This window comes from Miscanthus floridulus, chromosome 8, assembly GCF_019320115.1.
Source record: "Miscanthus floridulus cultivar M001 chromosome 8, ASM1932011v1, whole genome shotgun sequence".
In the NCBI taxonomy this organism is placed as follows: Eukaryota; Viridiplantae; Streptophyta; class Magnoliopsida; order Poales; family Poaceae; genus Miscanthus; species Miscanthus floridulus.
This window is the reverse complement of record NC_089587.1, coordinates 8,808,015-8,878,630: the sequence shown is the minus strand read 5'-3', so window position 1 is coordinate 8,878,630 and position 70,616 is coordinate 8,808,015. Positions and strand designations below refer to the sequence as shown.

The 70,616-nt window shown below is 46.1% G+C and overlaps 3 protein-coding genes and 2 pseudogenes across 4 annotated transcripts; 3 read left to right on the top strand and 2 right to left on the bottom strand.

Annotated features, from left to right (window-relative positions):
- The first annotated feature begins 13,465 nt into the window (after positions 1–13,465).
- Positions 13,466–36,811, top strand: LOC136475655 (benzoate O-methyltransferase-like; annotated as a pseudogene).
- Positions 36,812–38,353: 1,542 nt separating this feature from the next.
- On the top strand, positions 38,354–41,266 carry LOC136471052 (protein REPRESSOR OF SILENCING 3-like; annotated as a pseudogene).
- A 326-nt stretch (positions 41,267–41,592) lies between these two features.
- Positions 41,593–44,818, top strand: LOC136475653 (putative vacuolar cation/proton exchanger 4). The gene is made up of 13 exons (XM_066473235.1): positions 41,593–41,745; positions 41,834–41,896; positions 42,232–42,441; positions 42,548–42,615; positions 42,694–42,722; positions 42,815–43,011; positions 43,084–43,293; positions 43,390–43,527; positions 43,656–43,772; positions 43,855–43,908; positions 44,050–44,166; positions 44,247–44,343; positions 44,500–44,818. Exons 2-13 carry the CDS (start codon positions 41,837–41,839, stop codon positions 44,505–44,507), a joined length of 1,305 nt encoding a protein of 434 aa, XP_066329332.1. The 5' UTR covers positions 41,593–41,745; positions 41,834–41,836; the 3' UTR covers positions 44,508–44,818.
- A 63-nt stretch (positions 44,819–44,881) lies between these two features.
- Positions 44,882–49,172, bottom strand: LOC136475654 (protein PHOSPHATE STARVATION RESPONSE 3-like). The gene is given in 10 exon segments (XM_066473236.1): positions 44,882–45,223; positions 45,225–45,392; positions 45,538–45,607; positions 45,705–45,774; positions 45,893–45,932; positions 46,030–46,106; positions 46,184–46,388; positions 46,536–46,631; positions 46,633–47,146; positions 48,139–49,172. Coding segments are annotated over 9 exon segments (1,182 nt in total). The 5' UTR covers positions 47,068–47,146; positions 48,139–49,172; the 3' UTR covers positions 44,882–45,202.
- A 3,822-nt stretch (positions 49,173–52,994) lies between these two features.
- LOC136475652 (protein arginine N-methyltransferase 5) lies at positions 52,995–65,460 on the bottom strand. Of its 2 annotated transcripts, XM_066473234.1 has the most exons (29): positions 65,144–65,460; positions 64,852–65,058; positions 64,172–64,261; positions 63,995–64,072; positions 63,810–63,898; positions 63,631–63,706; positions 63,455–63,541; positions 63,179–63,257; positions 62,644–62,738; positions 62,520–62,555; positions 61,797–61,865; positions 61,380–61,448; positions 60,981–61,034; positions 60,748–60,822; positions 60,462–60,554; positions 60,268–60,371; positions 60,125–60,173; positions 59,968–60,054; positions 59,738–59,843; positions 59,543–59,630; positions 59,357–59,450; positions 59,213–59,274; positions 58,986–58,992; positions 55,867–55,887; positions 54,840–54,923; positions 54,386–54,466; positions 53,667–53,736; positions 53,489–53,577; positions 52,995–53,391 (listed from the first exon to the last, which is right to left on the bottom strand). In XM_066473234.1, the coding sequence occupies exons 1-29, from the start codon at positions 65,285–65,287 to the stop codon at positions 53,257–53,259; spliced, it is 2,418 nt and encodes an 805-aa protein (XP_066329331.1). In that variant the 5' UTR covers positions 65,288–65,460; the 3' UTR covers positions 52,995–53,256. The 2 variants fall into 2 exon arrangements, with proteins under 2 accessions (XP_066329331.1, XP_066329330.1); XM_066473233.1 differs by lacking the exons at positions 52,995–53,391; positions 53,489–53,577; positions 53,667–53,736; ... (1 more) ...; positions 54,840–54,923; positions 55,867–55,887 and having other exon boundaries at positions 58,910–59,274; positions 62,644–62,750.
- Between the last annotated feature and the right edge of the window lie 5,156 nt (positions 65,461–70,616).

Here is a 70,616-nt window from a genome sequence, read left to right as displayed (position 1 = left end):
CAACTATTGAGTTCGTCTAATTTTGACCCTCAACTACAAAACCATCTAATGCTGGTACCCCAATTGTCAAAACCGTTCACTTTTAGCACCTAGACGCGGCTAGGGTTGTTTTGTCCAACGTGGAGAGGGTTTGACCACACCACGCTGGCGTTGACCACCACGTAGGACGTTGGCCTCCATCTAGTGACATGTGGGGCACACACGTCAACCACCCATCCCCTCCCTCTCCATCCTCACGGTAGCGCCCCCACGCTGCCTCTGGCCCGAGCATCACCGGCGATGTCCCCCACGGCAACGCTGCACCTATGCCGCCACCACGTCCCGCAACACCACGTGAGTAGGGCCACCGCGTCCTGCTCGAAGCTCGTCCTCTATGTCCTGCTCGTCCCACTCGCTGCTCGACCACCGTGTCCCGCCCATGCGGCCATCGTGTCTCGCCCGCGCGGCCACAGCGTGGCGCCTCCTCCACCTTCCTGGAGGCAACGAGCTCAGGCTGGACCTAGAGATGGCGTGGGCCGAGCAGACCCAGGCGCGGGAGCAGGCAGAGCTCGCCGAGCTGCGCCTCGAGGAGTCACGGCGCACCACCAGTGAGAGGGTCGCAACGAAGGTGAAGGTGGAACTCGATGACGTCAGGGAACGCCGCGCAGCCGCGCTCGCGGACCTACTGGCGGCGTGAACGGAGGCCGAGTCGCTGGAGAAGGCGTGCACACTCCGCAGCCGAGGCGAGCGCGGCGGTGGCGCGGGCGCAGGAGTCGCTGGACAAGGAGCTAACCGACGCCAGAGCGCCGCCGGCACCGAGCAGCTTGGCATGGTTGTCGAGCAGCAACTCAGCGCGCGGCAGCCCCTGTCCTCGCTAGAGCTCCAAGCTACCATGGCCGAGCCGCTTGTGCGAGGTGAGGGAGAAGAGAGAGGCTCAGACGCACGCCTGAGGGAGAAGAGAAAGGCGCGGCGGCCGCGGTGCAGGAGCTGACCGACGGCAGAGCGCCACCGGCGCCGAGCGGCTTGGCGTGGTCGTCGAGCAGCAACCCGGCGGCGACAGCCCCTGTCCTCGCCGGAGCTCCATGGTGAGCTTGGTCTGGCACAGGGAGGCGACTGTCACTGTAGCCTGCTCATGCGCCGCCGCAGCAGCCTTATGGCGTGCCATCGCCGTAGCCAGCTCGCCGCCGTTGTCTCCTTCACGCACGCAGGAATGGGAGGAAAGAGAGGGCCAGTGTGTCATGGTCAAACCCGCTCCACGTTGAACAAAACAGCCCTGCCCGCGTCCAGGTGCTAAAAGTAAACGGTTTTGACAGTTGAGGTATCAGCATTAGACGGTTTTGTAGTTGAGGGTCAAAATTAGACGAACCCAATAGTTGAGAGGCCAAAAATAGACTTAATCCTTTAAATAAACATTTATGATACTTTTTTTACAGAATACATGACCAGCGCAACCTAAAAACCTTTTTGGAAGAGGGGGCTCAATAAACTTGGGGAATTAAGTTAATGCAACTAGGTAGAAGGAGGGACATGCAATGAAGGAAATACATGTGAGGATAATTTGGAAACATAATTATAATCGGGCTGTCTCTGTCCCCAAATAAATCAATTCCTAGAATTTATGCCAGTCAAACTTTTTTCAAGTTTGATTAACTATATAGAAATGAGTAACAACATCTACGATATAAAATGAGCACATTATGAAAATATATTTTATGGTATATCTAATGATGCTAGTTTGGTATCATAAATTTTAATGTTTTTTTCCTACAAATCCGGTCAAAGTTTAAAAAGTTTGACTTAAGACAACTATAAGAATCTATTTAATCATGGACAGAGGGAGTATACATAATTGATCCATCGACTAAGGCAACGATTCACTTAATTCAATATTGCTTTTAATTAGCCATAGAGACATACTTTTTGTACTAAGTGAATCCCATGCCTCAAGCGATGTCCTGCCCACAATGCATGTAATCTTTTAATCAAACATCCCATGCTCATTTCGTCCCAAAATAAGTACACCCCTAGCATTCTAAATTTGTCACACAATAAGTACATTTCTAGACCATGGACCAACACGTACTAGTACTTTTTGCTACTTTATCTATTTACAAGGTGTAATTATTAATGGTGCTATATTTTTTTAATAAGGATATATATTTATATTAGCATTGGTTTCTCAACTCTATCCTAGAACTGCACTTATTTTGGGACAAGAAGAGTAATGCTTTACAATAATCTACTCCCTCCGTCCCAATTTGTTGACAAATAAAAGGCCAATAAGTCAAAAGAGGTACATTATTGTAACAAGCATCCATTGCACATGTAATAAGCCAATAGGCGAGAAGAGGTACATTACCTAAATATAAATATGATTATAATTGTACAACTACTAGAACTTGTTCTTATTTGGATAATTTGTTGACAATGGAACAAGCATCTATTGCCAACAAATTGGCTCGGAGGGAGTAGATTATTGTAAAGCATTACTCCTCCGTTCCAAAAATAAGTGCATTTCTAGAATAGTCTAGAAACAAATGCTACTATAAAATTAATTAATATAAATAAGCAAAACAATAGATAATGGTAATATGGTAAACATAAAATTAACTAATACTCCATTCATTCCAAATTATAAGTCACTTTGATTTTTTTGGTACATCCACTTTGCTATGTATCTAGATATAACAATATGTCTAGATACATAGCAAAACTGATGTACTGAAAAAATCAAAGTGACTCATAATATAGTACAGAGGGAGTATAACTAAGAAATACATGTGATGCTATATACTCAAGAGAGCACTGCACAAATGAAAAGGTCACCTACATAAATGCATGGATCGGTGAGCAAAATAGAATAGTGAAACAGGATAATATGTTCTTGGAGCAATCCATTTCCATCAAGGTAACATGTTCATAAAAAACTCTGAGAGGTCTATCAAGACAACATGATTACAACCAAAACATATATGGCCTAGCATGCATTTTTTAGGCACACCAAATTACAATTTATCAAGGCACCAAAACTGCTACTGGCTAGTGATTACATGGAACATGCTAAAGGTCCAGTATGTCCATCATTACGTTAGGGATGGCGCCACAATTGCCAACCATTGCTAGGAGATGCATCAGTAATTTGGCACGATTTATTCCGCGTTCTGCCTGTTTTAGCAAATTTAAAAACGCACAAAAAGATGTGAAAAAGTGTAAATTGTTGTACAGGTATAAAGGGGCATGAAGCAATTCAAGTTGATTCTAAAATTTGTTTATTCTTCGCTGCCCTCTTCATCATATGCAGGCATCTTGCTCCTTCGACCTGCATATTCTGAGCTGGTTGCAGGGCATTTCTAAGATTCCATTAAAATCCTGCAAAATTAGTAGCCATAGTGTCAGTGTCGCCGATAGCAGGCGGCCGGACTCAGGAAGGAGATTACAGAATTTACGATAACGATATGTATTGATAGAAGAACTTGTTCGCTACAAGGAAGAAAATACAGAATTCTTTTCATGCCCTCTCCCTCTCCCTGCGGCACAGATATACCAACTTCGATTCACTCTTCTCAGCCTCAAGCCAGTGGGCCGACGGAGTGGTCTTTAGGCCGACTCGGGCTTCTCGATGCAAGATGTGCAAGCCCACTCTGGCCCAGCTAATTTGACGTTGCTGACTCTCTTCCTCTTGGGCCTTGGTGCCGCCAACGGATCCCCAGGGTGAGGTTTGCTAACATCCCTCCCCCCTTGAGTGCCGGCATGTCCCCATGCCGGAGCACCAGGGAAACGCTGCATAACAGCGTCGGCGTCCTCCCAGGTAGCAAGGTCGTCGTCGAGGCCGGACCACTTGATCAGCAACTGCTTGACGGAGTGGGATCCACGTTGATGAAGTCTGGACTGCAGCACGCGCTCCGGGACTTGCATGTTGTTGTCGAGGTCGGGGAGTCTGGCGGAGACAGCTGGAGCAGCGGACGACGCCGGCTTCAACAGCGAGACGTGGAACACCGGGTGGATGGAAGACGTCGGTGGCAGCTCCAGCTTGTACGCCACTGCTCCGATCTTGGACAGCACCTTGAAAGGACCAAAGTACTTGAAGCACAGCTTGTGGTGGGAGCGCGGCGCCAACGAGGACTGTACGTAAGGCTGTAGACGGAGGTAGACGAAGTCGCCAGCCTGGAACGAACGCTCGGAGCGTTTCTTGTCCGCCTGGTGCTTCATGCGCTGCTGGGCTCGAAGGAGATGCTGACGAACAGAGGCCAGCATGGTGGTGCGCTCCGCCAGCATGGAGGCGACGTCCGGCACAGGCGAAGCAGCAAGTTCAGAAATACCAAAATGACGAGGAGAACGACCGAACAGTACCTCAAATGGAGATTTTCCCAAAGCTGAGTGTGAACTGGTATTGTACCAGTACTCGGCAAGTGGCAGCCACTTCAACCACTGTCGTGGGCAAGAATGAACAAAACACCGCAGATAAGTTTCGAGGCATTGGTTGACACGTTCGGTCTGGCCGTCAGACTGAGGATGGTACGCTGAACTCATAGCCAAAGTGACGTGGGCAAGGCGAAAGAGCTCACGCCAAAACTGGCTGGTAAAGATGGGATCACGATCGGAGATGATATGAGTAGGCAAGCCATGAATTTTGAAGATGTTGTCGAGGAAAGCTTGAGCTACTCTGTGGGCTGTATAAGGATGATGTAATGGAATGAAATGTGCAAATTTACTTAGCTTATCCACAACCACCATGATGCAGTTAGCGTGGCCAGAAGGTGGTAAGCCATCGATGAAGTCCATAGAAACCATTTGCCAGGCTTTGGCAGGAACTGGCAGAGGAGAAAGAAGACCCGGGTAGCGGGCTCGATCGGGTTTGGCCTGGTGGCAAACTGAGCAAGCAGCAACGAAAGCTTTGATGGACTGCTTCATACCGCGCCAGAAAAAGAGCTTCTTAATGCGGCTGTAAGTGACTGGAAACCCAGAATGGCCTCCCAGCGCGCTGTCATGAAGGGCTGAGATAATTTGTTGCTGCAGATGATGGTTGTGGCCAACCTAGATGCGGCCTGAGTGGCGAATGACACCCTGATGCAAGGTGAAGGGTGGATGGCTGTGAGAGTTAATAGACAGCTCCTGGAGCAACCTGGAAGACTTAGGGTCAGAAGCATAACCGGCGGTAACCTCGGCAAGCCAAGCCGGAGTGGAAATGGATAGAGCTTGTAGTTGATATGGTGGGTCTGGATGACGGGACAGAGCATCGGCTGCAGAATTGGACTTGCTGGGCTTGTAGACTACCTTGTACTGAAGACCGACCAGTTTGGTGTGCATCTTGAGCTGCCACTAGGTCTGCAGACACTGATCGGTGAAGTGCATGAGGCTACGTTGGTCAGTAAAGATAGTAAACTCGCTGTGTTGGAGATAAGAACGCCACTGCTCGACTGCCACTATGATTGCCAGGAACTCCTTTTCATAAGTAGACAAAGCTCTAGATCGGGGGCCAAGTGCTTTGCTGACAAAAGCAAGTGGGTGGCCATCTTGTAACAGGACTGCTCCAACACCCAAGTCACTGGCATCGGTCTGAAGTTGAAATGGCCTACTGAAGTCCGACAGGGCGAGCACCGAAGCTGAAACCAGGGCAGACTTCAAAGCATCCATAGCAGCTTGGTGAGATGGGGGTCCAAATGAATATAGACCCCTTCTTGAGTAGATCAGTCAGAGGTCTGGCCAATGTAGCAAAGTACTGGACAAACTTGCGGTAGTAGCCGGCTAACCCCAAGAAGCTGCGGAGCTCTTTGATATTCTGGGGTGGAGGCCACTGCTGGACAGAGTCAATTTTGCTGGGGTCAGTGGAAACACCATTATGGCTGACAATGTGTCCTAGGTATGAAATGGACTGTTGTGCAAAACGACATTTGGATAGCTTAACTTTCCATTAGTCGCTTGCTAACAAGGTAAAAACCTGGCGAAGGTGCTGAATGTGGTCTTCGAGAGTACGGCTGTACACAAGAATATCATCAAAGAAAACCAGGGAACACTTGCGCAATAAAGGGTAGAGAGTGGTGTTCATGGCGCCTTGGAATGTATTTGGTGCGCCGGTCAATCCGAAGGCCATGACAGTAAACTCAAACTGACCCCAATGTGTTTGGAAGGCGGTTTTATGTTCTTCTCCGGGTGCCAGACGAATCTGATTAAAGCCAGCCCAGAGATCCAAGCAAGAAAACCAGCGGGCGTGGGCCAACTCATCCAACAGCTCATCCACCACTAGGATAGGGAATTTGCTCTTGATGGTCAAGGCGTTGAGCATCCTGTAGTCAACGCAGAACCGCCATGATCCATCTTTCTTGCGGACCAAAAGCACCGAGGAAGAGAAAGCACTAGAACTGGGCTGTATCATGCCTGTCTGTAGCATCTCAGCAACTTGTTTTTCAATTTCATCCTTGAGCGCTGGCTTGTAACGGTACTAACGGAGAGCCACTGGTGGAGCACCAGGAACTAATGGAATATGATGATCGCATTGACGGCGAGGTGGCAGATCAGAAGGTTCTTGGAATAGCTCAGCAAATTCGTCAATGAGATGCTGGATGGTTGGAGGAAGCACAGGAGTGTCCGATGAAGTAGCAGGAGCAGCAATGTGACAGAGTTGCATGAGATCGTGCTGATCAGAATCCGGCAACAGGCCCTGAAGAGTGACATGGCGCTGGCCATAAGGAATGCTCATCCATTTGTGTTGCCAATCAACCCTCATAGGCGAGAAGGCTTCTAACCAATCCATACCGACAATCATGTCATAAGAGCCCAACTGCAGGATGCGCAGGGTAGAGTGGAAAGAGTAGCCTTGAACTGACCATTCAGCACAGCGGAGTTCTTCGGCACAGAGAAGAGAGCCCCCATCAGCCACACGAACTGTCATTGGTTTAGGAAGAGGACTCAGATTGGGCAGACCGGTTGCAATGCAGGAACTCAAGAAGGAATGGCTGCTGCCGGAATCCACCAAAATGACGACATCACGGCCAAGCAACGATCCCTTGAATTGCATTGTTCTGGGAGCAGCTGAACCAGAAGCCGCAGCGGAGGAGAGCATCATGAAAGCCTAAACATCGGTGGGCTGATCAGCATCTTGGATTGGACTATCGACAGCTTCCTGGAAGGCCTCGGAGCACAGGTCCCAGACTTCTTGAAGAGCATGAACTTGTGGAACTGGGGCACACCTATGGCCTGTAGCCCACTTGTCGCCGCAGCGAACACAGAGGCCACGTGCTCGCCGGTAATTTCGGAGAGTGGACAGCTTGTCGTCGATAGAAGTAGCCTTGGGTGGAACTCGCTTCTTAGGGACTGGATCTGGCACAGCTTGGGGACGCCGGGGTGGAAGAGGCAGGGGAAGAGCACCCTTGATGGTTGCCGTACGAGCGAACGGGGACGCTTCCGAGCACTTGAATTCCTTGCGGACACCTTGGTCCAGCGCCTCTTCCTGTAACAAGGCGAGAGTACAAGCAGTATCGAGGTTTTGGGGTCGAGCAACCATAACAACAGAGCGAATATCATCGCGTAAACCATCAACAAAGCGAGTTGTAAAGTAGAGTTTATCAGGGTGAGGATTGTAGGCTTTGAGTTGTTCAAAAAGGTCAGTGAATTTTTCAATATAATCAGACACGGTGGAGGTGTGTTTAATGTGGAAAAGCTGTCGTAAGAGCAGCTCGTGCTGATCACGGCTAAATCGCTCATGGATGAGGATAGAGAAAGATTCCCAGGATATGTTCTGAACTTCAGACTCGACGGACTGAAGCCAACGGGCTGCGGCATGGGTGAAATGGTGAGTGGCGACGCAAACCCAGAGCGCTGGATGAACTGAGTACATTTCGAAGTGAGCACGAGCACGGGAGAGCCACAGCTTAGGATTATCCATATCGAATTAAGGAAACAACATCTTAGGGAGTTGGCCTAAAGTGGGATTGGCTTGATGGGGAAAATAATTAGGCTGTTGGGAACTGTGGTGAGGAGCATATTGCGTAGGTGGAAACGGAGACGACTGGTAGTATGGTGATGGGTATGGGTTCGTCGGTGGTGGAGGAGGAGGAGGATGAAACTGTAACGGCGGCGGAAGAGGATTAGGTGCGGGTAACGTACCATTGGCCGGGCACGGGGCTATGGTCGTGACCGAGCCATACCCCGCATCCCGTGGTGGTGAGGCGACGCCGTGCCCACTGGGCCAGTCGGTCGTTGATCCGGCAGCTGCGCGCCCGGCGACCAACTCCATAATACCCTTGTGCTCGGGAGATCCACCATTAGGAGCAACGCTGGATCGATCCCAGAGCTTGGACAACCGATCCACCTCGGAACGAATGGTGAAGAGGGAGCTCTCGATCCGGGGACGCCAGGCGGTGAATGCTTCCGAGGCGGATTCCAGTGCGGCAACCCGTTCGTCGCGCTCGTCCTGGATCTCGACGTAGCGCACCATCTCCAGATCATGGACGCGCCCCTCCAGCTCGCTGACGCGTTCGGAGAAATGGCCGCCCCAGTTGTCAGCGACGATGGCGGCGGTGTACTGGGCGGAGGCGAACTGCTCCAAGGAGTCGAGGCGGCTGTCGACAGCGGAGTCGTGCTCGGAGCGGAAGGCCTCCGACTCGGTGAAGCGTCGGTCCAGACGGGCACCGAGGCCGTCGAACTCGGAGCGGAAGGTGTCGAAGCGGTGAATCAAATCGTCGAACATCTGGCGGACGACGGGATCCATGGCGCCGCGGGAGCGTTGAAGGCGGGTGAAGTGGGGATGGGCGGGTGGGAGGATCTCCAGCACGCGCGGTGGTCGGGGGTCGACGGCTCTGATACCAATGTTAGTGTCGCCGATAGCAGGCGGACGGACTCAGGAAGGAGATTACAGAATTTACGATAACGATATGTATTGATAGAAGAACTTGTTCGCTACAAGGAAGAAAATACAGAATTCTTTTCATGCCCTCTCCCTCTCCCTGCGGCACAGATATACCAGCTTCGATTCACTCTTCTCAGCCTCAAGCCAGTGGGCCGACGGAGTGGTCTTTAGGCCGACTCGGGCTTCTCGATGCAAGATGTGCAAGCCCACTCCGGCCCAGCTAATTTGACGTTGCTGACTCTCTTCCTCTTGGGCCTTGGTGCCGCCAACAGATCCCCAGGGTGAGGTTTGCTAACACATAGGCATACAAATAGTTAGAATGGTTTATCATTGTTAGGAGCTCAGTGAAGATGGAAGACGTCGTCGCTGTGGAATAAGTCCTTCCGGCATCGTCCTCGTCTCGGCGGCGTGTCCTCCGACGCCGACGAGATGCCTGTGAAGGAGGAGTTCGCGGGTTCTGGAGTACTCACTGATGGTGGGTTCTGTCGGGATCTTGACGACTCCTGGTCGCGAGGCTCAGGCTGTCCGGCGCTTCAGCCAGGTATGGCGGTGGTGTCGGCGGTGTGGTACAGAAAGGTGGCTGGTGGGTTGGTGGAGCTACGTTGTGTGGGCTTGCTCTCCTTCCTGGCTGCTGTCCAGCAGCTTGTGCAGGTCCAGGATCTAAGAAGCATGGGGTGCGTCCCCGCCCGATCGATGCATTTCAACAGGTTGTTTGTTCTCATCCCTTGGGGTGGGATGCTACTGCGGCTCTCTTCAAAGCCACTGTGCGATGGTGCTTCTTCAGATCTCGGTGTGTGTTTTGCTCTCTTCTTTGCTCTGGTGGTGGATCCGGAGTCGACGGAGATGGACAGCAAGCAGTAGTTCTGGCAAGCACAGAGGGGCTGAAGGACGTATTTGTAATTTCTTTTTTATTAAGGGTCCTTTGTGCAAGTTGGGTTGGACAGCTATCCTTTGTGTATCCTTCTAGTAGGTGCCTGTATTTGGACATGTCTATGTACATTTTCCTTGTTTAATACAGGTATGTGTACGCTTATAGCGTACCATTATCAACAAAAAAAAATGCCAATCATCTCCAACGCCAACCTTCAAACCAGCAGCCTGTTCGGGAGGCCGTAAACGATCGTGGATTATTTACTGCTGGCTGATTTGGTGTGAGAAAAATACGGTTCCCGGCTGGAAATTTACGATCGTTTACGAGCAAGCGAACAGGCTGCAGAGCTAGACAAATACAGAAACACTCCCTCCTGTTGCCGCTGCCGTGCCCAAGGATCGACCGATCCGCTGCTCAACTCAATCATATCCATTATTCCTGCATGCACTCCCTAAGGGCACGTTTGGTTGCTACGGAATGACCTCCCGGATAGATTCCCGCTGGATTGCTTCTGTTAATTTGAATAAGCATCATCAACAGGAACGATTTGTGGACTCGTTTCACAACAACCGAACGAGCCCTAAGTAGTTCACAAGGCGGGGAATGACCTCCTGGATAGATTCCCGCTGGATTGCTTTTGTTAATTTGAATAAGCATCATCAACAGGAACGATTCGTGGACTCATTTCACAACAACCGAACGAGCCCTAAGTAGTTCACAAGGCGCGCGTATTCGTGAGAAATTTACGCTGACCACGCATGAATCGAGAGATGAAGCTTCCCTTCTCCATCGTTTGGTTTCATATATTCTGTATTTCAGTCGCGCTCGAGGCATTCCAACGTTTCGAGCTGCTAGCCATTGATAGTTGGAGGTCACCTTCCGTTCTTCCGTCTGAAACACGAAAATGCGCACAACCCAAAGGCAAACGGAGCTACAGAGCAGAGGTAGCACTGACGACTGCTGCGAGCATCAAGCCATCAACCCGTGAATGTCCAAGACGGCAAGAAGTTTTAATTTACTCCAGCCAGGCCACATAAAAGGGAAGCGATTCTGCCAACCAAATTAACCAGCGAACCGACGCAAGGTCACTCCAAGTCCAAGCCATATGCCATATACGGAGTAGTAGAAAATAAGAGATATATATAGCCCTTATGGATATATATGTCATAAATCATTTTCCAAATACACCAATATGGACTTTCTAGTCTAGTCATATAATTAATCATAACAGAACTGATCGATGAAATAAAAAGTGCTCATAACTACTGATCAAAGAATGAAATGAAACATACAATTACATGATCTGCACTAACATTTTCTAGTTTGCCCCCCTCTCTTCAGTACGCTAGCAGTGCTGGCGCCGGCGTGTAGAGAAACTACGAAGTCAGAGAGCATGAGGCCATGGCGTCAACGTCACTGGCGCCATAGTATCACACGGTTGATTTTTTTAATTTAATTTTATTAATTAATTTATTTATTTTGAGCAACACACGGTTGATTGGTGAGTGCGGCCGGCATGTATTGGCAACTGCGACTGTTCGCACCTCGAGTCCAAACATTGCCATGTCGGCTTTTTAGTTCTACGTCGTCTACCACGAGTCAGAGCTGGGTTATGGCAATTCGCACCTCCACACACTCGCCGGCGGTGAGCCCTGGCATGGCCGCCAGACCTTGCCATATTGCTGGATCCGCCCCTAGAGCCGACGAGCTCACGGAGGCAGTGACCTTCCACCTCGCCACCGCTGCTCGCGTGCGTGGCCGGCGATCGAGCGCCCATCCCACATCCCTCTCTGTCTGTGGGACTCCCCTCCCATCGAATCCCCGTCACAACACGAGCTCAACTTAGTCGCTCTCCTTCCATCCGTCGACGCAGGTCGATATAGCACCCTCTCCCTTCGGTCGCTGGTCTGTGGGCCATGTAGCGTGCATGTGTGCCTTGGGACATCGGGGAAGAGACCACGCGGCGACTCGCGCACGCCGCGACCCGCGAGCATGGAGAGCTGCGTCTGGGTCCGCGGAGAAATGCTGGCGCGCGCCAAACGGGCCGCCCGGCCCGGTGAGGGCACGGTCCGCTGGAGGTCGGGCCGGCACGGCATGGCAGGCTCATCGGGCCGTGTCGTGACCACCCACGATGTCCACCAACTGCTCAGGCACTGCCCTTTAGAACTCGAGCCGTGCCGTGCCGGCCCATCGGCACGGTGGGCCTGATGTGCCCGAGGCTGCCCGCCGTGGCGCATTGGCCACCATGCGCAGAGCCGTCGCCGCCGCCTGCGCACGCTACTCCATCACCGCACGCAGAGCCGTCATCGCCGCCCACTCTGGTGGAGAAGCGGCCTCGCCGGTGTTCGTTGGAGAAGGGATAGAAGCACAGGCCGTCGGGTGGAACTGCGGCGCCAGCGTTGGAGAAGGGAAGGGATGGGAAGGGCTGGCGTCGGCCTACTTGGAGTCACGCTTGGAGGGAAGCACAGGACAACGCCCTTAGTGGAGTCGAATCAGGAGCACGGGAGCCGAATATATATATCGGGCCGGGCCGGGCCGGTCCGACACGCCATGCCTGGATAGGAGCCCAGGCACGGCCCTAGAGCCGGGCCATGGACTGTGCCGAATGGCCATGGGCCTTATGGCCATCTTATACGCGTGCAATGCCCGTGCGCCGGCTAGCGGCGAGGGGGCCACGCCCGGCTCCTCGGCCAATTGCTGGTCGACAACGACAAGGGAGGAGCGTTGAATTTGTTGTCCTGCAAGGGTGTTCGGCTAGCTCGACAACAGAAAGAGGCTACGGAGAGCTCATCAACCCAAGGCTCCAGGACAAAAGGACATGTAAACTTCAGAACCAACACTATTGGTGACTTAGGCCTCATTTAGTTTCAAAAAGTTTTCTAAAAAAGTGCTACATTAGCCATCACATCGAATCTTGCGATACGTGCATGAAGCATTAAATGTAGACGAAAAAAAACTAATTGCACAGTTTGGTTGGAAATCGCGAGACGAACGTTTTGAGCCTAATTAGTCCATGATAGAATACTAATTGCCAAATAAAAACGAAAGTGCTACAATAACCAAATTTCTAAATTTCACCCAACTAAACACAGCCTTAGTATTGACCAGCTATCCAACAATTGACAATAGTGGATTAGTGTCTGCGTAGCAGATAGCGGGCTGCTATAGGAGATGCTAAGGGCGTCCCCAACAGTTGCTAAATCGAGGATTCTTATTGGACAGGAGGAGAAAAGAGCAGCGCGCTAAGCTCCGGACGCTGGCGATTTCATTCATCCCGTTAGGGACAGCCTAAGTTTCAATAGCCTAATATTAAAAATACTCAACTTTTTAGAGCATATGCGAATATTAATAACATGTTTACTTATAAAATTAAGAAAATTTAGTTAATTGTTACATTTATTGATATAGGATCACATAGTAGCATATAACTGAATAAGATATAAAGAAGACACACGGAGACAAATAAGATATAAAGAAGACATATGGAGACAAGAGTACTGCTTGGCCAATAGTTGCTCGACAAAGAAAAGTTGCTACAGGGCTCATCAATCCTAGCTAGGCTGCAGGACAATGAAAAGGAGACACTGTTTGTGTTGGCGAGCGATCCAACGCTCCAGGACTCGTTAACCACACCACCGCCACAAGATCATTTGACTAAACGGCTTCATCATGCAATGGTCCCCTGCCTAGAGTAGTATAAATAGTACCTCACAGAGATGGTATTCAGACAACTGATTCGATATTGCTACCGAAGCAAGTTAGGGCGTGAATATAATCCCAAGCTCGTCCTCATAGAAATGAATACATATTTTCATATGGCTGAAGGGGAAGGAGAATGGAGCTACTCCAACAATTCTAGGCGTCAAGTGATTATTCTATCCCTTTTTCTAGGACACAACTATGTTTTATGTAACATGCATTTCTCATGTTTTGCATGCACCAAGTTTGTAAGCAATTGATATGTTGGTAATGTTAGTGTTAATAACCATTGCAACCATAGTTTATTGTCTTTTACGTATTTGAAACGTATATAAAATTAGTCTTTTCTTAAAAGCATATAGAACATTAGTTAAGTCCATGTTTTGTTGTGATTGCTGCTATGCCTTTGATAATGTGAAATCGTATTAATCTGGTGTGATTCTTGATGCCAGTTAAGTACCATCCATTGACCTTATCCAATAACTTACTGCAAATATCAATTTGGTTTCATTGTTCTTCTTCCGATGGAAGGATGGGAGACCCATATATCACGGGGATTTTTTTTATATTTAATCTTTTTATTAAATATTTTAATAATAACCGCGTTAAAAAAACTGTAGATCTAACCCTTTTAGTCATGTGACCAAATAACGCTGTCACGCCACATGCGTCACCTGTGGCGCAGACAGCATTTTTTTGGTCACGCCAGCCGGACTGGGACGACCAAAAGGGTTAGATCCGCAAAAAAAAAAAATTAGACGTGGTTATTATTAAAATATTTAATAAAAAAATATAAAAAATATAAAAAAAACCTATATCACCTAATGATTTCTTCTTCTTTGTGGATTTTATTAGGAAATATTTTTTAGTGAGACCAGGCCGGTGGTTGAGAATGCCATAAAAGAAGTGTACACAACTCTTCACTCCAAAACTATGATCATTGGCGACCTAGGATGCGCTGCAGGACCAAACACATTGCTCTTCATCTCGTGTTATAAGCACCATTGTTGAGCTGTGTTAATCTAGTGGAGATGATTACGTGGAACTTCAATTCTTCTTGAACTAGTAATTTGCGCGCGCCCATGCGCGCGTGATAACATCTTTGCGATTTTGTTTGAGAAATGAAATAATGCTGAGATAACAAATTATTTTATCTGGCAACCCAAACAGTATATAAAAAGATCGCCACAAAAATATAGCACAGAACGCAATCACAAACCAAGGAAAAATGACCAAAAAAATAGAAGCCAGTCGCTGAATCGCAGGAAGATTCATTGTTTTCCCACCATACATAATGTCAGCCGCAAGTGTATTTCTTACAAGACCATCTGAACCGCAGGGTCCATAGTTTTCCCCAGCCACAAGTCTATTAAACGGGATAATCTAGCCAACACTGCAGTATTGGGGGGAAATCATATAAGCAGAGGTGAACACGGGAGCAGTTAAATAAGACATCAACGCAGTCATTAGCCCATTATGCACAAACATAGGAGCAGCTAAATAACACTGAAAAATGTTGTAGGAAAGATTTCCTCTTATCACTTTAAGGCCACAGGTTAATTTTGGTTGCATGATGCACCAGACATCTCTCGGACCCATTTTCATTTGTATTATTTGAATGGAAGCTAAAAATAAATGTTTTGTACAAAGCAGAAGGTGCAACAGGCAACCAGACATACTGGCCAATCTAATGCTACTCTCCGAGAAATACTGAACAGAATAGTTGCTAAAGTAAAAAAAGCATGGAATGCAATAGAGGATAATTTGAGAACAACGATCACCTCGTGGAGACTGTCCTCCATCAACTTCAAGGTCCATAACACCTCCTTCTCTAGGATCTGCAACCACCAAAAGCGAACTTTTTAGCCTTCATGTATACAGCTAAAGGACTATAAAAATTTGTCAACAAATTCGAAACAGAACTGCATTTGTAGCATGTGTTGAAGGACATCCGTACAAACTTTAAAATTACTAACCAAGGCTTAACAGATACCTGGATTCCTCGGTTGAACTACTTTACAACTGTAGCTCCATTTTGAAACAACGAAAGAACTTAGCAAACTTATATTAAGAAAAATTGGTTTCGAGCACGCAGCAACAATTTAAATGTAACTGAAAACAGTGGAACACACTATACTGACATTTCATCAAACAGTTCAACGAATCTAAACTGTTTGATGACAAATTGTCTAGGAAATAGCATATGCTACCTTTGGGTCAGGAACACATTCTTGCTAAGGCAAGATAACTTATAGGGGAGAGGCACAGGTGGTACCTTGAGCTGCAAATGGTGGTCGACTGCAAGTCACCACTTTCGATGCCGGGTCGCATAGGCACTGGAGTGATTGGTATTGGTATTACATAGTTCCTCCATGCATAAAGATTAGAAATCAATAAAAGATTTTTTTTATCTATCAAAGGAGAGCAATCAATTAATCTTACAGCCTTTCTGTGTTATATAAAGCGAAGCTTGGAACAAACAAACTGAAAATTGCCTACATCTGTACAACTCGGATTTCGTGTGAGGAACGCAACAGTCAATGTAACATTTGATGGGACAAAACTGGTGGCAAGGCAAACCACAGTTTCCATCCATTTGAACAATCCAAGAGAAAAGAAATCGCAATGTATCTTTATTTTAGTAAGGAAAACATATGTTATATGACATAGAATAACTTTATTGGCAGGTAGGCAACATTTCTAAAATAATGTCTAGATATGCTTCTGCAAGAGAATTAAAGTTTGAATTTGAATTCACCTTTTCACAGCAAGAAACTAAAGCTAATCCTTGTTCAGACAAAACAATAAAGTTCATCCTACGGATTCACACTTCTAAACCAACAAAAGGGAATAAAGTTCCTCCCTTTAGCTCATTAGGCTGCAAAATTGAAACAAAAAGAAAGAGGTGATATTAGCAGTCACCTAATCTCTTCAAATTTAGAGGAACAGTGTTAGCTGGAAGTCTCATCGCCTGTTTTTTCTGTATTGCTTCATTGCTGTCATTCACCTATGGTTATAAATATTATTTAGAAATGGAAAGTAATTTCATAAATTGACAAACCAGCAAGCCAACTCCTAAAGAGCGACCAACAAAAAGCTAGTAAGAAATCCACTATGGTCATGCACAGAGGCTTTTCTTCCATAGGTGCCCAGTCAATGCAAAAAAAAATGGATGCAACAAGCATGAGATTAGGCTGGTAAGAAATCAAGCGTGGTCCAAATTAATAATTGCTCCCAAAAGCATCATTAGCATAAACCATACCAGTCCACGAAGCATGGCACACAGCCTGTAGCCAAATTGCAGGCGAAGCCTTTCTGCCTATGCATCAGGGCAAAGAAGCTTTAGCCGTATACATGAAAAAAAGTAAAATCAAAATACCTTGATATGGCAACAGCACTGCTACGCAGGCAGCGTCCATCAATTCGTCTGCCTAGCTTCTTCCTTGCCATGGCCTGCAAGCGTGCCTCCACAGCTAGCTACTCACCAACTGGGGCCAGATCGCGTACAACCCCACAGCTCGAATCTTGGATTAGCAAACCTCACAGCCTGGGTGTGCCCACCGCTGCACGGGGGGCGCCCTAGGCCCTAGTCGACCATGGAAGACCGCCGGAGGCCGACCGCCGCCCCGGTGCTCCGCCGGGCCAGGGGGTGCCTCGCCGGGTCTTGGCCGCACAATACAGATCTGGCGTCCTCCTTACCCCCAACAGCTACAGACGCCCCACGGAGAAGCAGGCCACCAGTGAGCTGCAGCAGATAGGCGGGAAACGAATGGAAAAGTAAGGATGGAGAGAGGCCGGGCGGCTCACCTGGCGCAGCCAGCAGAACGGCAAGGAAGACGGAACGGAGGGGCCGCTCGAGCCGAGGCTGTCCGCGCTGGTGCGCCACCAGCGCTAGGGTCCCAACAAGGCAACATCGCCCTCGCGCTGGAGGCCTCCCACGTTGGAGAACAGATCCGCTCAGGGCCAGTGCGGCACCGCGCCGGAGGCCTCCCGCGCTGGTCGCCACCCGCTACAGGGCGCCGATGCGCTAGGGTTCTCTCGCTGGAACTGTCTGGGCCGGGGCGCCGCCGTGCTAGGGATGTCGTGCGACTGTGCCACTGCGCCACAGGCCACGGTGCCAGAGCCGCCGACGCCGTGGCAGCTCCACACGGGGCTCGGAGGCCACGGTGCCTGGAGCCGTGCGAGTGTGCCACTGCGTCGCAGGCCACGGCGCCAGAGCCGCCGACGCCGCGCCAGCTCCACACGGGGCCCGGAGGCCACGGTGCCAGAGCCGCCGCGCCTAGGGCCCTCCTGTGCCGCCGCGCCAGCTGCACTGGAAGCCGCACGCGTGGAGGCCACTGCGCTGGGGCCACCAGCGCCGCCGCTCGAGCCCTGGCTCGGGAGTCGGGCCTCCCCAGCCCCAGCCGCCGCTGAGAGAGGAGCGAGAGGGAGGAGAAGTGGATTTGGAATGTGGAGCTAGGGTTTCAGTCGGTATATATTTGGCATGGGAAGAGCAGCAGCACCGTTGGATTGAGGATCTGACGCTTAGGAAAATTTTGAACGACGTGGCCACCTTGAGGCCGCGCCGTGGCCACAACAAATTTACTCTTTAAATGACCTTCCCGGCAACGACTTTAATGAATTATTTCGGTCAATTGAGAAGTTCAAAAGGCCAAATATAACAGGTGAAAGGGCGCATCTACGTACTATATTCAAGGGTTACCAGAATCCTATTACAACAGGCTTTTTCCTCGTGAAAGTGTCCACCTATTCCACTCTTCATACGGCCTTCATTGGCGCTCACAGGTATTTGAATCACTGATTAAATTGGTTATTTATCAATGTTAAGAAAGGGTTTGCTACAGTATGGTAAGAGCTCCAAATCACAACCCTTGATTTTTTTGGTAGACGTAATAATTATGTAATTAAAATAATTAGCATACAAAAAAGGGTTTTTTTTATTCAGGCCATTACAATTCTAGAAGTTTTGAGAAACGCCATTACAATTCGCCTATTCGGAGATTTGCCATTATAATTTCATCTCTCCTTCATTCATGTCATTTCCTACACCAGCCACGTATATAGGTCCACTGTCAGACGTATATGCATACACAGACGCGTATAGGCGTTAAGGATCCGGCTGCTCCGTTAGAACGAGCTCGCCTGCGGTGGAGGAGCACTTGCCCACGCGGCCAGCGCGCGAGCCAGAGCGGCAGCGCTCGCCCTTGGCGGCCTGCGCGTGCGAACGGAACGTAAGCACTGGCTTCGTAGGCTGTAGCCACTGCCATCCACGCCAGCAAGCGCGAGCGCTGAGTGGCCACTAGTGGGGCACTGTTGCAGGTCGCCGCGGAGGCCATGCCTTAGGACATGGAGCAGCTGGGTTAGCTTGTTCGTGGAACAGCTACACTGGCTCAGCCGGTCCCGTTTGTGGACGCCTCAGACACGCACGGAGGAGCCTGCCAAGGCCCCGGCTGCTGGCCTCCATGTAGATGTGGCGATGCCGACACGGTCGCAGCTATTGCCATCGGCCCTCGCGCTTGCTGGCCCCATGCGCTCGTCACCATACCCCGCGTGCTCGCCTGGGTCACCGTGCAGGTGCACCGCATCATGCACGTGCTCTGGGCGTAAATCTGCCGCGCGCTGGCGCTGGCGCTCCAGTCCCACGTCTTCGCCGTCAGACATCCACTCGAACGCCACCGTCGGCAAGGGGATCCTGCTCGACCACGCCACGGGTGTTGTCATCAGGGAGACAACCGTCGTGGGCAACAACATCTCCATCCTCCACCACGTGACGCTAGGCGGCACCGCCGGCGACCGACACCCCAAGATCGGAGGCAGCGTGCTCATCGGCAGCGTCAGGATCTCCAAACGCCTAGGGCCATGCACACGTCCATGGGTAGGGCGGACATGCTCCTAAACACACTGTGACATAGTTGCTCAGCTTGCCGAGCGCCCGCATGTCGTGACCATTTGCTGCCACTGCAGGTCGGCCACGTCGCCGCCATTCTCGTGTGGGAGCAGCGCGCCCATGGCAATCCACTTCTTTCCAGACTTGACGTCGGCGACGTAGGCGTTCAAGCAGTCGGCGTCGAGCTCGAGGAAGAGCTCCTTGTAGTTCTTCATGGCCACGGAGACGATGCGGGTGTACACGACCGTCTCCCACGCGCGCACCGAGATGAAGACCTCGAGGTCCGCGGCGAGCTCAAGCGCGGAGCCGTTGGGGAAGAGGCGCTGCGTGACGGTCTCGTAGAGCAGCGTGGATGTACGCAGCAGGTTGAGATGGAGACGGTGAGGTGGGCGATGGAGATGGGCGTGTGGGCCCTATGCCTTGTCGTCGGCCTTCTCACCACGGCTAGGTGAAGAAGACGCCCTCCGCCGCGCCCTCCTCCGCCCCGGCGGTGTCAACGCGGTCGGCGCTCGCGTACGCGTCACCTGCGACCCCGCGGAGCGTGACCTCGAGTTCCATCCCGAGCGGTGGCTCATACACGAGTTCCGTCTGGTGGCTCAATGGCGGCGGCGAGTTTGTGCCAGCGGACGTGGCAAGGCAGGGGCGAGCGCACAGGCTGTGGGGCGAGCACCTCCGGTAGGCAGCTCCTGTAGGGACGCGGCTAGCAGCGTGGCCGGCGACGCTCGCGAGCTACGGCAGCGGCAGCTCGACCACCACGGGGAGCACCACATGACCAATAAGTGGGGTCGTATCCTGGGCCGTGCCGCCAGGGACGAATGGAGGACGCACCTGGCGCCCGTCAGCGAGTCCGGCGGCCACGTCCGTCCATCTTGCACGCGGCCTCAGGCCTCCCACCTGCGTCCGTCTCGCACGCGGACTCCCACGTCGTGTCGGCAGTCGTGCTGCTGGCTGCGCAGGCTGTGCTCGTCGACCCGTAGCCCGTCGTGCTCTCGCTATTGCCGTAGTGCACCGTGCGCTCGCCATTGCCGCAGTTCGCGAGCACTGCCGGCCACGCTGCTCACCGCATTGCCAGAGATGGCCTGCCGCCCTGTCCTGCGTTTGCTCGTTGGTGTCCTGGATGCGGCCCAAGGCCGAGGTGCCGCCGCATTCAATCGTCGCAGAGGGAAGAAGGGGAATGGGGACGGGAGAAACAGAGAGCGACGGCGGCGTGGCCTCAGTGTAACGGAGGAGGCAGAGACTTAACGCGAGTAGACGTTCTTGTACGCATACGCGGGTGCCAGTGGGTCCATATACATAAAAGGTGTAGAAAATGGCATGAATGGAGGAGACATGAAATTATAATGGCAGATCTCCAAATAGACGAATTGTAATGGTGTTTCTCAAAACTTAGAGAATTGTAATGGCCTGAATAAAAAAAACCCCAAAAAAAGGAAACTATCTAACTTAAGCCAACGATTTACTTCCTTACCTATCTGGCTATCTGTCTCGCATGGAAGGCAAGCAGAAACACCGGACGTACCTACTGTACCCGATAAACTTTGGTTTTGTTATAGGTTGAGATTTATAGATTTATTATACCTGGCATCATAGGTTGTACAGATTTAAAACTGAAATTCTTCCTATAATTCTATATTTGAGTTTAAGCTATTTAGACCCAAATCCCTCCCCCCCCCCCCCCCCCCCCCAAAAAAAAAAACAGGAAAAATCATATCTATGCATGGTTCAAAAATTAGTATTTTGTCATATGTGATAAAGTGAAATCCAAGTTTCCTTAATAAATGGCAATCTCAAAATTAAGTTTTATTTTGAAAATAAATTTAAACATTGGAAACAAGCCCAAATTTTATGACAAATGTCTATTAATTCCAAAATAGAGCCTAATTTTGAACATGTGTTTTGTTAAGAAAAAATGGAGTTTTACTCGAGCATGTATGCGAAAAAATTATATGACAAAATACTTCCCGAACCATGAATTTGGATGGTTTTTTGGACTTATGAGAAACATTTTTTAGGCCAAACAAGTCAACCAAAAAATGAAAACAGCTATAGAATGATTTATGAAAATTCTTAATTTTCTTTTATTAAGATAAAATTATATTACAAGTGCACGACTTTAGCAGAAGTCTTTTTTCTCCAGAAGAATTATGTTTTAAAGTAGCTCAATCATGGGAAGACGTTGTATATTTTGTTTATTCGGGCGCATACAAGGTATACTTTTGTAATTACCATGCAAAATGAATTGAATTCGAAAATAAAGTCATGTTCAATCCACTAAATAATTACATGTTCAAACAATCACGTATGAGACCTTACATCTATCAATAGATCTAATTATGTATTTGGTCGATCGTTTTCTATCACATATGCCTACTTCCTTTTATATATATATATATATATATATATATATATATATATATATATATATATATATATATATATATATATATATATATATATATCGGGTGTATTTTTTCTACTCCCAGGAGAAGTTACTCCCATCTTCAATAAATCACATTGTGTATGTGTGCATACTCATTTGTCAGTGTGAGTATGTTTATATACTTATTTCAAGATACTCCAAATCTTAATACGTGAAATTTTTCTAATAGAGCCCATATTTTTTAATATATTATTATAGTACTATTACAGTAGTATATAAAAGGGGTATAACCACATACTTTATGTATACTTACATACTTTACAAATATACTATCCTAGATGGTCTAGTATGATCATATACTCCATCTAAGTACCCTTCGTTGGGCCTTATACGTCCTAAATTTAGAGATATACACATGAGAGCAACTATTCCCTAGGATTAGGAAATAATTTATATATTTATTTTATTACCTCCAAGGTAATATGTAGTAACCAACATTTAAATAAACGGTTCAAAGTTACTTGGGAATATTTGTCGATGTTTTACCACCGATAGCCTGCCACGGGGGTACTCGGGGCAGTATGTTCGGGCTTCGGCGTATGCCGAACTCGATGGTTTACGCAAGAGATAGCCGATTTATCCTGGTTCAGGCCCTCGATCGTAGATCGAGTAATAACCTTACGTCCAGTCGGCCTTAGCCTTTGCGTTGGATTGATTATGATCTGCTTTGTTCTCTCTTTTGATAGGAGCATTGCCCTCCTTTATATAGTCAGGAGGCCAGAGTCCTAGTCGGTTTACAATGAGATTTCCTAGTAGGATTACTTGATAGTTCTACTACTAAGATTTACATGGGAAGAATCCTAGTTGAACTAGATCTTCTCTCTCCCTTGCGGGGTATCCTGTGGGTCCCGTATCGACAAGCCCCCGAGCACTTCATGGTTGAGCTCTGAAAGTCTCGCTTTGCCCCTTCAAGTCTTGTTGAGTAGGAATAAGATGTCATCCAAGTGCTTTCTGGAGTGAAACCTTGTAGCGCTTCTTAGGATCTTTGAGTGGTGAGTGCTTTTCTGAAGAAAAAATACATCCATCTGGTTATAGCCCCCGAGCCTCTTGCTATTTGGAACAAGGAGCTGGAGGATCTTGTCTTGAAGTTGTTCCGATTGTTCGTTGAAGTTTTATCAAAAAGAACTCGAATATGGCTCGTTCCGGGTTCTTTTTGTCGTAATGTCTTGAAATGGTCTGTGTCGAAAAAGCGCACTCACTAAGTGTAGCCCCCAAGCCTCTTGCTATTTGGAACAAAAAGTTGGAGGGTCTTGATCCTTTATGTTGTTTGAAAATTTGTGTTCTGAAGTAGTCCCCAAGACTTGGATTAAACCATCGTCCGAGTAGTCTCGCGGCATCCTTCCGAAGCGGCCTTTTAGTCTTGGATTAAACCATCATCCGAGTAGTTTTGCGGCATGCAGCCTCCGAACTTATGTCCGGGTTCCTTTTTGGTGAAATTGCACTCACTGAGTGTACGAGCCTCGTGCTTTTGGGTTTATCCCGCAGCTCCGCGCTTTCTCTGAGTTCTTCTCTTTAGAAAAGAAGTCGGATGAAGAGTCTTGATGTATCATCGTCATTGTAGTCTTGAGTTTCTTGTATTCTTGGTCCTTTGTCTTTGGTTCCGAGCCTCCGGAAGTAGTTGAAATGAAAACCGGGTTCCCTAGCTTAGTGTTGATTAGGCTATGGTGCTGGTCGAGTCTCCGAGCGTATATCCGTGTTGTTTTGTTCAGGAAGAAATCGGATGCGAGGTCCTGGCGTATTCTTTGATGGTCTGCTGTTGCCAGATGTAGTTGTATGGTGGTGGTTGAGTGTAAATGCCTTTTGTTCACGGGTTGTACTGTGCTGGTATATTCTTCCGAATATGCCCGTCTTCGAGTACTGCTTCCTCTCGCCTGAGTCATCTATTATTGAGTCTTGTCTTTTCACTGTGTCCTTTGTTAGGCTTATTTCGTTGGTACTCCTAGTCCATGTGCGCCAATCCTTTGGTCTATAAATACTATCCTGGAGTGCTTGTTTTCATTCATTGGATATTCTGTTGAAACCTTGGTGGTCATGAACATGGTAGTTTGTGAAGTAGAGCAGCCCCCGGGCATGTTTTGTAGTTCCTGTGTGTCTTGTCATAGCTGGAGGAAGTCTTGTGATAGGGATTAGAGGTAGGCTAATCCCATGATAGCATTGTGCCAGGATGTACGTGGTGGTAGTTGGAGGAAGTCTTGTGATGTGGGCTTTGTTCCTTCATCCGGCAGTTCTGTGTTGATCCTCGTTGCCTGTCTTGAGACCGTCCGGTGCAGATCAACACCATATCTAGCATCACATCGGTCTTGGGTAGATAGATGCCTGCCAGCCTTCTATGCTCCATGTTGCCCTGTCGTGCTGTCGATTTCCGCCTTGGATGCACTGCGTCCGTCCTTTGAAGAAAACAATGTAACTGATGGCGGTTTGTCCTTCCGAGTAGCAATTTGGGACACGTAGTCGTTCCAGAGCCTAGTCGTGTCTGTGTTCCTCTTTGCTACTTTGCTTTTCATGGTGCCGAGTTCATTGGGTCTTATAAGATTTGTAATCTTCTATTTTTGAAGTCGCTTGTAATGTAACGAATCTTGTCTTCTGAGTTGTCTTTGACTTTTCTGTTGTGATCCCTGTCATTCATGAGACTACCGAGTTCTTTCTTACATAACCGGGTTCTTTTGTTCCTCGTGAGGTAGCCCTTTCTTTCTTCTTGGTTTGACGGGTTGTTCTTGTATCAATCTGATAACCCTGCCGTGGCGTTGGACGGATAAGTCTAAAATCTGCCCATTGGTTTGTACCGTTGTGAGGATTCGTGCCCTCCGTCGTTTTAGCTACGTCGGTAAATGGACCGTTGCGTTCCCACATTGTGTTTTAACGGGCTTTATGGGCCGTTTGTATCACTGAAAAATCTATTTAAAGACCTTTTATCTTCCTTTCCCTTGTCGCCCAGCTCTTGCCTTTAAACCCTAGCTCTCAGAAATCCGCCGCCGTCATTGTCGCCATCACCCGAGCACCATCATTCTAGCTTCATCTTCCTTAGTGCCTTTTTTGCTTCTACCAGTTCATGGGAAAGAAGAAAACCGCAAGCAAATCTCAGGCGACCTTCGTGGACGAGGAGTCATCCCTGTCTTTGATTGAAAACCAGGAGTTCATGGCCATGAGGGTAGCTCAGAAGGTTTGGCCGGCTCCAACAACAAGCGAAGACCAGCTGCGCGAGCTCGTTAGCGACGGCTTGATCCAAAGCAAAGTCATCGCTGAATGGAGAGTTCCGGGCGAGCATCGGGTTCCGGCTTCGGGTCCTGGTGAGATTGTCCTTTTTGTTTCCTTTGTCCACGCTGGACTTTGTCTTCCTGCTTCCGCCTTCCTTCATCAGTTTCTTGGTTATTTCGGGGTTAGTCTGAACCATCTAACCCCCAATGCTGTTCTCCATCTTTCTGTTTTTGTTCACCTTTGTGAAGCCTTCCTTAGGATCCCTCCTTCTCTATCTCTTTTTCGCTTTTTCTTTCGTCTGAAACCTCAACCCCGCCGTGAAGAAACCAGCGCCCTCGGCGGTTGCGGGATTCAGTTTCGCCAGGGTCTCAAAATTAAGTTTTTTTATTATGACCTGGTTGATTCTATCAAAGATTGGCGTGCCAAGTGGTTCTACGCTGCCAATTTGATCCCTTCTCTTGTCGTTCACTCCAGATCTGGTCCTGTGGTGAATGACCGATGGGACAAGAAACTTGAGTCACCTGCTGAGATTCAAGCGATCCAGCCACTCCTTGATAGGATTAGCATGCTGAAACAGTAGGGTTTGACCAGCTTTGGTATTGTTTCAAGCTTCCTTCGTCGTTGGGTTCAGCCTTTGAAAGAGCGGGAGCATCTCGGCTTTGAGTATTCTGGGGCCGAGGATCCTTCACGCATGGTCCCAGCTCTTGAGCTGACTAGTGAGGAGGTACTCGAGCGCCTCTAGAAGATGCTGAAAGGAGTGAGCGTCATTCCTCTTGCCGTCTCTGAGTTCTCGGCCATCAACCCGCCCCCAGCTGTGAGTTGTCTATCTTTTTGTTTGAGTTCTTTATGTACTCTTGCTGCATCCGTTCTTGCTTAGCTTTTCCTTGTCTCGGTGTTTTATCTTTTTTCGCAGGAGCTTGGGTGGAACTTTGTCGATCTGATCCCCCTTGATGTTCTCCCTACCGTGGCGGAGACTGGGGATCGTCTAGCTGGTACTTCTGCAATTAGTAAGTCTCAAACCTTTACAGCCCTTCCTGGGGTTTCTTTCAGATTTGTTGATGTATATGAAGAATATGTTCCTCGTCTAGTCCCTCGCGGTCCTCGCAGTGTCCTGAAGAGGGGGCGAATGGACGGGTCTTCATCTGGCTTGCCTGTCTCCAAGAAGCCTCGCAAACCAAGTACTCCCTCAGGTACTCCAGTTGTTGCTAGCATGCTATTAGGTGAGCACATTTAATACTCTTTGTTCTTTTATTTTCATGTTTCTCTCTTGAACCGAGTACTTTTCATCTCCTTTTCAGCAGGTGCTCTGGTTTCGTTGGCTGAGGAAGAAGAGGATGATGAAGTCCCCCTCATCATGCGGCGGTGAGTTGTTTTTTATATTCTTGTTGCATTGAATTTCTCCTCTTTGTTTTGAATTTTAGTCTTGAACTTTTTGAAGTAATCGAGGTCGGGTGTGAGTTCTTCCGAGGCTCCCGCGCCGACTTCTTCTGAAGCTCCGGTGTCGAGTTCTTTGGTTGCCTCTGTCCCGAGCTGTACCGCTTCTCCGGTGCGGAGTTCTTCCACGGCTCCAGCCCCGGCTTCTTCCGTGGCTCCGTTGTCGGCTGTCCCGCTCCCATCGCCGGGTGGCGGGGGACGTCTTCGCCGTCGTGGTTCCCCCTGCGAGGCTTTCTCTTGGCTTCGCGAAGAAAAAAGTAGTCGGGTGAGTAGATTCTAGCTTTATCTTTTTGGCTTTTATCTTCCTTCCTCTGGTTTTTATTGGTGCTTCCTTTATCACTTTTTAGTGTTTCGTCTTCTCTAATTTCTTCATTGACTTCTTCTCTGCCTCCCGCCGTGCCAACGAGTTCCAAGCATCGAGACTCACAACATTCTGTTGATGAAGTCGCTGCGGGGGCTTCAGAGCTACCTGGCGGAGTTGCGGATTTGGTCACTCCGGAGGTAACTGTGGCCGTTGTGCCGGGTCCTTCTGAGGGTTTGGCTCTAGCTTCCCTGGAGGTTGCTTTGGTCATTCCTTCTTTGCCCCAGCCGGCCTCTCCTTCCCCTTCTCTTGCTTCCAGTGGCCCCTCCTTTTCCGGTGACGTGGTGGCAACAGTTCGATGCCACTCATCGGTTATCGGAGCTGACCGTAGCCTAGGGGAGCTTGTCGACCCTCGTGACTTCTTTTGGTGAAAAGCTCCAGGTAGGTTTTACTGCCACTCCTCTTTTGCATGCTTGTTTTTCTTCTATCCTTACGCCTTGTTTCTCTTTGCCTCTTTTTGCTCAGTCTTTCTCTCGTGATCATTCTGGCTTCTTTTTCTCATCTGAAAATGAGAGGAAGTTGTCTTCGGAGGTGGATGCTCGGAAAGCCGATCTTGACCTCCTCTGGGCTGAGTTGGAGACGGAGCGTCAAATGCACCAAAAGGAGGAGAAAGCCCTTCGCGCCCGGGTAGTGGAGATGGAGAAACAGAGAGATGCTGCGGTGGAGTCTGCGAAGAATGAATGCAAAGGTGCCGCGGGTTCTGCCTGTTTCTTCTTGTATTTTGACTTCTTTTTTCCGTTGACTTGTTCTTGGGTGTCCTGTCTAGCTCTCCGAGATGAGAAGCAGAAGCTCTCAGAGAGTATTGATGAAATGAGGGCCCTTGTCCGTTCTAGTCATAATAGAGCTGAGGAGGTAATTACTTATGCTGAGGAAGAACTCGCCCTTGCTAAGCTGATTAGGCGCGGAGCTGACAGAGATCTTGTGCAGGCCCAAAAAAACTATTGAAGGCTTGTCCGGGAAGCTGGCGACGGCTACTGAGAATTGGAATGTTTTGTGGAAATCTTTTCGTTCAGTAGCCGATGTCCTCCGGACTCCAGCGGATGACGGGCAATCTTGGGCGCAGTTCATTCCCTGGATTCTGACTTGTTTCTAAGAGTTCGCAAAGAGGTGTGCCCAAGTATGTACCAAGAATGTGCTGGCCTAGGTCCGGGTTCTTGCTCTAGAGGCGCCTCTCTCCAAGATAGCAGAAGAAGCTAAAAGCCAAGAATATCTTGACGCCGTTGAGAGGATGGAGTCTGAGGTCGAAGGTCTAGCCAGTAGGGTTGTAGACAGTCTAAATATTGACATTTCCCTTTCTGATGACAACGCCTGACTCGATTGAGCATCCCCTTGTAATATTACACTCCTTTTTAAATGAAGATTCTTTATTTTTGTTGATGTATTCTTTGCCTGGGTGCGGTTGAAGTTACTTGACTTGCTGAGTACTTTGTCCTGTTCCCGTCTCTGCTCCGCAAAACAACTCTGTGCGTTATTCTGATGAGACCCCTCGATTTGTCGAGTACTTTTCTTTTCTTCCTCCTTTGTGATCCGTCGAGTGCTTTGTTCGTGCTATGACTTGTTAGATGTAGATCTTTGTGTTAACAACCTTTCGCCTGCGCTATGTAAAACGACTCGGTATAGAATGTTGCCTTGACAAACTTCGGCATCCGAGTGCTTTCTTGAATGGCGCTTGTGCTTTTCTGAGGAAAAAGTATTCCTATCTGTATGTAGCCCCCGAGCCTCTTGCTTTTCGGAACGAAGTGCTGGAGGGTCTTTGAAGTTAAATTTCGGTCGACTCAGCCATTTTGCTTTTTGTTTCGGGTGTTAGCTTTTAGCTACCCTCATCGGCGAGCTCAAGCATTTTTTCAGCTATTTTGCTCTCGGCCGGGATGCTCAGGCATGTTTCAGCCATTTTGCTTTTTTTGTTTTGGGTGTTAGCTTTTAGCTACCCTCATCGGTGGGCTCAAGCGTTTTTTCAGCTATTTTGCTCTCGGCCGGGATGCTCAGGCATATTTTCAGCTATTTTGCTTTTTTGTTTCGGGTGTTAGCTTTTAGCTACCCTCATCGGCGGGCTCAAGCGTTTTTTCAGCTATTTTGCTCTCGGCCGGGAATGCTCAGGCATGTTTTCAGCCATTTTGCTTTTTTGTTTCGGGTGTTAGCTTTTAGCTACCCTCATCGGCGGGCTCAAGCATTTTTTCAGCTATTTTGCTCTCGGCCGGGATGCTCAGGCATGTTTTCAGGCATTTTGCTTTTTTGTTTCGGGTGTTAGCTTTTAGCTACCCTCATCGGCGGGCTCAAGCGTTTTTTCAGCTATTTTGCTCTCGGCCGGGATGCTCAGGCATGTTTTCAGCCATTTTGCTTTTTTGTTTCGGGTGTTAGCTTTTAGCTACCCTCATCGGCGGGCTCAAGCATTTTTTCAGCTATTTTGCTCTCGGCCGGGATGCTCAGGCATGTTTTTAGCCATTTAGCTTTTTGTTTCATGAAAACAACTCGTTGAAGGTCATGACAAGACATGCTGTGGATGAATGCCATCTTTATTGATCATGAGTATAAACTACTACATATGTTGTTGAAGAGTATTGCTTTTCGTCGATTGTGAACGTTGGTCCCTTGTGGCTTGCATATCTGTTTTTTCTTGAGTTGTTTCTACGTGTAGAATCTTCTTAGCTGGCTGATGTGCCATGTATTGCTGACTTCTTTTCTATCTTCGGTTATTAACTTGTATGTGCCTGGTCCAGTGACTTTTGTGACAATGAAGGGACCTTCCCATGGACTGAGTAGCTTATGTCGTCCGTCAGTCTTCTGTATCCTTCTTAGTACTAAGTCTCCGACTTGTAGTGATCGAGGTTGGGTACTCTTGTTGTAATGCCGTCTTAAACCTTGTAGGTATCTGGCTGATTGGAGGGTAGCGTTTACTCTGATTTCTTCTGAGCTGTCGAGTTCTAATCTTATTATGTGTTCTGCTTCTCCTTCATCGTATTGCTCTATCTTTGGGGATGTCCAGATCAAGTCGGCGGGCAGTACGGCCTCTGACCCGTAAACTAGGAAGAAAGGTGAGTAGCCTGTTGCTCTGCTTATTTGAGTCCGTAGTCCCCATACTACTTTCGGTAATTCTTCAATCCATTTGGACCCATAGTCCACTAGTTCTTCGTATAATCTTGGCTTTAATCCGGCTAGTATGAGTCCATTGGCCCTTTCTACTTGTCTGTTGGCCTCTGGATGTGCAACAGATGCATAGTCTATACTGAAACCACAGTCTTGTGCCCAGCCCTTGAATTCTGTAGCTGTGAAAGGGGAGCCTAGATCTGTGATGATTCGATTGGGCATGCCGAAGCGGTGCATAATGTCTTGGATGAACTCGACTGCTTTGGTTGCGCTGTACTTCGCGAGTGGTTTGTATTCAATCCACTTGGTGAATTTGTCGATTGCTACGAAGATGTACTCGAAGCCGCCTTTTGCTTTTTTCAGGGGTCCTACTTGATCTAGCCCCCAGTAGGAAAAAGGCCAAGCGGGTGGGATGCAGATAAGATTGTGAGCTGGTACGTGGGCTTGTCTTGCAAACATTTGGCAACCTTTGCATTTTTTAACAAGCTCTTCTGCGTCTTTCAAAGCGGTTGGCCAGTAGAATCCAGTGCGAAATGCTTTGCCAACCAGTGTCCTTGAAGCGGCATGGTTTCCACAGCAACCTGAGTGTATTTCATCTAGGATTTCTTTGCCTTCTTCAAATGAGACACATTTTAGTAGTACTCCTAATGATGCTGCTCTTCTGTAGAGTTTATCCCCTACTAGAACGTAGTTTTTGCTTCTGCGAACAACTTGTGTGGCCTCTGCTTTATCTGCTGGCGGTTTATTTTCTTTGATATAGTCAATGAAAACTTGGGTCCATGAAGTGTTGATTATCAAGATCTGAATGCCTTTAGCCTGAATTTCATGTGTTGTTTCACCGGGTTGTTTGATAGAGGGAACTGATAGCTCTTCTATGAATACGCCGGGTGGAACTTTTGCTCTGTCTGATCCGAGCTTGGCAAGGACATCTGCTGCAATGTTGGAATCGTGTAGGACATGTAAAATTTCTAATCCTTGGAAATGTTTTTCAAGTTTCCGTATTTCAGCACAATAAGTACCCATGTTTTCTTTGGTGCAATCCCAATCTTTGTTGACTTGGTTGATGACCACTGCTGAATCGCCGTATACGAGTAATCTTTTTATTCCGAGGGTAATCGCCACTCGTAGCCCGTGGATGAGGGCTTCATATTCTGCTTTGTTATTTGTAGCTTGCCATAATATCTGAAGGATGTACTTGAGTTGTTTTCCTTCTGGAGAAATGAGGAGAACGCCTACACTGGCCCCGCCTAGTTTGAGTGATCCGTCAAAGTACATCCTCTAGTGGTCAAGGATTGTATCTGATAAAGGCTGTTGAATCTCTGTCCATTCAGCCATGAAATCGGTGAGGGCTTGAGATTTGATTGCTTTCCGTGGGGTGAAATTGATGTCAAGAGCTCCAATTTCAACTGCCCACTTGGATATGCGCCCCATGGCATCTTTATTGTGTAGGATGTCTCCGAGTGGAAAATCTGTCACCACGGTAATCTTGTGGCTTTCGAAATAGTGGCGAAGCTTCCGTGAGGTAATGAGTAGAGCGTAGAGTAGTTTTTGTACATGCGGGTATCGGATTTTGGATTCTGACAGTACTTCGCTGATGTAGTATACAGGACGTTGCACTTTATACACGCGCCCTTGTTCTTCTCTTTCTATGACTATTGCTGTGCTGATTACGGTAGGAGTTGCCGCAATATATAGCATCATATCTTCATCTTTCTTTGGAGGTGTCAGGATAGGCGATGAAGTGAGGTATTCTTTAAGTTTTTTGAAAGCTTCGTCGGCCTGTATTGTCCACTCGAACTTGTCTGTCTTCTTTAGTAGTTTAAAGAAAGGTAACCCCTTTTCGCCGAGTCTTGATATGAAATGGTTGAGGGCCGCCATGCATCCTGTTAGTTTCTGCACATCTTTGACACTTCTAGGTGGGCCCATTTCTGTTATAGCTCGAATTTGCTTGGTGCTGGCTTCGATCCCGCGCTGACTGACCAAAAATCCGAGTAGTTGTCCTGAGGGGACTCCAAATACACATTTATTTGGGTTCAATTTCCATCTCCATTTCTTCAAGTTTTCGAATGTTTGCTTTAAATCTTCAATTAGAGTGTCTGGGTTCTTTGTTTTCACCACCACATCGTCCACGTATGCCTCCACATTTTCACCGATTTGATTCCCAAGGCAAGTCTGGATAGCTCTTTGGTACGTGGCGCCAGCGTTCTTTAGTCCAAACGACATGGTCTTGTAGCAGTAGGCACCAAACGGGGTGATGAAAGATGTCTTGCTCTGGTCTTCTTCTTTTAGTGCAATCTGGTGATATCCTGAATAGCAATCGAGAAAAGATAATAGCGCAGATCCTGCTGTCGAGTCAACTATCTGGTCAATGCGTGGTAGCCCGAACGGATCTTTTGGGCAATGTTTGTTGAGATCTGTGTAATCGACGCACATACGCCACTCGTCTATGTTTTTCTTCTATACAAGGACCGGGTTTGCTAGCTAATCTGGATGAAGGATCTCCTTGATGAATCCGGCTACCATCAGTTTTGTTATTTCCTTTTTAATTGCTGCCTTCTTGTCGGGTGAGAATCGTCGTAGCCGTTGTTTTACAGGTTTGGAGCTTTTGTTAACATCAATTCTGTGCTCAGCCAACTCCATTGGGACTCCTGGCATGTCGGCTGGCTTCCAAGCGAAGATATCTTTGTTGTCCCGAAGAAAGTTAGTGAGCGCGAGTTCCTATTTTGCCGAGAGATGAGCACTGATAGTTGCTGTCTTGGAGGTATCGCCTGTGCCTAAGTCGATTTGCTTGACGTTGGCTTCTTTTGGTGGTGCGATGATGCTGGGCTTTTTAGCCGGTATTTCTAATTCTTCTTGGCTTGTTTCTGCGGCGATTGCGGCTATTTCTTTTCTTCCATTGTCGGCTTGCGCTTTAGCTGCAATTTGGATCGCCTGAACGTCGCAGTCAAAAGCACGCTTTAAATTGCTTCGAAGAGAAAGGATACCGTTGGGTCCTGGCATCTTAAGCAGTAAGTACGGATAATGTGGTATTGCCATGAATTTGGCCAGTGCTGGACGTCCGAGGATTGCATGATATGATGAATCGAAGTCGGCAACTTCAAATTTGATAAACTCTGTTCGGTAGTTTGAAGGAGTTCCAAAGGTAACAGGTAAAGTAATTTGTCCAAGTGGCATGGCTGCTTTGCCAGGTACTATTCCGTAAAAAGGTGTGCTTGTTGGCATAATCATCTCGGCGAGTTGTAGTCCGATTTTCCTTAGAGTTTCTGAAAAGATGATGTTAAGTCCAGCTCCTCCATCGATTAGTACTTTGGTGACGGTCATACCAGCAATAGTCGGATCTAGAACCAATGGATAATGGCCTGCGTTTCCCACGCTAGTCCATTGGTCTTCTCTGGTAAATTGGATAGGATACTGTGACCGATTGAGGTATCTTGGTGTGACCGGTTCTGTTGTCATAATGGTCCGTAGTGCTAGTTTTTCTTGATGTTTGCTTCTGCAATCTGGAGCCCCTGAGAAAATCACTGCTACCGTTCCCCTGGGTTTTTGGAATCCTTTGTCCTCATGGTTGTCTTCTTCTCTTTTCTGATTGTCCTCTTTGGTGTTTTCCTTACTATCTTTTCTTGTGTATCGATCATTGAAAGTGTAGCAATTTCCGATGGTGTGGCTCCCACTAGGGTGCAATGGGCAACGTATGTTTTCAATGTCATCGTATCTTCTGGGTCTGGGAAACTTCTTTGATTTGTCGGCCATTGCCACAGTATTGTCTGGTCTACGTTTTCTTTCTTGATGTCTGCTATTTTGGTGATTTTGCTTGTCCGGGTTGTCTTGGTTGCTTCTGTCCGGGAACCTCTCTCGTGTTTTTTCTTCTGCAGTAATCATCTTTTCTACTGTATATCTGAATTCTTCATTATTTCTCGGATTTTCTTTGCAAAAGTCTTGAAATTGCCATCTAGCCATGATTCCGTGAGAGAAAGCTTCAATTACTTCTCGTTCGGTTATGTCATGCACTTGAACTCATAGTTCGCTGAATCGTCGATAGTAGTTTCTAAGACTTTCACCTCCCTTTTGCTTGAGTCCTTTTAGTTCTGCATGAGTGATTGGGTGTGTAATGATTCCTGCGAAATTCTCACAAAAAGCTCTTTGCAAATCCTCCCAATTTCTGATAGATCCTGGATTTAGTTTATCGAACCATTGGAGGGGCATGGCCTCCAGTGCCATGGGGAAGAAAAGGGTTTTGATATCGTCGTCTCCTCCGGCTAGTTCAATTGATTGTGAATATATTCTGAGCCATTGCTTTGGTTCAGTTTTGCCATCATACTTGGAGTGATTAGACGGTTTGAATTTATGAGGTAATCGCACCAATACGAGCCTGTTCGCGAAGCAGGGGAACCTGTCGTGTGCCTTGGTTTCTTTGAATTCAGATTCGGCGCCTTCCTCTGGCCAACTGTTGTTCTGATGGGAACAATCTTGCGAGGTTGTCTGGGTAGGTACCCTGCTCCTAGTCTTCCTTAGTTGTTCAAATCGGTGGCCTTGATTATGTTCCTTCCTACTTCCTCCGTCATGGCTTCCACCCGGCCCAAGTCTTTCGAAAGCGGATTTCCTTTGATTTTGATCTTCGTGCCGGTGGGTTGTTGATCTGGCGGGTAGTCTTGATCGAGCTTTCTCTTCATGCGTTCTCAGGATTGTCGATTGGAGCAAGTCCTGGAGCTGTTCATACTTCTCACCAGGATGCGAAGTTGCTCCGAGTTCTTCTAATGCTTCTCGAATCTTATTGTAAGGCGTATTCGCCGTGCGTCTTCCTTCGACTTCTCGTTGCGATTTTCTTTTGTCGTACTCAACCAATTCTGACTCATATCTGATCCAAGCTTCCCTGCGCTGCCTAGCACGGTGTTGGCGCCCTTGCTTCAACTTGTTTTTTCTTTCTCTAGCTTGTTTCTGACTATCTGTTTCTTCGTCGTAGCCCTGGGCAAAGGGTGATATGTTGGATTCTGATTCATCTGATGATCTGACATCGGGTGCTTCCAGGGGATTTAATGGTGACCGCGGTCATCGAACCATGAGCACTTCTCGTGCATGAGTCGTTCTGTTATTGGCGTTAGTTTTTATGCTGTCGGAGTCGCTGATAACTTTAGTGGATGCCTCGGTGTCATAGATCGAGTCTCCTTCTTGGTAAGGTAAAATAGTTGTTGTTGTTGTGCCGACTAGTTGGGTTCCGCTACCCTCGGGAACGGAATCCGGCCAGTGGATGATACAGTCCTGCGATGTTATCGTTAGCACGAGACCCTCCTGAGCTCCTGTCAGTGGTATCCCGAATCTTGGATTGAAAAATCTTTTGACCTGTCCCTGATAGGATTTTGTCATGTTGTCGAGCCTAAATGGAAAAGAACTCGACTTCTTGAGAGAATTCTGGGGGTAATCCGAGTTGTTTTGGGTTGTGCTCTGGAATCTTGCCAAAAAAAACTCGGTTTCTTGAAAGCACTCGGATAAAACTTCGCCTTGGAGCTTGAATTCGAATCGGATACGAGTGGTCGTGAAATCCGATTTGACTCGGATACTATGAGCTGCGCGAATCTTCTGGTGAGCTGATCCGTTGCAGTTGTTGAAATAGGAACTTCTTTTAGATGATCTGGATCTTCGAGGAGATGGCTTTGAAGCTTGCCGTTGTTGTCTGCCTCGCAGATCCATGAGCCGAAGATGAAAGTTGATCCCATCGGGAAAATTATGTTGTCGAGGTCCATTGAGCTCTCGGAAGCAAAATCGCCGAAATCCCCTACCTGGCGCGCCAGCTGTCGATGTTTTACCACCGATAGCCTGCCACGGGGGTACCCGGGGCAGTATGTTCGGGCTTCGGCGTATGCCGAACTCGATGGTTTACGCAAGAGACAGCCGATTTATCCTGGTTCAGGCCCTCGATCGTAGATCGAGTAATAACCTTACGTCCAGTCGGCCTTAGCCTTTGCGTTGAATTGATTATGATCTGCTCTGTTCTCTCTTTTGACAGGAGCATTGCCCTCCTTTATATAGTCAGGAGGCCAGAGTCCTAGTCGGTTTACAATGAGATTTCCTAGTAGGATTACTTGATAGTTCTACTACTAAGATTTACATGGGAAGAATCCTAGTTGAACTATATCTTCTCTCTCCCTTGCGGGGTATCCTGTGGGTCCCGTATCGACAATATTGTAGCAACCCCCTTAGTTATTTACATATCTTCCATGATGTATCCATCTTTTTGCTGTTCTCTTAACATGTCTATCATAATGTTATGAAATGATATCTATGTAGGAACCTGAGGGACTAGAGGCGTGGAGAAAAACTTATCTAAATGAAGACAACATTTACATTACAAAGACCACGACACCTTTTGTGGTGAAACAATTCCAAAAGCAGTTCCATAAGGACTTCTCCCTCTTCTTGAAGCTGCGCCATGAAGAACTTGTGCATGGAGGGCAAATGGTCCTTATATTTCTTGGGAGGAAGAATGAGGATGTATACAATGGTGATCTCAATCAACTTTTAGGATTGGTTGCAAGATCGTTACAGTCTCTTGTTTTGAAGGTAATTGTATATTGTAAATTATTGCATTGTTGTATTTTTTACTTATTTTCTCTTTGTGGAGGAAGTCATGAAGTTAAAAGAATTTTGATCATAACAGGGCCTTGTGGACAAGGAAAAGCTACAATCTTTCAATCTACCAGTCTACGGGCCGTCAGTTGGAGAAGTGAAAGAACTTGTCATGCAAAGCCATTTATTCAACATGGATCTAATCAAACAATTTGAGATGAACTGGGATCCTTTCGATGATTCAGAAGGTGATGATGTTGAGGATAGTGCCCGCAGTAGCATGAATATTGCTAAGTTCACGAGACCCGCACTAAAGTCTTTAATTGTTCGCCATTTCGGAGAAACCATAATTGACGCATGGTTTAATTACTGAGTTCAGGAGCCTTGTTGCTGAGCACCTTGAAAAGGAGAAGACCAAGTTCACCACCATCGTCATGTCATTGAAGAAAGAATAATACAGATCCATATGGGTGTTGTTTCTCAAATTTTTTTACTCAAATGCCAAAGAATAATATGTATGTGTATATTTGTATATGTGTCTCTGTGCGCGCGCGTGCGCGTGCATGCGTGTAGGGTGTAGTTACTCCAATGTGTGAATTTCAAGATTTAGGTCGTATATGGGCCAACGAAGTGTAGGGTGTACTTACTCCAATGTATGTCATGTATGCAAGTATACATAGAGCGTGGTTATATTTATTTTATATACTAATATGACGGTATTATAATATAGAGTATTACTATATTGGCCAATATCTAGGTACCAAATAATATTGGACTTTACTAGTCTCTGCCCGCGCATGCTCCACAAATTACGTCCGCACACCTCCTTCCTCGCCTTATCTTCTTTCTACTACAGCACACGTGCGCAACCGCCACCTCCTCGCCCCACCCGGCTCTGGCGACCAAGTTTCCTCTCGCGCTCGCCCCCGCCGCCTCCTCCCACGCGCCTCCGGATCCGTCTCGGCGCCCTCGCCCCCACCTCCATCACCTCCCACGGCCGGCGCCCACCGCCCCGCCTCCAGTGGTAGGGTCCCCTACCGTCGGTGGAGACCGCCTTCTTCCCCTTCCTCCTCCCCTCGCCCCTCCCGCAGCGGCCATGGCGAACTCCGGCGAGCTCCACGAAGTCCGGCCATGGCGCCTGTGAGGCCCAGCCCATTGGCCCAAGTTGGGCCGGACCGAATTCGGGGTACTGCAGCACCGAGTACTGTAGCCATGGAAAAACTATAGCGGCGAAGTTTAGTACCATACTGGAAGTTGGAGGAGAGCTGAGCCAGCTTAAAAGGCTGGGCCAACCTGGGAGGCTGTTAACTTCGGATCGATCCTTTTGCGTGAAACGAGGACGAAAGCGCAAGAGAGTTAATTAGCAGGTGTGGTTCATTCAACGTGTAGAGTGGGCAGCGCCCCGCCCCTACCTGGCTCGGCCGCCACGACCGCCACCAGCTCCCCTAAACCGCCCGTCGACCATCCCCACCGCCAGGCCTACCTGTCTCCCCCGGCCGGTCGGTCATTCTATACCCACCGGAGTTGTTTCTTCTCCCTCTCCGGCGACCTCCGTCTCCTGCCCGAACCCACCGCCACCGGAGTTGGGGAAGAGAGAGGGCAGGCGCAGGCGAGCAAATCGGGCGTTGGCGGTGCCTTCTCCAGCGGTGGCGGCGAGCGCGAGTAGTGCCTTCTTCACCGGCCTCGGCGTCCGCACACATTGGACGGGCTTCCTTCTTTCCCCGCGCACGTGGGACAGCCACGCGGGTGTGCGCGCCAAGCGTCGGGAGGGCGCGCTCAGAAGCAAGCATTTCCGAATAATATTTTGTACCCAGCACACCCGCCAAGTCGGGCCAAATGCAGGCCTACACGGGGAACAAATTGTACCCTGGACGGCCCACGTGAGGCATCGGGCCTCCAACACACAGGTTGTGGGTCGCACCTGCCGTGGACACCAACCACAGCACGAATCTCACAGCCTCGTGTCGTCTCCTTTTCCATCTCCATCCAGTCTCGCTTTCGCTTCTCCAGAATCTCCAGCCACCGCCGCAAGGAAGAACCCTTTCTCATGGCGGCGGCGGCGGCGGCCGGGGAGGGAGTAGTAGGAGGAGACAACAGCGCGGGCGTCCTGTTGCGCATCTTCGTGGGTGGGCTGGCGGAGAGCGTGGGCGCGGCCGACCTAGAGGCCCTGTTCGCCTCCGCCGGGCGCGTCGCCGGCGTCGAGTTCGTGCGCACAAACGGACGCAGCTTCGCCTACGTCGACTTCCACTGCCCCAACGACAAGGCGCTCGCCAAGCTCTTCTCCACCGTACTCAGCCCCACTACCTCTTACCCTCTTACCTCTAATTCTTATACCCTTCCCTCGTAACTAATACGCCTATGTTCAGATGAATGCACGTTTTCTTTAGAAATAAAATTAGACAAGTTCAGCAGAGAATAGATAGTCGGAGATTTTGGTGTCTGCTACCTGTTTGTTGCTCTGAGGCTGTCTGAGGCTTATGACATTTTGTGTGCAGTACAATGGGTGCAAATGGAAAGGAGGGAAGCTCAAGCTGGAGAAGGCAAAAGAGCACTACCTCACTCGCCTTAAACGAGAATGGGAGCAGGATGCGGCTGCAGCGGCGTCAAAGGAAGCTGCTGCTGAAAGATAATGCAGAGAACCAGGAGCCAAAACTAGACAAGGCTGCTTTGGAGGGCATGAAGATTAACATCTACTTCCCAAAACTGAGGAAGGTGAGCAGTTGTTTGCGTCATGTGCTAGGTTTGGTCTGCTGTGTCAGTTGTTTAGTCAGTACATGGATCCAAGTAGTGTTAGACTATTGATTTGTATAATGCTCCTCAATATGGCTTGATATTTGAATTGCTCAGTTGCACGGAGTTTTCTATATCGGTTTGATTTTTGATTTTTGAGTTGTGCTTCTAGTTATACACTCTTCCAAGAAGTGGAAAAGCACAAATTTTAGATTATACAGACAGTCTTGGTTGCATTTCATATTAACACCAGGTTATCTTACCTGTATCGTTTTGTAGGGTGTGAACTGATTCTCTAGCACTGCTTTTTTTCTTCTTCAAATGTGTGAAAATATAGGCAGGTCTAACTTATAGAGTGGGTGTTGCTTAAATACTGAATAGATCTTTGCACCAGGACTGCGACAAAAATAGTAACAGAAAGTATAAGTTGCCTAAATCCGAATAAATGTTATGACTGCATTGTGTAATACATAGATCAAGACGGGCGGAGGGCACCCATTTTCTATTTAAATGGTTATTCAGTATGCTAAAAAATGGCGTGAGTTCTCTTTAATCGGTTATACGCTTTTACAGGTGAAAGCTTTGCCATTGAAAGGCACAGGAAAGCATAAATACAGTTTCCGACATATTGAAGTTCCTTCTTATCCTATTCATTTCTGTGACTGTGAGGAGCATTGTGGACCTCCTGAGGAAGCTAATAATGAATATGCTTCTGTTCTTAATGCTGCTGCATATGAGAAGGAACGTAACATTATGAATTCTGTGATGAACAAGCTTTTTGAGAAGGAAAATGAACATCTTGATTCATGTGAAGTGGAGAAATTTGATGGTCATACTGACACCATTGAACCCTCTGATGCTGTGAATGACATGCAAATTGAAGAAACGGAAGAGGCTCCAGAGGTGGATCTGGATGACTTGCCAATGGAAGAAACAGAAGAGTCTTCAGACGAAGATTTAGATGATGACCTTGTGATTAACATTGCTCCCCGCAAGTCCAATAAATCAGCAGTTCGAGCGAACATGGAAAAGCAGGAAGTGAATAAGGTAAGCATATTGCAAGTACTTATTGAGCAATTTGCACATGGTTTCCAAATCTATGAGCAATTATATGCATAATCATGATCATCATAATTTCATTTATACGCAGGACTCACAGTTACAAAAGCGTCCGAGGATTGAAGAGCCTTCCCTGCCGAAAAAGAGGCAGAAATCTGAAGCCTCATCTGAACCTATAAAAAGGAATGGAGAACATGTTTCGGTTATTTCAGACACTAGAACTGCAGGCAAGACTTTGCCTGCAAAATCAGAAGCCAGCCAAAATGAACAAAAGTCTCTGGGTTTGAAAGGAAAAGGAACATATGAGTTCTCTTCAGCACTCCCCAAAGATAAAAGCTCTACAGGTTCTCAAGGCATTATGGCTCTAGCAAGTTCTTCTACCAAAAATGAAAGTGCACAAAATATTGGTTCTACTGAACCTAAAAAAGGTTATTCATGGACTCAGAAATCAGCCTGGAGAGATCTTGTAGGGGGCATGGGGAGCACATCTTTCAGCCTATCACAGGTGTTACCGAACAACAATTCAGCACCAGCAGTACTTTCAAATGTTACTGGTAGTGAGAGATCTTCAAAATCCTTGGAAGCTACAACACAGCTCTCATCTGAGCAGAGGTTGCCGAGTTCCATGGGAATGCTGTCTACCGGCACTACAGATGAGTCAACAGGCGATGCCATTGGTGGTGAGCCTAAGGAGAGCAATAAGCCGCAAAAGGTGCGGGTGGTCCCAAAGATCACCATTAGTGAAGTTTGCCCTTTCATGAGAAGCACAGAGTCACAAAAGCAATGGTCAAAGGCAAAGAAAGTTATAAGTGGGTTTGCGAAGAAGGGAAACGAGAGCAGCGCCGGAAAGGGAAAGCCATCGAATAAGCAATAAAACTGTTGTTTTCTGGGCTGTAACTCATTGATCAACATTTCAATACTATCAAAATCATAACCATAGCTGTTGTATTACGATGACTATTACATAGCAATGGCGTTTTTTTTTTGGTTTGTGTGTGTGTATAAGAGCAATCAAAATTTCTTATTTCTCTGCGTGTTGTGAACACTTCCTTGCAACACGATGGACCTCTAAACTCGAGGACTATTAAATTTCTATGATATGATTGATATAATTCTGCTAATGTCATAAATTCAGTGTCCTGGGCACCACCCCATTGTTTCCGGGTTTTTTTTTTTTGTGTGTGTCTATATAGTAGGAAGGGTTTGGGATTTTTTGGTATAGCTTATAAGCTGTTTATGACCAAAATAAGCTGAAACTTGAGGCCAAATGACAGATTGGGCCAAAATAAGCAAAAATTTTAGTCCAAAATAAGCTGAAATTAGAAGCTAAACGATATACTTTTTTCCCCCGACAGTCCTATTAAACAGGGTCGAAGGGCTGCTTTGTAAAGGTAGTTGCACTGGGCGATAATTTCTCGCGGGATCATGCGGGGGGGCCGTTAAAAGTACCATCTCTCTCTCAACCACAAGCTGAGTAGATGAAATGCCGTGTACATTTCTGACCTCTAGTTATGGACGTGATCTCTCGGCCTCCCATTCATTCATCCCCGTGATACTGCAGCTTAATTCCGATTAAATTCTAGATCTGCATTTCAAAGAGGTAATCATTCTGTTTTTCACCATTGAATAAAGAGATTATTAAGTAATCTTATACTATTGTTCTAATTGGGTTTCAATCTTTGGATCAGGAGATGGCTACGGACAGTGCCGATTCCCAGAGGCTCTTGCTTGGGCGTCAAAACTCACATCAGGTTCTAATGATGTGTATCTCTGTGTAAATTCTTTGACCACAATCATGTCATCATCGTGTTGGCCCTATTGCTTGCATCATCACTACGTGCCTGATAAGCAATTAGTACAATTTCAATATTGCATCATCAATCAATCATATATATTTTTCTGAATTACAGGAGATCATGGATCTGAATAATGAATTGTTTTTCTTTATTGACATAATTGGCCTTATATATGCCCTTATGGGCTATGGCCTTATCAAAAATTGGACTCTAGAGAGTCCAATTTTTTGCTTGGTATATCTCCACACTTATTCACTAGATTTATCTCCACTGGTTTTCCTATAGAACAGGCTGATGGAGCAGATGAGTTCGAGGACAACAATCTTGCTGCACCAGAACCTTTGTCCCACAATATCGGAGCAAGTTTCCAAAGGAATCCAAGCTCTACAAACTCGGGTGTATTCGGAAGCCTGAAGATTGTGCTGCTGAAATCTAAGCTCAATTTGCTTATACCATGTGGATTCTTTGCAATCCTGATCAATTATCTCAGCCAAAATAAGGTTATTTCATACACAAATCTTCTCCTACTACTACTACTACTTGAATACTTGTACTTTTGTTTTTTTTTTGGTCTTTTACTGATTTTGTTACTTTGTTTCTCTGAAGGCCTGGGTATTTCCTCTGAGCCTGTTGGGTATCATTCCTTTGGCTGAGCGATTGGGTTTTGCTACCGAGTAATCTGTTCTCATAATTTTCCTTCATACTTGGTGTAATCTTCTTGGTCAAGTTTGACTATTTACTTCTTGATGCAGGCAGCTAGGACTCTTCACTGGCCGAACAGGTCTCATTCAGTTCCTCTTCTTCTGAAGAATTCTGAACTGAAATGCATTGCATTTGCAAACTTTGGTTGACTGTGACCACTTCTTATCGCAGCTGGGGGCCTCCTGAATGCTACATTTGGCAATGCCACCGAGCTGGTCATATCGATTCATGCGCTTCGGAGCGGAAAGCTACAGGTGGTTCAGCAATCTCTCCTCGGATCAATCCTGTCAAACACGCTGCTGGTTCTTGGCTGTGCGTTCTTTGGTGGGGGGCTCACCTGCGGCAAATCAGAGCAGATTTTCAGAAAGGTGCCCGTCGTCCTTATCAGTTCGCAGGTTTACATGGTACAGATAGATACTGATCCGTTGTTGCATTGACAGGAAGATGCAGTGCTGAACTCTGGGCTGCTCTTGATGGCTGTGATGGGGCTGGTCTCTCCTGCTATGCTGTACTATACTCACACCGAGGTTAACTTGGGCAAGTCAGCACTGGCATTGTCAAGATTCAGCAGCTGCATAATGCTTTTTGCTTATGCTGCTTTCATTTTCTTCGAGCTGTCCAACAGTCGCCGCAGAGACGAATCTAGTGAGGCAAGCAGGATGAGTTCGTTCTCTTAAATTCACTGTTTTATTGTTATTGATCCCTTTGCAAGTTTCTGAGGTGCTTGTCTGCATTTGTACCACCAGGGAGGAGGTGGGGATCAAGGGGACGACGATTGCGAATACGCGTTTCCTGAAATTTCTATGTGGGAAGCCATTGCTTGGCTTGCAATTTTTACTGCTTGGATCTCAGTTTTCTCTGACTTTTTAGTTGATGCAATCGAGGTATTATATCTCACTGATGTGATGGATGATTTTTATGGCACTTATTTTATCTGTCACAATTTTTAGCAAACACTTTGTTTTGTCGGGGAAGAGATTTTGTGTGAACTGACACTGCAAGCTGTTTGCAGGGAGCTTCCAAGGCTTGGAAAATACCAGTTGCGTTCATCAGTACTGTTTTGCTTCCAATTGTAGGGAATGCTGCAGAACATGCCAGTGCTGTTATGTTTGCAATGAAAGACAAATTAGTAAGCAGTAGCTTGACATTGTTAATATCTTTAATGACTTCTTTTACTGTAATTTTTTGAGACTCTCATTTGTCTTTTATAGGACCTTTCCCTTGGAGTCGCCATCGGGTCTTCGACACAGATATCCATGTTTGTGGTGGGTTGTTCAACTATGTGCTGCTTACTACCATTCGTCTAAATCATTTAGAAGTAGATTGGGCTGTGCTTCACCTGTCATTGTTTAGCTATTAGTTCTCAAGTGCTGCTCATAAAGGACCTAATCATCTTGATTTTTTAGATACCATTTAGTGTAGTGGCAGGATGGATGATGGGCCAGCCAATGGACTTGAATTTCCATCTGTTTGAAACCGCCAGCCTCTTGATAACCGTACTGGTTGTAGCACTTCTGTTGCAGGTACTGAATAAACACAGTTGAGGAACAGTGTTCCACTCTTGCAAGATTTGTTTGTTTAATTTTTCTTGTTAACATTATAGGATGGGACTTCGAATTGTTTCAAAGGGCTGATGCTAATTCTCTGCTACCTGATAGTAGCTGCCAGTTTTTATGTATATGCTGATCCAAATATTGATGGTAGGTTTCTCTCCTATCTAAATTGTTATTTCTGCGACAACAAGCTATGCGCTTCTATCTTTTTCTTAAATCTCTAATTAAATGCCACATCTGAAGTGAGAAAGCTCAACAATACGATGAATTTGTATAATGTCCATTGGGAATTCTGTGCTGCAGGTGTTTAGCCTCTGCGGAACTAGTACCTTGATGTCGATGATGGGACTACTTCCAGTTTTCCGAAGAAACCTCCTCAAGGGCAAGGAGCTCCTGAGATTCACTTAAGAAAAAAAAAGAATTGACTGACCTATTCAGTGTTCCTCACATGAAAAGGTCATTCAAGCACACCCACTGTTGTAGATATGCAGAAAATTATACAGGAAGTTCTACATAAATCTCCAGTTTGTGTAGGCAACAGTTTTGTTCTTGTGATACACGCAGAAATTGTAGAAATCAGAATCAATCTTTTTTTATGAACAGCTATCGTGATTTACAGGCAGTAATAAATTTAGTGACACATGAAACAGATCAATGGGCCGTTTCAAAAAAAAAAGAAAAAAGAAACAGATCAATGGTCCTTTTCTGTTGCATTTTCATCTGAAAAGTAATCATATACATTGGCTTGAACTCTTTCAAGTACTAGGGATTATATGATACAAGAGAGAAGCATCTAGGCAGAAGTGCTAATATTCTACAAGGTTAGAGCAGGTAAGTGCTTGTCGAGTCAACATTTTTTTTAACGTAGGCGAGTCAACATATTCAACTGTTCATAACGGCTATGAACATAGTGGCTCCTCTCAAGATCAACCTGAGGCTTTGCTTTTTTTTCTTGGTTATTCACTTGTGACTTGTGAGTCATTCCATGTCAGTATCTGATTTCTTTTTAATTTGGCAATGGAGCTGAAGAAGTTGTCCGCTTGCGTCTCGGGTTTCTCTTCCTCTGTAGATTCAGAAGGCTCTCTTTCTATTGAACTTGTCATAGCTGATAAGGAATTCCTTGCCTTCTGTTGTTCTAATATCTTCTGCAAATACTTTGCATGTTCTTCTATGCGCACCTGTAGCTGCCTTTGCACCTGATGACAAAGAAAAATTTGTTTCATTGCTAGCCATGTAAATCTGAAATTTATACAGGACTTCTAAAGATAATTGTATTATACAGTATCAGCTCAAATTATTCATCCACCACTAGACTAAAAAATCACTGAGCTCGGTACTTACCTCTAATTGTTCATGAAGTTGTTTCTGAACCTCCATTTGCATCCGAAGAGCTTCTGCTAGTTGTAAACTCCTGACAAACGTAAAAAGCGATGTGAATTCAAATGGTTTTGAATTTGTTCATTCACACTGTAATGTGTTTGTACTAGGGGTGGGGGTGGGATGCTTACGTCTTTATGCCAGCATTGTTTCCTGGTATTTCTGATTTAGGTATCTTGTCTTCTGAAGAGGACTTCATGTCTTCATTGAGCATGCAAAAGAACCAATAAATTCATCAGGGTAAATTTTCAACACAAAGCAATTACCAGCACTTAAAGACATAGGCTTGAATTGCAACTTTAAGTTTCTGAAAAATTACCTTCTTTTGTCTCTGGAAGATACTTGGCAAAACGATATTTCTGCATTTCCGGACAAAATGAACGAGTAGTACATCAGAAATGATGGCTGTTTACAGGAGAAAGTGACTAAGCACGGGAAGAAATTCCACCCAGATACCTGCAAATGGCTCTTCACATGATAGATGGTCAAGCCTTCTACCTTCATAAGCTTCAACACACCCTTAGGAGTTGCCTCTACAAATTTAAACAATCACTTGAATATCAAAACTGTGAATTTATTTAAATTTAACTAGAAAGAATGATCACCCTACTTTCTGGTCCCCCAAGCTTGTTGACAGCCTTTACAAAAAGCTCATGGAGCTCCAGTGTCCATCTCAGTCTTGGCTTGTTACATGATGCAGCTCGAGATGAACTCAGCTGAACTTTAACAGGAGATCCTGTCCTCTGGAGGCCGTCTTGGTCAGAGTAAGACAACACCGGACAGGAAGAGGTTTGCGGCGGTCTGTCATATATATCCTGATTGATCAAGAACAAGGTGTAGGGAAGGGACTAGTTAGTGTCACAATTTAGTCATGACAAAAAAGACTCATCATCACAAGTGAAAAAAGGAATTCTTTAATTTGCAAGTGCTTAATATGGTAACTGATGGAACTATGGACTCACATCTAATTGAGGGCTCTCTTCGTTGTTGGTGATGGCAATTCCGAGCTGTTCAGACAAGAACTGAAACTCCATCTGCTCTCTGAAAGCCATGCCGTTAGCTTTCACCGTGGAAACTGTCTTCTGAAGCATCTCCAGAAAGGTTAAGAAAGTCCTTGAGATCAGCTGAATGTTCAGCCTCACTTTGACCACCACTGTTGAGGTCAGTACCAAAGAGCAGCGATGAAGAGCTGGATGACTGACCACCTGATGTTTGCTGCTGCTCACTTTTAGGAGGATGGGGCAGGAAAGGCAGAGCGTCTGCTTGCCGGCACGACTTGGAATTCGTCAACAATGACGATGAGTACATGCTTGTGCAGAATGTGGAAGAACTAGATGGTGATATCGGATCCGATAATTTAGCTTGAGATGCACCACAGTGATCGTATTTGGCACTGAGCAGCTGGTGAGCTGAAGGCTGGGGAGCAGTGCATGTGTGAGCCGTTCTGGCAGGGCCAGTGAATTGCTTCACAGCGATGATGCTCTGTGTGCTCATGATGCCTTCAGACTATTTTGGTCTCTTTGGTTATTCACCACTAAACCAACCAGCCTTGGTAGAACTGCTTGCTCCAAGCCTGCATAGTGAAATATCAGAGTAAGAACATGGAGATCCAAAAAATGAAGTCCGGGAATATGGATGCACAAGACCAATCTAGTCAAATATACTAGGCCCTGTTCAGCTTCCCTATATTCGATTTATTCGACTTCTTTTTTTAGTCAGAACAGTGTTTTTAAGCCAGTTTCGGACCAGCGGGGCCTATATTTATGCCTTTATGCCTAAATAAAAAGATGTTTAGAATAGTCTATCAGAAGAGCCAAAACTCATAATCTAAGCAACTCCAATAAATTGCTAAAATTAGTTGTCATAGTTTATTGTTTAGTTATTTTATAAAATAGAAAACTTCTCAAAAAAAAAAAAGAGATCTATAGCAGGGCTTGCTATTTTACAAAGACATATAGCTAGCGCCCATGGTTGGCTATATATGGCCATCGAAATAAGGGATAGCCAGCTTTCTATTTTACAAAATTAGATAGACATCTGTTGGAGCCTATTTTTTTTGCTATGCAAATTCTAAAATAACTGGATACCAAACTGGATAAAAGAGGAGCTGCAAATATATATGATTTGGACCCTGGCCTTCAGCAGTAATGGCCTTTCAGTGGATGCAACTGCAGCCTGTTCTTGAATCATCAGAGCAGCAATGTCTTAACAGCAGAAGAAAAAAAAATCTCATAGCAGACTTGTGATTAGAAGCACTAAGCCACATCACATGGAGGAAACACAAAACGGGAGGGGAAAAACGATATAAAGACCATGCAGAATTATGATGGTTCCAAAGCAAACCACAGATTAGCAAGGCTAGAAAACTCAGATAGTTCCAGATGCCACTAAAGTTTCATTTGACGATATGAAGGAGAAAACCCATTCGTGGAGGAAAAAGAACAAGAACAACAACACAACTAAGAGTCTGGGACTGCAACTAACTCTGAGTCTGAGGAGAAACCAAGAAGGAACCCATTCATGATTCATGGAAGGGAATGATGAGGGAAGATCCAAACCCCTTACCTGAAAATGAAAAACTCTCAAGATGAAGAGTGCTAGAGCGTGAGAGATTCAGAAGCAAGGAGTTGCCTATCCTCTCTCCCTCCTATCCATTCCAGACTCTCTCTCTCTCTCTCTCCCTCTGGCTTTTAACGAGTCTACTCTTGTGGGCTTGTGGCACATGATTGGTGTGGTGACCTGCAGCTGCAACTACACTACTGGTCAACATCTGCCTCTCTGCTATTATGCTATGTATTTTGTCTCTACTTGCTTCTTCTCTGACAGCACAGACACAAATCGAAGATCCATTCCATATTTTGAGTCACGCACAGTAAAAGAATCACGCATCCAAAACTCGTATTCTCTAACAATCTACTCAGAAGCCCGTCCCTCTCTCCTCACTCTCTCCCCCGCGCCGCACGAAAAAAAAACGCTCCATCCTCCCCATCCCGGCGCTTCCTCCCTCGTTGCCTACGCACCAACGCCGCGGCAAACCCCCCGCCGGTCCCCGACACTGCCTCTCCTCCGCTAGCATCCGCGCTGCAGCCTCCCTTCTCCCTCTCTACCGACGTGGTGGCGCTACGGGAGGCCCAGAGCACGGCCACCTCCGCACGCTTCGCACGGCCGGCCCGGTGGCTCCCAGGCTGCGCGGCGCAGCCCCTCGGTGGTGCCCCGCCGGTGGCTGCCTCCCGGCACAGACGCTCCCTCCACGAGGTTGCCATGCCGCCGCTGGTAGCCGTGAGGCCGCCGGCGCCGCGAGCCCGCCCCCACCCTCTCCGGCTCCATCTTGCGACGCACTCCGCTGCTCCGCGGCCGGCCCTGCTGCCAGATCCGCTCCGCGCGCCGACTCTTCCTCTCCCTTGGTGCCGGATCTGATCCGTGACTGGCCTTGCCAGCACATGGGCCAGACCACGACGGCTGCAGCACCCCTCCCTCCCGGATCCGGCGGCCGCGCCCGCTCCTACGGGCCCACCACTACGACGCCAGAGATTTGCGTCGGTCTCTCTCGACGACGCAGATTTGCGTTTCGGCAAGCAACCTATGCAAAATGGGTGAGGTGTTTTGGTATTCTGTTGGAGCGTTGTTTTTTTTTAGGCAAAACACTGTGAATAACATATTTTGCGTTTGGATCACGGTTTGCATGCCCTGTTGGAGGCGGTCTAATTCAGGGAACACAGCAATACAGCATTACATCTCCCAAAATGACAAGCAAGGGTCACCAACCAACCATTCGAGCAGTTTTGTGCCATTACATGTAGGAATTTTCATGTGTTTCGCTGCCGCACGTATGTATTTCCCTTTCGTTTAAGCTAACTCGTACAACACCCGTCTACATTTGGTTAACCTTGGTCATACCAGAACTTACAAAAATTGGCTTTTTTCCCAAATCAAACACGCATACGTTGATGGACGGAAGGATTACTAGTATAGTAGGATTGGTCCCACCCTGGCCGGACGGGAAAAATGACTAAGAAAATATCTGAAATCTACTGGACTGATACAGTGCACAGCCGTGGGGGAAGAAGAAATTAGGGTGAAAGCAAATGAAGCCGTCACCAGTAGTTGACCAGCGCGATGCGGCGATGCCCTGCGTGTTTATTCATCAAGCCATGTAGGGTTAGTCTGCATATGCAATTTTATTATTTCGCGAACATATCTTACCATATACTCCGTTTGTCATGAAATAACTGTACATCTCACTTTCAGAGAAGTCTTTTTAAAAAATTTAAGTAAATATACGTATAAAAATAGTAGTAATATTTATGATGCATAATAAATATTATTAGATTAATAATAGAATATATTTTTATAATAAACCTGTTAAAGTTAAAGTTAAAAATTATGACTCCTCGGAAATAAGATTTGCAATTATTTTGGACGTACTGTAACTACATAAGCACGTTGCTTAGCTCAGGGACTAACGACTGCATAAGCAATCAATTGAGACACGGGTGTCTACTGAATCTTGGCAGCAGCATCTTGTGCTGTGAGAGGACACTGGCCAGTTGCAAGATGTGATCCGTGATCTTTAATTAAGAAGTTAAGATGCAGAGTGTTCTCTCTGTTTCTTTTTAGTTGAGTTTAGTGCTTAGTTGAAGGACAGGTCTGGTGCAGCGGTGAGAGCTCTCTTACTGAGTCATCAGATCGCGGGTTCGAAGCAGCATCTCCGTAGATTTTACGGTAAAAACGCTTGTCTCGATTTTTTCTTTCTCTAGACTCCACTCATGTGGGAGCCTCCGACACTGGGCATGCTCCCCTTTAATGCTTAGTTAATTGTTAGGCCTGGATAAAATGCAAAAGGCATGACAATTGATTACTCAGAGATTTACTTTGGTAGTGGGGCCGTTCGGCTGGTGTGAATTTCAGTCAGAATTCACTGTTCATGGCTTAAAAATCACTGTTCGCTCTCTCATAAATTCCTCCAAGCGAACAGGGTCAGTACCTTTTTTTTTGCGAGACCTAGTTACAGACGCAGACACTCACATATATGAGCACACACTTACCCCTATGAACTCACGTACGCACACCCTAACCCTATGAGCACCTCCGAAGAGCTGAGTTGGACCGACAAATCTCGAAATTGACGAAGTCACCATAGACGTCTCAGTGTCGACGGGCACGTCGACTACCACCGAAAGAATAGCACCGTTAAATCTTAAAATAAATCCAAAAAAATACAAGCACCGTGTAAGTTGAGGATTTAAACCCAAGTGAACCGGTTCCGTCACAATGAATCATTAGTGGCGTGTAATAATGTTTGAATGATATCGACGATTCTCATTGTCTATACGGCCTATTGGCTACAGCACTAATAAGGCTGTGTTTAGTTTTTAAAAAGTTTTTCAAAAAGTGCTATAGTAGCCATCACATTAAATCTTACGATACGTGCATGGAGCATTAAATGTAGACGAAAAAAAAACTAATTGCACAGTTTGGTTGGAAATCGCGAGACGAACGTTTTGAGCCTAATTAGTCCATGATTGAATACTAATTGCCAAATAAAAACAAAAGTGCTACAGTAGCCAAATTCCTAAATTTCGTGAACTAAACACAGTCTAAGTGTGACGTGAAAATTGTATTTGCACCGGTGGTATCTGGTAAGCGACCGAGACAACTCACGAGTCACAACTGTCAACTTGTCCCGGCCCCACCCGAGTGGCTGCTCCTGTGGTGGGCCCCGGGAAGGTCGTCCTAGGACTTAGGATTGGCTGGTGCAGATCGACTAGACGACAGAGCTGGAGCTGCCACTTCAGTGCGACCGAGACAACTCACGAGTCACAACTGTCAACTTGTCCCGGCCCCACCCGAGTGGCTGCTCCTGTGGTGGGCCCCGGGAAGGTCGTCCTAGGACTTAGGATTGGCTGGTGCAGATCGACTAGACGACAGAGCTGGAGCTGCCACTTCAGTCCTCTTCCACTTCCACGCCTGCCTCACGCCCTCCCCTCATCTTGTTTCTCGTAAACAAAACAAAAAAGACCGTAGGTCCGTAGACCATCAACCAAACGAAGAATATGTGGAATGTTGAAACCAAATTAGCAAATGGTTGGACTAGACAAACAAGTTATACCCTCTCTTTAAAATTAGTATTTAAAACAAACTAACTATTAGTTTGTTTGGAAACTAATTACTTTATCATAAATGTCATATACAAGTGTTCTAGTATTTATTAGCTGAACACCTAAACGAGGTCTTATGTCTACTAAAACTGTTATGTACATAAGTGGTTTATAAAATAATTTACTATATAAATGGTGGTGGTGTTAGTTTGCCCTCATTAGCAAGACCGGTGACAAACAAGAATATTTATGCTACTTGATGTCACACCACTATTTAATCCGATTTGGACATGTTAATAAAGGACATCCACATCGAGCATTCATCATGTAGGAAATCACTTTTGACAACCATGTACTAACTTGTTTACATGATTTAGTAAAAAAAAATGAAGACTAATGATTATGAGCGTGGATGATAAGGCAACTGACTAAGGTTGCCTTGCCTGTCCAAATTCTCTACTAATCTAGATAAGCACTTCCTTTGAAAAACTATCACTAGTAGTATAGTTGAGCCATCATGTTGAAACCAAAAGCTGGGTGTGCCCAAATCAGTAACTGCCAAGTCCAAGAAACAGGTGTCTGCCCCTCATGAGATCCCTGGCCAAGTAAATATGCTCACTTGCTGCATAAGCAGGCAACCCATTCCTAGCCAATCATGTTTGCCCACTCAATAACAGGATGGTGAGTTAGGGCATAGGATAGTCCAAAAGTGTCACTCAAGAGCTATGATTGAACGGGGAAATTGCTAGGATTTGGAAGACTGGGGCCTGGGCATGTATCCTCATATCTCTTTCACTCTGTGCAAGGTTGATGGAAAGCTGTGAGAAAAATGGAGGCGATGAAATGGTTAATTTGTTTTGACGGAGACTGCTGGATGGTGAGAGAAATGGTGATTGCAGGGTTTGTGGCTGAGGTGAACCACACTCCATGAGATGAGGCAAACCCAAGGTGTGCCAAATTTATTGGAGACAAGAGATCCAATTCCAACTTGGGCTCTGCATGATTGCTACCTCCGCCAGATGAGTCCACATCTCAGTAAAGTTCTAAGTTTAAATACTAATTTGTATTATTGTCTAGTGTGTATTTAAAAAATCCAATACATCCATAGCATTCATCCAGATCATCATGATTTGACCTCCGCCTATGCTGTTTCAACAGAGCACAATTGAAGCATAAAACCCTCCTAGTCAAACGCTTTTATTTTCTTTTTTCCCTTTTCGTTGGGTTTTGGCAAATAAAGTTTTTTTTGCTGTTGCTTCAGATCATGATTCGGGCGTCAACGTTCTGAGCTCCGAATAAATCTAAATATATTCACAGCATTCATGCAGAAATATATTAAATTTCTTTACTATCATATGCCGAAAATGAGGAGGATCAAGAGATGGTTTAGACAGTTCGTACGTGGTCATCTCAGCAAGTGCACAACATAACATTAGTACACATACAGTTCCAGTCATCCAAAGACGACTTCAGAACGTGGCGACACCACAAGACTGACAACACCTCAATTTGATATGTTTTACTCAAATCTAGCACGGCAGCGCCAATTTACTTAACTAGCACTGCCTACTCTTGCTAATACTCGCTATCTACCTTTGAGCTCTTCTTCAAACATGCGCATTTTCTCCTGAATCGGCGCCAGGAAGGACTTGAGATCCTTGCAAATCCGTGTTTTGTCATCGGATGTGAGGCCCTTGTCATCACTGAACCTTACTTGTACCTGAAACCAGAGGCAGAAAATAAATATGCCATGTATGTCATGCCTTCCAGTATTGTGTTGGTACTGATATCTCAGTACATAATAATGACAGCTTTACCTCCAAGTCATCAATCTCACCAAACGAAAACTCAGGAATGTCTAAATGTCCTTTGATCTTCTTGTTTTCTTCTTTAATTAACCATTCACCTGACAAGGGCTACCATGAGTTACACTGCAGTAATAGCAATAAAAAAAGGACCAACAGTCTTGAGTGAGTGATATGATGTGATGTCTACCTTTAAATCTCAAGCTTAGTTCATAATTATATCCTACTCTCTTCTTGTTGCGGACAGTGACCTGAAATGCCTGCAAAGGAACCAGTGGTTTATATTCAGAAGTTAAATTATATCACAATACAGAGTTACAGAGATACTTCAAAGAAACAAATGGCTATCACAATTCACAAGGCACCACAACAGATTCCATCCAAGGTAACACAGGAAACAGTATAGTTTCCGCTGTTATGTGCTAATGTACCCTGAAGGATTTTCAATTCAAAACATTTTGTTAATCCATTTAATCGCATTGTTCTTTTTAAGACGAAGCTCACAACTGTTGACCTTAGCAATCAAGTTTCAATGGACACCGAGCTGAGCAAAGTGCATGTGAATCCTTCACAGTTTTTTTTTTTTTTAGGCCAAGATCTAAGTGATCCTACACTGCCTGCTGTCTAATAATAATAATATTATTATATAACTAAATCCAGCACAGGTTCCCAAAACATAAATCAATACATGTTAGTCTAGACACTAATGCATTATGCTTTAGTACAAGCGTCATTCAGCTATCAGGAAAGACAGACAGTTTCATACTACAGAAGGGTGATGTAGAGAGAAATCAATCGCATCAGGTGTACAATGGCAAGGAAGCAACATGCATAATCAGACTGTTTCTTTCAAGCACAAATTGATGACCGAATAATAGAATTGAATGATTTTATTAAAAATATACTTACATCGCCTGAGCACTTGGACACTTCATCAACGGATGCCTTCCCTGTAGGGAACTCCAATGAACCTAAAGAGCCCAGCAAATCCTGTAGCACAAAGTAGCCAGCAAATGTCAGAATTTTTTTAAACAGAAACATCATTGTACTAGGAGTATCATAAGCCAAGTATTTTTTGGTCGCTGCAGGGGAGGAGCGCCGGTTATGGTGCATGGCAGGTGCTCGGGAGCTGTCCTTCCTGACTGCCCCCACTCCCTGATGGTTAGCATGTATGGTTCGGTCACCTCGACAGCTAGTTCACGGGCGCGAATGTAATCAGTCAAAAAGTATGGTGTGTGGTGTGTGGTGTAAAGGGTTCTTAACCCATCTTTCTTCTTAATATAATGAAGCGCAGCTCTCCTGCGCTTTTCGAGAAAAATAAGCCAAGTATTTTTTGCCAACAGCTGGTTACTAAAATATTCACCTTTATCCTAGTATTGGCCCATGAGTTGAGGTTCTTTTCCTCCCAGGTTCCAGCCTGCAAAGAGTAAAAAAACGCATCAGAAAACTTGAATACGAATAGCCATAAATTTGAAGACATGTACAAGGAGATTTATTCTGTCTAAAGCTGCAACATTCGTAAGATGGTATGGATCAGCGTCTTGAGCAAAATTAAGCATAGACATTTTCCTGTCATTTCTTCTTATTATCAACTTCAAAGAAGCATAAGTGCCAAAAAAAAAAACAGCTGGACTTATCATATTACAAGATAGGAGCAATGCCATAAGATTACTCAATGTGAACATAAATAAACCAAATTGTAAGGGTGAAATGAATTCATGTGGTGTCAAATCATTTAGAATAAAAAGACCCGTACCAATTAGTTTACACATATCATACATTTTACCCATTAGTTCAAAGTTATAAACCTATTCACCCTTCACATGCATTTCCCCTATTCATGCACCTATCGTCCTTTTTCTATCTCTCACTTCCAGTTCCAGGGGTAATCAGGGTTTATGCCCTTAGGAATCTAGCATAAAAATATAATATTCCCCAAACTGGATGCGGTCAGCCCAATGTCTGTGGATTGAATCAACTCTCCATAAGCAGCAGGAACACTCATTCAACCAAGATAAGAAACATTTCTTGCAAGTACAAGGGTGAATGCATCCAGTATTCCACAAGAACAGAATGGAGCAGCACATTAACACAAGCGACATGTTTAAGAAACAATAATCCTGCGCCAATCAGCCAACCAAGCAACAAATTCATGGCAAATAAGCTCTGTCGATTGGATTGCTTTTTCGCTGAGGGTATTTGCTGACAAAAGGTGACTAAATTTGTATACTGGCATCATGCCAAGGTATCATATTTGGTTGTCACTAACGGACTCCCAGCGGTCAGATAAACAATACGTAATCACAAAGGAAGTTGAAATACAGATCAGATCTAGCATTCGTCAGCTACCCCATCAGACTCCACGCACGGATGAACACTAAGGACACAACGGACATCACAAATTCGTGGCCCTTTTAGTCGTCAAGCTTGTCACAATGCAACTACTTACACGATTCCTTCTCCAATCCAACACAGATGGACGGAAGGGTGGAGTCGTGGAGATGATGATACGAAACGAGATGAGGGGCGGAGCTCACCTGATTCCAAACGGAGCCGAGGGGCGGCGGGTTACCGTTCCCGTTCCCGTTGGCGGCGGGGTCGAGCTTGCGCGGGACGGGGAGCGGCGCGGCGTCGCCGGTGGCCTCCCGCACCCAGTACCTGTACGACGACGCCTTCTCAGCCGTCGCCGTCGCCGTCGCCGCCGCCGCCGCCGTCTCCTCCATCTCTAATTCTCTACTCGTTCTCCGGCGCCGATGACGGACGGACGGACGGACGGATCGGTGCCGACGCCGGCGCAGATCTCTCGGCTAGGCGCGGGGCGGGAACGGGATGGGGGCTCGAGCTCGACGCGTCGCTTGCACTCCAATTCTGACCGCTTTTTCGGGGGCTTGCTTCCTCTTTCTCCTTTTGTGTGTCGTCACTCGTCAGGGTCAGCCCACGCCCAGTGGCGTGCCCGCGTGTTCCAGATGCTTCCGGAGCCTTCCCGGCAGTACACGCTCACTAAAGAGTGAACCTTGCCAACGGGCCGGCCCGGGCCGGCATGGCCTGGGCCCGTGACAGGCCCGACCTGATGAGGGTCGGGCTGGCACTGCACGCCGTGCCTCTCGGGCCTTGCCGAACTAGGCTTCGTGCATGGCGGACGGTCCAAGCACGACCTGTCGTGCCGCTTTTCGTGTCGGGCTGGCCTGAAAAGCACGCCACGCCCAATGGGCTAGGCCAACCCGAGGCCCACTGACCGCCGACAGAGAGAGGGAAGGGGAAGCAGGAGAGGTGGTGGCAACCGCCGGCGTGCTGGCCGTCGAGGAATGGAGCTGCTCGAGATCGGCCACCGCGCTCGAAGCTGCCGCCGCTGGATCCGCCGCCGCCGCTGGATCCGTCGCTGGAAGCCGGCGCGGGTGATGCGGCTGCACGAGGGAGGCGTGGAGAAGGCGGCCGGTGGTGTAAGGCCACGAGCGGGAGGAAGAGGCGAGAAGGTGAGCGCGACCGAGCGGGAGGGCCAGGAGGCGAGCACGACTGCGACTCCGTGAGTCGCGAGATAGAGCAAGAGGGAGTGCGGCGGGGCTGCGGGGGTGGGGCGCGTGGGTGGGGGAGGGGGAAATGAGTGTGGCGGGGATTAAGGATTAGAGTGGGCTCTTACTCTTAGCAGGCCGTGGGGGAAGTTGGGCCGCTACCGGGCCTGCCATTGTAGGCCGGGCCGGGCCGGGCCGGGCTGGCACGTCGTGCCTGGGGTAACGCCTAGGCACAGCCTGCTACCCCCGGCCAGTGCCAGCTCGGGCCCGCATGTCACTAGGTTGGACTGTGCTCGTGTTGGGCCAAAATTACGGGCTTCGTGTCGGGCCACCGTGCCACAGGCTGCATGGACATCTGTATACCTTGCGGGCAATGTGTGGGTTCCACGGTTGGCACACACGTCAGACACAGAACACGCACGCACAGCGACGGGTGCCATTCAGTCGCGTGGAAAACGATCGTCAGGCTTCAAAAATGTTTTTTTTTGCAGCCCTAAGATAAAACAATTATATGTTCTGTTTTTCTTTTTCTTTCAGAATATCCGACCATTTCCATGTTCTAGGGAAGCAAACCAATCTCCAGTCAAAAGAGCCACAAAGATCGAAAAAGGATGCAGACGTTTTAAAATTAGATGATTCCCCGCGCGTTGCTGCAGGAAATTGTGGTGTGATTTATTATGATTGGTAATCAAAGATCTGAAGTTGGTAGGAGGAGCTAAAAGATTCAAGTAGCATTCATTATTCATCCTTGAATGATTGCAAACAACATGTTTGAGTTGGAATAAAAAAATTCAGTAGGAGTTGAATAACTCCTCTATTGACTTTAGAAGATAGATAATATGAAAAATGTCAAAGGAAAACCTAATGGGCCCGTTCGCTTCGCTGAAAAAACAAGCTTGAAACACTTGTTCCGACTGATTTGTTGTCAGAGAAAAATACTGTTCCTGACTGAAAAAAACAAGCTGAAAAAGATGGATTATAAGAGAAACATTGTTACTTATATGAACTGAATAGACGATCTTGAGATCTAGACAAACATGCAGCCATTTAGTAGAATAAAATGATGGCTCACTGACGTGCATCTGGACTGCAGCTATTGGAGATAAGAATAAGAAACAAATAAAATCTAATCAATGCTGCAAACCAAGTTCTAGAAACAGAAGTAATGTATATGAGAAATAATAATGTGTACAGAAACACTGCAGGTGCCAAGAAGCATGACACTATCCCTGCTAGCTTCAGAGCCTATAGCAGATACCTCGTGGAGTCATGGGCAAGAAGGAAGAAGCACTCTGGTTCAGGATTTGCAGATCGAGATAGTTACGGCAATGATCATGGTGATTAAGAAGCTTCAGATCGAGATAGTTACGGCAATGATCATGGTGATTAAGAAGCTTCCATGGATGAGGATTCACTCGTGAGGAGGGAGGGTTGTTAAAAGTAGCTGCAGCCCCCTATTATATCCTTTATTGTCACGATACAGGAAATGGGTGGGGCAGGGAGAGGAATGGAAAGAGGGGTGTCTGGCGTTAGGCCAGTCTTAATGAAGATTTCATATAGTTTTATGGATATTAAATATGCTGACATAGCACTGTCTTGATGAAGAAAGAGAAGATAAAAGTTTCATAGGAGTAGAGAAAGTTTCATGGGGATGAAACTCTTCTGCACTGTTTCCAAAATATGGATATGTTAGAAACTGTGAGATGAAACCCCCCACTGAGACTGGCCTTAGAAAAAAGGTGCTGATGGCCTAGTGGTTGCCCATTAATTTTCATTTGCAGCAATGATGATCAGTTACCTTTTACCAATGGCTTGGAAGCTAAAAGGGTGGCTCAAACAATCAACAGTGAGGATAGAGATGACTACTTAAGATCTGACGGCTGGACCAATGTTGATGATGTGGCACAACGTGGAAGCTGAGAAATAGGCTAGTGGGGTTTTGTTTTATAAGAGATTAAGATTTGACGAAACAAGAACATTTGCAAGCCAAGAAATACTACTACCACACTATCAAAATCGAGTAGGCAACGTTGGAAGTCAAGAAACCCCTTTCAGATGACAACACGTTACAGATCCTTTGATCTGCTCCTCCGGGGCAGAAAAACCAGTAGCACCCGACTCAACTCAAATAGAACTAAACCCTATCATCTCGCTGTTCTTTTTTCTTCTCTGTTACAACACAAAGCGATGATCTTGATTGGCTTATTATAGACCAACCCAATACGACCGGCCATTGCTGTTGTGGATCGGCGATGGAGTCGGCGTAGTCACAGCCCACTCGTACCACACCTGCAGCAGCAAAGGGGAAGATGAGGGTGAGATGGTAGAAATTCCAGCATCCCAGAATCGACAGGCCATGACATATGCTTACCTTTGTGGGGGCACAGCACCGCCAGAAGTGCACTTCTATAGGAGACCCTTCCGGCACGTAGATGGGCTTTCTCAATGGGAAGAAGATGGGGAACCTGGCAATGTTTCGTCATGAAGATACAGTTATTGATGGCAAGATTTGAGAGATTCGATTGTTCGCTTTTGTAAAGATCAGGTTGCAGGTTACCAGCTAAACATGTTTGGTGTAGCGGTGTTTGGCTCGATTCCAAGATGAACATCCTTATAAAGAACAGAGTCAAAGTAGCCCGCAAATCCTGCCAAAATGATGGGGGAAACTTGAGTTAGGGAGGGGCCAACTTCTGTATCTATGGTACTAGTTTACATGAATAACAAAATCCAAACAATGGTTATGGTTGCATACCGTGCACAAGGCATGAACCCATATCTGGTAGCATTTCAAATTGCAACTTGGTGTACCTTTGGTTGCTAGCATTTGGTGAGAAATTTGGATGGGTGAAAGTAAAAACCTATGTAAAGATGTAAAGTAAAGGTGATCACCAAATTTCATGGCATAAACAGAAAAAATATGGCAATGTGTCAAACTGTGATTTGATCAGAACCGATGAAGCATACACAGATGTGATCTCTTACCTGCTGCGGAGGTGCAAGTGTCGCTATGCGGTGTAGTTTGACAACATATGCAGTTTCAAAATGTGCAATATCTTTGTGTGCTTTGATCTGCAGAAATCATGTCACTCAGGTTTCTATAGAAATGTCAAAAGCTTAACTACAATTTGTAGACACCTACGTCGTTGTGCAATTTTGATGCTGTTATTGGTTGGATGAAACTGGTGTATCTGCAAAGAAACATAAGCAGACAATCAAATGATATTTAACATATTTTTTACATCAGGAATTAAGGAAATATATGTATAAGAAAGGGTCCAGTACGATGAAGGAATGGAAATCCCATCAGGCTTCAAGAATCGCTGAGCACCATCAAGACACTCAGGGGATAGTTCATTGTCACCAAAGGACCCAAGCAATTCACTGACCTGATTCATGTAGGTATGTAAGAGGTTTTTAAAATTAACAGGTTGGAAAGGTTTAACATGACCACTTCCAAAAATGAAATATCACCATACCAGAATATCTGCCTTTTCAGGGGCATCCCAACACCGCATGTCACTAGAAATTACAGTAACCAGGCTTTCCCAACCCTCCAATTTGATCAAACTCTGTTTCAGCACCCAAAATAGATCAAATCAAAATATGCTAATGGAATACAAGAAGGCAACAGTAGATATAGCAATACAACAAGTAAAATGATTGTATCAGCAATTATTGCATTGACAAACTTTAGTAGTTTAGTACCAGCCTAATGGACATGATTGAATAAATAAGAGACAGAATAGCCACTCAATAACTTACATGAAGAGTAATAACAGCGTTAGGATTTTTTTCAACAGCATATACTTTTAACTTGCGGCCAGTTTCTTCAGCGGCCTGCAATGTCAAAGTTTCATTTAGCTCAATTGAAGAGAGATACAGTTGTACGACATTTTTCGAAGAGGGTGTTCCACTTGTATCCTTATGACAGCAAATTAATCAAGATCCTCTTTTTTTCTTTGAAGCTCATAAGCTTCAAGCGAAGTGACGCTAACCTGCAATGATGCTCGTACTAGAGGTCCTCGGCCTGCTCCCACAACCATCAGAACCTATGTTTTTTGAATAGTGAATACATAATTAGACTCAAGAAAAAATACAGAAACATGGAATGAACCCAATGAGACAGGGAGTAGATTTATTTACAGGATGCAGGAAATTAAAAGGCAGAAGAAAAAAAAGAATCATTCAATTGGCCATGGTCCAGAAACATATAGGAAAAACAATATTCGAATTTATGCCATCTCAGCAGAAAATAAAGCCTCTAATCTTATTTAGAGCTATAGCATTACTTCATCTCCTAAATTTTTCGGTATCCTAAAATTTACTGAAAGTATGGTTTACATGCATCAAATTTAGGAGGACAAAACACATCAAAGTTTAAGGCTCAATCTTACCGTACTAGTTGTGGAGACTGCATCATCTGCAACCCTATCAACCAAGGCCTTAGCAACTGCTCTTCGATACTGCTCACATGATGTAAAACAAAGAATCAACAAAAACCAGTATTGGAGTTAATAATAAGCAGACATGAAGTCACAGGGAAAAGAAAAGGTCAACATTCTGGTCATATAATATTTGACTATTTGTTTTCTTTTGCCAAACCAGGTTCATCAGCAGTTCAAGTAAACTATTATTTCAATAGCAGCCATATAATGTGATGCTTGAAATCGTGGTGGAAACAGATAAGAAGTTTTATTCGAATTTCAAATTTTGCATTCATGTTATTCAAAATAAATATGAACAAGATAGTAGCTACTTCACAAGCTATAATATATAAAACAAAGGGCATATTCACATCATATAGCATGAACCTGAGTATACTTCACAACATCCTTCTCAAATGTCTCATAAGTCTGAGCTTCCAAATTATCCATTAGAGGCTGCACCGAAAGGAAAGTCATGTCCCATAAGTATACGAAGAGTAATGGAGGGCAAAGTATTTCTGTACTGGTTTCGTAGGAAAAAAAAAACTCGGGGATGTCAGGTTGTCAGCAGAATAAGTGAATAACCTTGCGAACTAGGAGAAATTCCTTCCCATAAAGATTGTTTGAAGAAATTTGAATTGTTAAACCTTAAAGTAGGATAAAGTGAGCATCATCTGCCTTAGCCTACGAATGCATTTAACCTATTGCAAGGCTGTAGCAGCACAAGGATGAGATCATGGGTTCAAACCCCAAGTCCATTACAACTTCAGTTGTCTTCCTTGAATTAGTGAGGCCTGCCGGCCAGCGAAAGTAAATTTTGAAAAAGCTGGCTGAACATAAGTTTAACCTGGACATCCTCTAGACACACGAGATGCTAGCCTACGGACTTGGTTTATTATATTATGGAGGCATAAAAATCAATCTTAATGACCAAAAACACACTTTTACATTTGTGACTAAAATATCCGACTTTTGTGAAATTCAGTGAACTCATCAATACTCAACCCCTGATAATGGTTTTGGGGGCAGTATAAATAACCCTAACCCATGACCCAATAAATAATTAGTTTTAGGTACCATAGAATCAATGGCAAATACAACAGGACTTACCTGGAGAGGAGACTGCAAAAAATCCCTGTAATTAATCTGAATCAAGTCAAATAACACAAAGTCAATGAATATCCCAGTCAAGCAGTTAAATCCTGCACCAAAGTGTGTCTGCTAGAATGAATACCTCAAAGCGTTCCTGCTCAGGAAGTGGATCCATCCTCTGATATAGGCACGCAATGTACTCCAGGTACGGAGTTAATGCATGTCGAACAGGGGAATCTAAAAGAACAGCTTATTTCAATGGTAATTAACAATTTATTAGGCAAGTACTGAGTCATGCTAAGAAATGAAAGTAAGTTTATAGTGCGACCTAGAATTAGGTGATTAGCTAATACATAAGACAGTATAATCATAGGAATGCTCATGTTGCTATCATAATGAAGTGGAGCTTAGATTTAAACATTTGAAGTTAAGAACTCTTGTATTTTTTTCCCCAGGAGTCGACAAGAGTACTAAAAATTCTGAAATGTAGCATGGCCAGTGAACTATCTCCATCCAAATGTGGGTGTGGTGTGGGTGTGGGGTGTGGGGGGGGGGGGGGGGGGGGGGGGGAGCGGCCTATATTTGTTGGTGCCAATACGAATCACTCTGTTTATGAACAATCATGTGTGGTTAAAGCATACCACGGAATAATATGTCACACAGTATGCATGGCTAACCTTCAGTGTAGCTCTCATCACCTGAGAGCACTCCAGATGCTGGGAAAACATTGAGATTTGATCTCCCAGAGATTATCACCTAAATAGAACAAAAACTAACTCAAGAATGATGTCCGCCACAGTTACCTCAATTAAAACACAAAATGACATATATATACAAAAGATAAAAAAGGCAAGTTGAAAACTAGAAGCATGTAACATTGGTTTGTTGACTCGGAAGATATGAAAATAGAAAGGTTGACTAGGTGTGATCGTAAAAGCATAAAAATAATAAACCTGAACAGAATGGTTAAAAAATCCAGTTAGCAGCCTCTGGTGCCGCTTTGATAAACAAGGATATCCTCTTGAATTTGTAAGAAAAGCCTGCGATGCAAAAATCAAACGGTGACCTCAGTTTTCATTGCCTGACAGCGCATCAACATTAATTTGTTAGATCAAAAATTTGTGATTACATTGGTTTGCAGAATAGCAGCCTTTACAGGCTCCCCAAACCACCGCCCTAATGAGTTTATTGATGGCAGTGTGCTCCTGGTAAAAGAATGAATCTTTGTGAATACCAAAACTATAGCATTATAGATTAAAATAATTAAATAGTTTCAAAAGTACTGGAATGGGCAGGTATGACACTTACGAAATATCAAGTGCCACACATAGTTGGCTACTATGGTCACATAGCAATCTGAACGAATTCCATAATTCCCACGAGTCTACTATTTCACTCTGTAGTTAAAGAAAACAAATAAACATGCGCATTATATATAATGCTAAAATACTTCTACACCGTGTTCCAGGCACACTCAACTGTCAAAAAATTACCGTGTGGCTGTTATTCTTTATTTTATCAAGATTGACATCCATAGGCTCGGACTTCTCCAGAGGCAACCTAAGCCACAACTTGAGAAAGAAGCAGAAGAAAAAATATCATTCAGATATAAGCATATCTAGAACATAGATAAAACAGACAGAATGAGGGGTGGGAGATGGAGGGCATACATGCATATTGGTCAGGCCTTGCAGAATTTGATTCACAACTCTGGCATAATTGCCACAAAAAGATCTCCTGGGGGCAGGAAGAACACATGCCTGCAAGGACGTGCACCAAAATTCAATTTTTTTTCTTCGAAAAGGACAGTGCTGCATGAGACAATCAAGCTAGCAAAGTTTTCAGCTACCATCAAAATCCTAAGATTTTGTATTGGAATGGAATTGCCCTTGTTTCTAGAACTTGCGAGATGATGAAAAACTGAGATGATTCACACACACAGAATTACCAGAGAAGAATTCTTATGCTATGTCAATCGGGGTTTCAAATTCCAGGGCAACCCACAGGTTATCTAGAACTAGAAATCCCAGGCTCACCGGGAGAAACTGACGGCAGTGGGAATATTCCACTGTGAGCTGTTTTTGCTCGTAACAGAATACAATTGCCAATCGAATGCTCTTGGAAGTTGAAAACTGTTAAGATTGTGAAGGGGATTTCAAATGTGAACGGACCGGCAGCCAACGGTTACCGGCTCCCAGCAAAATTAGGAAAATTTTATCCTTATACAATGGTTTTTCAAATCCTGAAGGCAATGTATTGCCCAATTAAGTCTTCAATTTCGCAACAATCAGCGGTATGTTCCAAACTAACGGGTGAACGGATAATGAACGGTGCAATGAGACCACTGGACCTGCAGCGAGACGTGAGACGCCCACGCGATCTCCTGCTTCAGCGTGAGCTCGGAGTCCAGGCGGAGCCGCTCGTCCTCCGCGTCCAAATCGATCCACTCGCTGATCTTCCCGACGACGTGGTTGCTCCACTGGGCCGGGCCGAGGACGAGGTCCGACGCCGACACGGGCAGAACGGCGCCGGGCGCCGGCCGGTAGTTGGGGTCAACCTGCGGCAAGCAGCAGAGCAGAGCATATCAGAGGAGGGGGCGTTGGAGAAGGCATACGGCGGCAAAAGAGCGGTAGTGTGCCCACCAGAGGGGAGAGGATGAAGTCGAAGGCGGAGGCGAGGGAGTGGCTGAGGACGGCGGGGAGGCCCTCGCCGGCCGGGAAGTCGAGCACCTCCACCCCGCAGTAGCGGGAGTCGCTCTTGTCCCCCGGGCGCTGCCCCAGCGGCATCTCCGCCAGACGGGCTTAAAAGGCGCTTCTCCGCCGTACGATGCTGGTTGCTGGTGGCCGCCCGCAGACGGAGCCGCCGGGGAAGGAGGGATTAGGGAAGGCGTTGGTGCGGCTAGGGTTTAGGGGTTTGAGCGGCGAGCGGGGAGCAGGGGGCTTTCAGGCTTTTTGGCCGTTTGGCGGTTGCTTATGTTCTGATTACTCTTGGCTCGGATTTTTTTATATATATTTAACTTTTTACCATTATTACCGACGACGACTCCTGAGAGTATATTTAGGTTTGGCATTATATTTTTAGCATCGGAGAGAGAAAAATGATACACATTTACTACTTTTGCTCGCGTGGCACGTCAGGTCCGCTGTCTAGCTTGGATCTGAGTCAGCAGGCCAATGTAAAATGACCGCCTTGCCCCTAGTGTCTGTATTACCCCGCGGCCCACTCCACTCTCTCCCATCAGCTTCCCTTTCTCTTTTCTCTGGTCCACACGCGATGCCCACCAGCCACCGCCGCCGCCGTGCACAACGTCGCCCCCACCACGAGACATGTCCTCCCCGAACACTTTGACGATGGTGTAAAGGTATGTGTCTGCTTGGAACCCTATCCGCGGTCTGTATTGTTGCCTTGATTTGGGGATTAGGGTTAGGGTTCGTCGATTTGATTCGGTTTTTGTCCATCTCTGCTTAGGCCGGTGATCTATTCCCAGTCTCCGAACAATGGATAGCACCAGCTGTCCGTTTGGTAAGATCAATCACTCCATCTCATTGCATTCAAAATGGTAGATGTTCGTCATGTTTGCTTGGCTTATAAGCCGTACTTTTCAGCCAACGAACAGTATTTTTCTCTCATAACAAATCAGCCAACAGTACTTTCAGCCATGGCTTATCAGCCAAGCGAACAAAACGGTTGTGTACGAACCATGGCATGTAGGATGTTGTCTAACTCGTTGATTTATTTTTTGTGGCTGCATTCTGTCAGGGTTGATCCTAGCAACACGTTTAGATTAGTTGTTAAGATTTATAAGTTTGTCGCCGATGGGGAGTATGGGCTAGTAGAAATGGCTGATCAAGAGCATGAACTGTGGTTGGATAGAAGCTTGCAGTATAGTCTAGAGAAATTTCACGAGGAGATGGCCACAAAGATCATTTGGGGTCCATCACAAACTCTAGCAGTCTGGGTTCTTGACACTGACAGTGGTTCTGAATGGAAAGTGGGATGAGCATTTTCAGCAGCTGATAAAGGACAGATGGGCTAACAGGGTTGCTTTTCTTATAGTTGATGTGGTCAGCAAACATGGAGAGTCTGTTAATGTTAGTTCTGGTAGAAGATGTGTTTCTGGTGTGACAACTGGTGAAGACAGTGGAATTCATGGTAATGGAGGTGGCAGAGCTTCTAATGCTGCCCCGGAGAATGTAGAGGGCACTGGTGATACCTACAGTACTCCTCCTCCTCCCTCTGTGGCTGCTGATGTAGCTGAGCCAGTTGATTGGGCCAATCTAACCATACTACCAGATGCCAATGATGATGGTTGTGCCAATGCAGCTGCTGATGAGGATAAAGTGTATGAGGCAATGGGATTTAAGGCTATAGATGAGAGGGTAGAGGAAGCAGCTAGGGAAGCAGTGCCTATCCCTACCATGACAGCTGAGATGCAAAAGGATATGGGTGAATCTATTGTTCCAGTTGATGACAATGTGCCTGAGGAGCCAATGTTTCAGTGGGACAGGGACAATCTTGACATGTCTATTGGTGTTTGTTACCCTAGTATGGATGATTTTAGGCTAGCAGTGAGGCAGCATGCCATAGTAAAGGAGTTTGAACTTGCTACTGCTCATTCAGACACTTAGAGGTTTAGGGGTCACTGTGGGTCTCTTTGGCTACCCCTGGATTATTAGAGCTCGGACACAACATGATGGGAGTGTCAGGGTACATTTTTTTGGCTATGTTATTCATTGTTTGATTCTCTAATTGATCATTGTTTTATCAATTGATTACTTATGATATTGTGTGGTGTGAATTTGTAGGTTCAAATAAATGAAGGAATACACAATTGTGCTTCTAGAGCTAGAGTTCTTGGGAAAATGGCATCACAGGCTTAGGTGACAGAGAGGGCCATACCCTTACTAAAGAAGAAGCCAAGTATGGGTCCAAAGGCAGTGTAGGAAGAGCTTCAAGACAAGTACAAAATATAGATCCCATATCAGACTGTTGTCTATGGCAGACAAAGGGCAGCCAACAAGTTGTTTGGAAAATGGGATGATTCATTTGATTGGTTGTATAGATTCAAGGCAGAGGTAAAGATGAGATCACCAGGTAGTATATTAGAGATAGACACAGAGACTGGATGATAAGGTTCACTTCAAGATATTTTTTTGCTGTTTCAAAGCTATTATTGATGGTTTCAGGAATGGCTGCATGCCATACATCAGTATAGACTCTACAGCCCTGAATGGGCTTTGGAATGGCCACCTGCCTATAGCTCAAGCTTTGAATGGCCATAACTAGATGTACCCCTTGGTATTTGGTTTTTTTTTGACTCAGAGACCAAGGAGAACTGGACCTGGTGCATGGAGCCACTTAGCAAGTCCATAGGCCCTATAGAGAACCTAGCTGTCTACACTGATGCTTGCAAGGGCCTTGAAGCTGTAGTGGCCAAGGTTTTTTCTAACAGTGAACAGAGGGAGTGCTTCAGGCATTTGATGGACAACATGAAGAAGTACTACTCAAGAGATGTTTATGCCAAGAACATGTGGCCTACAGCAAAGGCATATACACCCCTCAAATTTAAGTACTTCTTTGATAAGGTAGTAGATGCTAGTCTAGATGTGCTTAATTGGCTCAAAGAACATCACAACCTGCCGTGGGCAAGGAGCAAGTTTACCACATAGATCAAGTGTGACTACATCAATAATAATTTGGCTGAGAGTCAGAATGCCTAGATCAAGGAGCACAAGGACCTACCTGTTCACTGCTTGGCTGATGCTATTAGAGAGAAGGCCCTCACTCTTTTTGCTAAGAGGAGGAAGATAGCAAATGCACTGTCTCCTGGGATACTGCCTGCAGTTATACATTAGCTCAATGCAGGCTCTAGGGGTTTAGGCCATCTCAAGGTGACTAAAGGGCATCTAGAGGAAGCATAAGTGACTGAGATTTACAAGGATGAAGAGGTTAGAAGGCATATTGTCTACCTGCCACAACATGTCTGCACATGTAGAGTGGCAGCTGACTGGAAAGCCTTGCTCACATGCATTGGCTGTCATCACAACCATGAGGCAACCCAATATGGATTGGTATGTGGACAAGTACTACTCAATTGAGAAGTTCCAAGCTGTATACCATGGGATCATTCCCAGCATAACAGATAGAGGACAATGGCCAGAGGTTGACAAGGGCTTCAAGTTGTTCCCACTAGTTACGAAGAAGACTAGACCACCAGAAAGGCAGAAGAAGAAAATGCATCTTGCTCTAGGTGAGAGAAGTGGCAAAGCAACAAGACAAGTGAAATATCCTAACTGTGGTGAGTATGGCCACATGAGTGGAAGCTAGAGGTATCCTCTAACTGGCATAAAGAAAAGGTAATTTGCACACTAACTGATTTCTATTATTATTGCCTTCAAACCATGATACCTAACACTAGCATTATAGGAAAAGAACCAAGAAGTTGGCACCTAGACCTGGGAGGAAGAAGAACAAGATAGACCATACACCAAGTGGAGCAAACACACCTAGGACAAGGGCAGTAGTGGCTAGAGAAGCAGTAGCTAGGGCAGCAAAGGAGGCCCAAGAAGCTACAGCCAAGGCATCTGCAGTAGTAGAAGCTGCAGCTACTGCTGAGAGGGATGTCCTAGATGTGCCACCACTTGAGGTTGAGCCTCCATCGCCATCACCACCCTCTACAAGCACTAGGAGGTATGCCATACTTAAAAAGCATTACAACTTGTGTAATTGAGGCCATTCTGATGTAATTTCTTCACAAATAGGAACCTATGCTGTGAACTCCAAGTTGTGATTGAGCTAGATGAAACTACAACAGTAACTGTTGACCCACCTCCTAAGAAGTTCACTCCAAGGAAGAAGCAGCTAGCAACCAAGACCAAGAAGAGTCCAGCCAAGAAGGGGAAGAAGTGAGTGAATGGAGTGGAAAAACAGCAGGGAGGACATTCATTTTGGTTGTAAAATGCCATCAAAATGACTTCTTTTATGTAATTGAGGCCTTGTCTTGGCCAGACATGTTTATGTAAGTGGCTAGAACTATGTAAGTGGCCTGAACTATTGTATGTGGCCAAAACTTGTGGCAACTCCTCTGAACAACAACTTTGTTTGATGTGGCCTGAATGTAGCACTGCTGGTTGATTTATGGTTAATGTGTTCCATCTGGTATGTGTGATCTGTTATGTTGAATCTATCATGGTTAACATGTGCTTGATCTATCTTGTGTTTGTTGTTAACAAGTATAATTGTTTTAGTTGATCTGTCTTGTGTTTGTTACCGAGTTAGGCACTGCCAAAAGACAGATTGAAACACAATTTACACATTGTCACATTGAAACATAATTTTCATTTCCATACATTGTCACATTGAAACATAACTTTCATTTTCCATACATTGTCACTTTATTACAACATACATCCCAACAGATCCAAAAACAACAGATATAACACACACAATAAACATGTTCATCTTCCAAATCAATGTCTCCATCTTGTGCTCCAGGTCTTTCCTATTGTTGTTGGGACCATTTGGACTATCAACTGAAACATCTTCATGATCCACCAACTCTGCTCAGTTGGAGGGGCGAACCTAGATGATGCCCTTCTCCTTCAGCTGCTCGAAGTACTGCTTCTCAAATCTATAGTACCCACACAGCTTGGGAAACTTCAAAACCCCCCAAAGTTAGAACCCTAACTGTGACAATGGGGGATGGCAGTACACAGAACTCACCCCGTTCCTCGCACACTTGAAGTACAGATTCCCATGGTTATCACCATCCTTCTTGGTTCGCCCCTCCATCACCCGAGCAAGCCCATAGTCCGAGCAAGAGATCAATGGGAAGCCGCTCAACTCACCTATTGGATCCACACAGACGGAGGCGATGCGGGAGCTTTAGGCACCTTGGACCTAACTCCTCGCCCTTGTAGATGATTCGGCGTAATGGGACAGAGACATGTCTCACGGTGGGGGTGGCGTTGTGCACGGCGGTGGCTGGCGGGCATCACGCGCGGACTAGAGAAAGGAGAAAGGGGAGCGGATGGGAGAGAGTGGAGTGGGCCGCAGGGTAACACAGACGCCAGGGGTAGGGCGGTCATTTTACATCGGCCTGCTGACTCGGATCCG

Excerpts from the sequence above, each read along its gene's own strand:
- LOC136475653 (XM_066473235.1), top strand. The coding sequence starts at position 41,837 with ATGGCTACGGACAGTGCCGATTCCCAGAGGCTCTTGCTTGGGCGTCAA. Across the intron at positions 43,294-43,389 it reads GCAGAGACGAATCTAGTGAG|GGAGGAGGTGGGGATCAAGG; the intron begins GCAAGCAGGATG and ends TTGTACCACCAG. Across the intron at positions 43,909-44,049 it reads CACAGATATCCATGTTTGTG|ATACCATTTAGTGTAGTGGC; the intron begins GTGGGTTGTTCA and ends TTGATTTTTTAG.
- LOC136475652 (XM_066473234.1), bottom strand. The coding sequence starts at position 65,287 with ATGCCGCTGGGGCAGCGCCCGGGGGACAAGAGCGACTCCCGCTACTGC. Across the intron at positions 64,262-64,851 it reads CGTCTCACGTCTCGCTGCAG|GCATGTGTTCTTCCTGCCCC; the intron begins GTCCAGTGGTCT and ends ACGTCCTTGCAG. Across the intron at positions 63,542-63,630 it reads CTGCTATTCTGCAAACCAAT|GCTTTTCTTACAAATTCAAG; the intron begins GTAATCACAAAT and ends TTTGCATCGCAG.